This window comes from Marmota monax, unplaced genomic scaffold (genome assembly GCF_021218885.2).
Source record: "Marmota monax isolate L192 unplaced genomic scaffold, Marmota_monax_Labrador192_F-V1.1 WCK01_AAM20220418_F8-fsc00023, whole genome shotgun sequence".
NCBI classification, from domain to species: Eukaryota; Metazoa; Chordata; class Mammalia; order Rodentia; family Sciuridae; genus Marmota; species Marmota monax.
This window is the reverse complement of record NW_026692907.1, coordinates 13,788,291-13,860,379: the sequence shown is the minus strand read 5'-3', so window position 1 is coordinate 13,860,379 and position 72,089 is coordinate 13,788,291. Positions and strand designations below refer to the sequence as shown.

Below are 72,089 nucleotides of genomic sequence, written 5' to 3'. Positions count from 1 at the left end.
ACTGCAAACCAATTTTCACATAGCACAAAGCACTTTGTTCTCTGCAGGAGTTTAATAAGATCTGAGGACAAAAATCACCAGGCCTATTCACTGACCTATAAGCAAACCCTTATAGTTAAGATGCTGCAAAGTTTTCAAGTTTACAGTGAAAAGCATAGATAGATAGATAGATAGATAGATAGATAGATGATTTATAGATTTTTTTCTCCAGAATCCAGGTGTCAGTTCTGAGCTAATAAGTCATAAAAGACATAGTATCTTGTTTGTTATGTTGATTTCTTGGATAATATCAATGTGACATTGATGAACTTTTATTAGTATGGTCAAATGAGATAGAAAAACCACTTTGAAGTATCAGCCAGTTCCTCTTCTCTCTTTCCTCTAGTCAAAGCGCTTCCTTTTGGTAGAGACACTCATTTTTCCCTAACTTCAACCACATGGATCTGGTCAGGCTTCCAGTTAGATCACAGCCTGTGATCTAGGTGGAACCTATTATTGTAACTCCCACCTGGGACTCTATAACTGGAAGACAGTAGGGAGTGTGATTCGAGAAGAGCTTTTACTTTCCAGATGATAACTGGGTGGGCCTTCATGTCTGCAAATTCCACAACCACAGATTCAACCAAGAGCATTTGAAAATATCGGGGGAAAATTGCATCTGGGCTGAACAGATATAGACATTTCTTCCTTTACATCATTTCCTAAACAATACAGTATAATAATTACTGACATTGTATTAGGTATTATAAGTAACATAGAGGTGATTTAAAGTATATGAGAGGTTGGGCATAGGTTTTATACAAATACTATGCCATTTTATATAAGCAACTTGTGTTACATGTGGAGGTACTGGAATAGATCTTTCATGGATACTGAGGGACTATTGCATATGTGTTTGTAAACTGCAGCTGCTAGTAGCCTGGTTCTCTGTTACAGGTAAGAGCATGGTCTGTGAAAAAGATACAATTTTAATTTCTGGCCACATAGCAAGGGTTCAGGAACTCTGCACCTGAATTTAACATCTTCAATGAGATCCTGTCTTAGCAACTAAGCCTCAAGGGATTCTGGTTGGTGTTTCTATTTTTCTTTTAACATTATTTATTTATTTATTTATTTAGTGTTGAGTTCACAACTCACTTCTAAGCAGGGGACCAGGGAAGGGCCAAGATAAGCAAAGTTTCTAATACTTGTTCCTCTGTTGAATTTGGCACCTGAGCCTTCTGTCTGCATTTTTCTGTTTTTGGCTTTAAGTAGTGATCTACATGGATTCATGGCAAAGTTTACTTCAGATCAATGACTCTGAAGTGTACCAAGAAGTGTTCTCCAACACCACGCTGGGCCATGGACATCTTGGTGATACTTTCCAAGCCTGGCTCCATGTCTTTGCTAAGCTTAGGAAGTATTCTGCTGCTCTTACACCTCTTGACCAGAGGAAGGTGAAAGTATGTGAGGGTGCTTCAAATCTGACTACCTTGACCACACACTATATATTGCTCCATGCTATTCCAAGTTGCAGAAAACACAGGGCTCTCCTCTCCACCCCTAGCTCCACCTAGAATAAGGAATAATAGCTCTTTGTACTCTGATTCTCTCAGGTCTTAGATTCCTCTCAAACTCATTGAGAGATTCTGTTGTTCCTTCCTCACAGGTTTCAGTCTTGCAATATGAACTTCATTGGGTACTTTAAAATCCTTGTTCCATTAGATTAGATGAGTCAATATTATAAAACACATTCAGTTTTAATGCCCACTGTGTTTTGTTCAGTGATGGATGCTGAGCCCTCTGCTCAGGGGTTCAACAACTGAGCTCTCTTTGCTTCCCTTTGGTTTTCCTAGTTCCTATCTGGTGTGGGATAGCTCTCTTAGTTTTCAGAGCCTGAGTTCACTCCAGGACTGTGTTCTGTTTATAGGATAAACAGAAGTAAGTGCTGAGGGAAAACACACCAGATAATCAAAATATTCCTCCACACAGGGCACAATGCTCAGACAGGGAAGGAGCCTAGGGAAAAATGAGTCCCGATAGTGCCCCAGACCTGGCACTAAGCTCCAAGTGTCTCCTGGCTCTCAGTGGAACGGTTCTTCTGTTTTCTCCCAGCTACTTTAGCATCTACATTCAGTTCCATCTTGTTTCTGAATCTAATTGTGGTTATAATTGTATCACCTTTGCCCTTTAGAGTCCCACCCAAGATTAGCCAAAAAGGAGTAACTATTATTTTATGGAAACAGAAAGATTTCAACCAACAACAGGAAGAAGAAAACACCCAGAATCACCAGTACCTTTCCCATCTCTTATTCCATATCACTTCTTGACATGAGTTTCATTCCTCCTTAATGACCAACTTTCTTCACATAATGGAAAACATACTGAAACCATTCCCAGTTTTACTATCAACTGGTTTCTACCACCAGATAAAAGAAAAAATAAACCAGAGTTAAAAGTTTATTTTTTAAAAATTTCAATTAGAAATGTAAAGAGAAAGGAAATCCTTGAGTTTGGTAATTATTCTTCCATGCCATGTGAACAATAGCTTGTGTTCAGATTGTAACTATAAAACTTATGACTAAGCCTTGTAGCCCTTTTAAAGTTCCCTTTTAAAAGTGTATGAAGAAGTTACTTTAGTTAGAAGGGAGTGAAGGGAGGGGAGGGGATATGAGGTAGGAAGTATAGTCAAATGAATCAGACGTTGTTACCCTATGTACATATATAACTATATGACCGGTGGGATTCTACATCATGTATAACCAGAAGAATGAGAAATTATACTCCATTTATATATGATGTATCAAAGTGCATTCTACTATCATGTATAACTAATTAAAACAAATAAATTTTTTAAAGTGTATGAAGAAAAGGATGAATTTTAAAATATTGCGTTGTGTCTTTTCTTAAACACAGAGAAGAAAAAGTAATGAGAATAAAAACAACAAAAAATGTTTTTAAATAGATGAAACATTTTAAAATGTTTTAATGGCTTTGCAGCCAAAATTAAATGTGATAGGACACAACAAAGAAGGATACTGCTTTTTCAGCATGGAAAAATATTAAAGTCAAGGAGACTAAACCATGATAAATATATGCCCTACATTCTTGTACCCTACCCAAGGATAGGGTACTTCAAATTTTTTATCTCAATTATAGATCGAAGGTGCTTGACATTATGAAACACATTCAAACATTTAAAACACCAATAAACACAAATGTCCAATGCTGTTGCTTAGGGATTGAGTCATCTGTAAATGAGCTTTTGTAATTATTTAGAACCAAAAAGACTTTGGAAGAGTGAAAATGTAAATATTTCTAGATCTGTGAACATGGAGTTTCTGAGTCATTGTCACCAAACATCTGCAAGTCATTCAAGAACCCATTCAATCTCTTGCCCGTCCTCTGAGATTTACTCTGTGGCTCATTCTCTACCCCTCTCCACATTAGTTTCCCAGTGAAATATAATACAGGTCTGTGTTTGTGAGATTCAAAACACAACATGGTATAACATCTCCTTATGTGGCAATAGGTACAGAAAATAACCACTTTAATTTTTATAGTTACTTTTATTTTCCCTGATCCTATTTCCCTTTTTACCAGAAATGGGACAATAAGTCATACAAACAATGAACCCCAGTAATCTGAGTGTCCGTTGTGACAGCCTTTGGCAACTTTCACCAGATTTGTAAGATTCCTGTGGTAAAATAAATTACAACTGGATTCCTTTAATGTTTCAAAGCTGAGTTCTCATTTAGATTAATGGTTCCAGATTCTCTCATTAAAAGTGAAATTTCAAAAATATGCAGAGAACCAGCATAGGTTTTTTGACTCTTTCTTTGCTAAGTAAAGATTTAGAAAAAGTGATATACTCTATAGTTTCAGCATAATTTTGTTTAAAAAATGGACATTTTTAAGGTCAATAAGTAAGCAGTACAGTATATTAATTTAAAAGGGTGGGTTATCATTCTCAAGAACAGAAAGCTGACAATTTAATACTAATTGTGTTGTCAGAATTTTGATAGGAAACAGTACCCTCAAAGGGTCAAAATTAAAAAATAATTTCAGTAGACAATTCACACAGGTATAGGAAAAGTTAAACACACACACACACACAAAGAGACTAGCCACAGCAGAAACCATTACTCCTCCTCAACCTGAAGGAATGAGGAAAGGAAATCATGGTTTCAGAGTGGAGAGAAGAAGTACACAGAAGCTGCAGATACAGCCACTCCCTGATAAGGAAAGAGTAAGGCTGAAGGTACTGATTTTGTTGCCACTGTGCCTGCACACAAATGGAAGTCAGGGGGCAAGGGAGCCTAAGCATTGAGCTCATAGTGGCAGCCTCCTGGAGCACAGAGAAGGCTAGAAAAGATAGAAAATGGAAGCATGGAACCATGGTGAGGGTCCACTGGTTGTGCTTGGGAGGGGAGGGCATGGTATGGCAATTAGATAGAGAATAGGGTATGCCTATATTTTTTTTTCATTTTAATTACAGGAAAGTTACAAGAGAAAATTTAAGATATCATATTGCTTGTAATTATACACTTGATACATTTGTCAATTAGTGGCTCCATATCCAATTGTAGGACATCAAGTGGTACTGAAATGGGCAACTTGTTCCAGGACTTTATTTTTAACTCACTCATAATTAAAAATTCAGCTCCAAAGAGGTCTAAAATAAAAGCAACACTCAACATTTTCATTTAGTTCAGAACATTTTTGAGTGAATTAAGGAGTGCCACAATATAATGGCCTCCATGGCTCAGGGACTTCTGCCCCAGAGGTTCCCAAACCTTGCTACCCATTGATAGCACCTGGGACCCTTTCAAAAAAATGCTGATGCCTGGCTCACATCACCAGAAATTCTGACTTAATTGGTGTGGGGTGAAATTTGGCATAGTGATTTTTTTTTTCAATAAAGTTTTTATTTGGGAAATTGTAGATTTACAGAAAAATGGTAAAGATGGTAGCATTCTCATGTACCTTAAACCAAGTCTCCCTTCTTGCATCTTATTTGTACCATTAGCATGGTACATTGGTTGCAATAAACCCAAACTGACCCATAATTATTAACTGAAGTCCACACTTTTTTGAGATTTTGATAGTTTTTACCATCTATTCTTTTTCAGTCCCAAGATTCCCTCCAGGATGCTGCATTATATGTAGCAAGTAAGTCTCCTTAGGTTGCTTTTGATTATGACAATTTCTAAGAGTTTTCTTGTTTTTGATACCCTTGATAGCTTTGAGGAGTACTGGTTAGTACTGGTCATTTTGTAAAGTGTCCTTCAACTACAGCTTTCCAATGTTGTTCTCATGGCTAGGCTCTTATCAGTTATGCTGCGAGGAAGACCATGGAGGTAAAGCACCATTCTCCTTATAGCACAAGAGTACATACTATCAACATGACTACCCTCAATCGATATTGGCTTTGATCACTTGGCTGAGGTGGTGTTATCAGGTTTCACCCCTTAAAGATACTCTTCTCCTCATTTCAAGCTTCACTTTTTGGAAAGAAGTCACGATGTGCCACCCATGTTTAAGAAGTGGGGAGTTAAGTGATGCCTCCTTGAAGGTGGAGAATCTACATTATTTATTTGGAACTCTTCTGCACAGATCTATCTTTTACACCACTTATATACTTATTCAATCACTTATTTATATCAGAGTATGCATATCTTATATTTTGGATTATAATACAATACTACTTAATTTTGTTGCTTAATTGGTTCAAATTCCTGAATTAAAAACTCTTAATATTGGCTCATCTCCCTTTAATATGCCCCCATTATTGTATTTTTTAAGCATTTCTTTATGGCACTATGACATGCTACAGATTTATCTTGTATATTTTCTGAAAACAGTCATTTCTCCAAATATTCCTACTTCCTTTTATTGGAACAAACATTAATAAATATCTAGATGGGGTTCTAGGTGTCCTTGAATCTAGATCTTTTCAGCTGACGGTGGGAGATGGGGAGAATGTGTAATATATAGCTAACCCTTGCATACAACATTTCTGCAAATGTTTCTACATGTCAACATCTGTATCTATAGTAATGTTACCATGAGTTCATGCTGATGTCCCCAACTCTAACCCATGACCACATGGATCATTCTCCCGTGCTTACTTGTAAGCACTTACTTCAACAGTGGGAAATCTATCTGAATCCCATTTACTTAACTGTCCAATTCCAGGATCCATACGTGTTTGTTTAGGGATTGTTAACCTATTCCCCTATGGAAAAATGTTATAAACTAGGATATAGTATTTATGTATCATTCATTTTTCCTTTAGTCTTACAGTCTTCATTCATTTCCAAAGTTACTTAGGTTAGGCAACTTCCCTTACCCCAGACCCTTCAGTGAGGGTCTGTGTAACTTATTAGAAAATATAATTAAATTATTTGGTCATGTTCCATATTCTGGGATCCTCCAACTTCCTAAAGGATTTTTTTTCTACTTTTTCATACACTCTGTACAGTAAAGTTCTATGGGGTTTGACTAGTGCTGAGTGGGTACCCACCATTATAACATCATGCAAAACAGTCTCACCACTTACATAAAATATCCTCTGTGTTTCACTTATTAAACTTTCCTCCCTCCCTAAACCCCAGTAATGATGGATCTATTTGTAGTTTCCATAGTTATACATTTCCTTAATGTCCTATACATAAAAACATATATTATGTAGTCTTTACAGAATGGCTTCCTTCTTTTCCTATTTCTCTAACTTTCTGAGAACTCCCTCCATTTTTCCCTCCCTCATGTCTCTATTCCTCCATTCTTTTCTGTATTTATTTCATTCTGGGAGTTGGTTTCCTATACAAGTTAGTTCCTAGCAAATACCCTGTATGTCTCTGACATGTTACTCTCCTGAGTGATACACATCTCAGCCCCACAGCCTTCTTACCATTGTCCTGGAACATGTCAGGCTCCATCCCAGCTCAGGGTCTTTGCACTTGCTATTTCCTCCACCTGAGATTCTCTGCCTCCAGATATTTGGGCCTCCCTCCTTGTCTTACTCGTGTTTGCCTAAATTTCACCTTCACAGTGAGGCCTTTATGACAGCAAAATTGCCACCTCCCATGTGAAATCTCCCTTATTTATTTTGCTCTGTAGCACTTACTCATATCTGGCAAATATTTTGCTTATTTGTTGTTAGAGCTTTTCTCCACCTACTAGCATCAATTCCACAAGGAAACTTCATCCTTAGCACCTAGGACAGCATTTAGACTGTACTAGTAATGACTAGGCAAATAAGTTTACAAAAGGTTGTGTTTACTGGCAACGGCTGCCATATCAAATTACCACCAAGTGGGTGTTTTAAACATCAGACATGTTTTTCTCACACTTCTGGAGGCTGGAGGTCCAAGATCAAGGACTCAGCAGGTTTGGTCTCTCCTGTGGCTATTCTTGGCTTGCAGATGGCTGCTTTCTCATTGTGTCCTCATCTCATCTTCTTTCTGTGCACCCACATCCCTTGTGTTTCTCTGTGTTCAAATTTTCTCTTTTTATGAGGACACATATCATATTGGATAAGGATCTGCCCCAAAGACCCTTCCTCCAAGTTCATGCACATTCTGAGGTATTGGGGGTTAGGACTTCAACTTACAAATTTCAAAGGGAATACAGTTCAGCCTACATTAATTGCTTTTTCAGTGGGACCAAACTGAGGACCACTGCAATTCTATCTCATATAACTTCTGCATTATCAGTGTTGCCCTGTTAAATATTCTTGTTACTTTTTCAAAAATAACATTCAATGATTTTTTTAAAAGAATCCATCATCTCTTCTCAAGCATGGTTCTAAAAAAAAGGCTGAGGGGAAATAACCATATTTTAGGAGACTATGTCAGAAGAATATATCTAGAATATCCAACTTGGGCCCTTGTATTATACCTGACATATGAATCACCATATTTGGCATTGCCACCTTATTTTTTTTCCTTATATAAATGATTATTGAAAGAAGAAAGCACAAGAAGTCACTCTAAAAATCCCTAATATTTAAAGGAGAGGCAAGAAATGGGAGCCCCACTATTTTGGATTAAATGGTATCCCCCGTGAGATATGCTCAAATCCTAACCCCTGGTACCTCTTAACATGATGTTCTTTGAAAAAAAGGGTCTATATAGATGTTATTGAATTAAGATGAGATCACTGTTGATTAGGGTGGGCAATAGTTCAATATAACAGGTGCCCTTATAAAAGAGAAAAACAGAAATTCAAAGAGGAAAACATGGCAAACAGAGGGAAGATAGCCAAATGAAGATGAGGTTGGAACTATGCTACCAGAAGCTAAAGGTATGCCAGGGGCCATGAGAACCTAGAAGAGGAAAAAAAATGATCCTTTCACAGAAACTTCACATGGAGAATGGCCCTACCAACATCTTGTATGGACTTCAAGCCTCCGGAACTGTGAGATAAATTCATTTTAATCCAGTTTATATTACTTTTTAAAGGCAGTCCAGGGAAATGAATATGTATCCCACAAGAAGATTGAGAAGAAACCAGAAAGATAATGAGAAAACTAGACTGTTTCAGAACTTGGAAGAAGAAACTGGATGGAGATATCTGTGTATTGTGAGCTACCCTAAACAGGCTAGATAGTATTCAAATGATAAAGTGTCCATTGAATTTAGCATTATGCAAATGTCTAGGAGTTTATTACCAATGTCATAAGAAATTGTCAGGCAACTTCAAAAAGTATAGAGATTGACAGGTTGAGGAAGATTTCATGGAGAATGTGACATTGAGATTGAATTTAAATTAAGATTTCAATATGCAAAAAGGGAAAGTAGCAGCAGAAAAAAGGTGATTAAAATTAAGGAGGAAAAAATGCAGGACCAATAGAACATGAGCTCTTTATTAAGGAGATGTTATTTGGGGTCAGATCATGGATGTCCTTAAAAGTTATGATAAGAAGTTTGAATTCTTCTCTTGAAAATGGGGCATGACATATTATTAAGTTAGGAAAGCTGTATATAAAACATTATAGAGGTATCATGATGTAAGCAAACAGTAAAGAAGATTGGGAGATACTAAGATTCTGGCTGGGCATGGTGGTTCATACCTGTAATCCCAGCGGCTCAGGAAGCTGAGGAATGAGGATCATGAGTTCAAAGCCAGCTTTAACAACTTAACAACTCATCAAGGCACTTAACAACTCATCAAGACCCTGTCTTTAAATAAAATATAAAAAATGGCTGGTGCTGCCACAGTGGTTAAGCACCCCTGGATTCAATTCCCAGTACCAGGAAAAAAAAAAAAAAAAGGATTCTGCAGATATGAACTCTATTGACAGTGGAAATGTAAATGCAGTCTGTTTCTATCTTTGAATCCCTCCCAAGTATCAGCTCCCCTTCTGGCTTCCCTGCACTAACTCTGATAACACCTCTCTGTGGTAGAATTTATTACTCTAATTGTATACTGTACTTGTGGATATACATTCAGTACCTTGACTGAATTCACACAGACATGAGACAGACATGAATGAACCAATTTCTAATGACACTAAATTGGAAAGAAATGGAGGGCTTAGGATCTAGCTCAATGGTAAAGCACATACTTGACATGTTCAAGGCCCTGAGTTTAATCCCTAGAACCAACAAAAAAGGGGTGGGGCTGATGGTTATACCTAGAAATTTGGAATATTCTTGGGTTCCTGCCTCATCAGCATATCCCAACCCATGCTGCAACTCTTGTGGCAAGTTTGGGGTTACTTGGAAAACTTTTAAGTAAGGTTTTATACTTTATTCATTTTTCACCCACTCCCTTCCCCCCAAATAGGGGAAGAAGACTATGAAGAGAAAAAAAAATTTATTGAGAACTTTGGCGTGAACATACTGTATATACAGAGATAAGAAAAATTGTGCTCTATATGTGTAATAAGAATTGTAATGCATTCCACTGCTGTTGTGTATTTTAAAAAAATAAAATCAATAAAAGATTTAAAAAAGAAGAAGAAAGAAACCAGCAATGCTCTCGGGAAACTTGCTGTATTCTTGCCTTGCAATCGGTTTGCCATCTATTTTCCCCATCTTTCCTATCTCCTAAATAATAGTGTTTCACTATCATAAGCATTTAATAGCTTTTTCCACTGGCACCAGTGGACATGAGGGGCATTTTGACATAGTAAAGTCCCCTTTGAACTATCTTTAAAGTGAATGCTGCTGCTCAAGTGCACATTGGTTTTCCTTTTAGACTGGGATCACTTAGTGCTCCTCTGTCAGAGACTCACTGATGACCATTTACTCTTCAGACAGACATGAATGAACCAATTTCTAATGACACATAATTGGAAAGAAAGCTGCACCTTGATTCCTGCTTGTAAGTTTATTGCCTCAAAATAAAGATGCAAACTTTGAAAGAGAACATTATTTTTTGTGCTTGACAAAAGAGCACTTGAGCTATTCTTCAGTGAGCTTTTAAAGAAATCCTTTATTTATTTATTTTTAAATAATGAAATATCATAGAGTCAAGCGTATACCTGCATGGCCTGCACATTTAAAGAAATGACTGATGTCACTGCAAGGTAACTGGCTTTGTCTTTGGTTTAGAATCTCAACTAAGCCAAAAACAAGAGAATCTAGGATTAGGAAAGAAAAGCACAGGGACCAAATCAATGCTTTTCCTTCTTCAGTTTATCTAATAAATGCACTCATTGTTGCCATGGCAAAAGAGACAGTCTGTTTTTCCCATTCCTCTATCTCTACCCATTATTATACTCAATACCAGAAAATGTCAGATTTCACCATCGTCATTCTTAGATCATTATGTTTATCCATCTACTCTGCGTTTACCACGCTCCTCCACAGTCTTTTTCTCAGTAATACTCAGGAAAAAAAAGGTGATTGCAAGTGAGGGAAGTGGCTTCCAATGCAGTTAGAGGCAGAAGGAAGAAAAGAATGGTGGGAAGGAAGTGAGGAGAAACAATCACTGAAGCCATTCAGCCAGGAGGCTCTTCCTAATCTTGGAAAGCCCCTCGTATTCCAAAGAAGAACCTGTAAAAAATGCCATTAAAAGCAAATTTTACCGTGTTAAGAAGTTTAATCAACTTCATAGAGGTCCATTTTGGCCTTCTAAATACAGATGGCCATAATGATGGAGCTGGTATTCTTTTTGTCATCATTAGGTTGAGCTCATTGGAACATAAAGTCTAAATTAGGGGCACTAATAATAACATTACTCTATGTAGTCATATGACACAGAAAGTATTCAATTCAATTCCCAAGGCCACGTTTTATCAGGGACACATGAAAATACATGTGTTTTCAAAAGATCACTTTAGGTCTTTTTACCCCATTACCCCAGTCATTGAATCACTGGTGTATTCAAAAAAACTTAAATTAGAGTACATTATGTGCTAAGTATGGATTTCACTTGAAATCTAAAAAAGACTTATCCTTTCTCTCAAAAAAGTTTACATTCCAATCCTGACATGCAAGAGTATTTTTTGTTTAGAAAAGAGAAGACTAAGTTTGAAGAGCTGTCCCTGAGAGGATAGAAAAGTCAGGAAAATGCCACGATCTGGAGAAAATAATCACTGAGGGTGAAACAAGTGGTTTCATCCTGTTTACATGCCTTGAGGCTTGAATGCATAAACAACCAGCTTATAATGCTCTTTCTCATTCCGATTCAATTTATCACAAGGGAAAAGGGGTGATGTAGCTTGCCTCTCTTTTCATAAATCCCTCAGTTGCAGATGCTGATGTTTATATTAAGACAAATCCTGCAGAACACTGGTACTATTGGAAAGCTCAAGGCAGGAAGAGTTCCCAACCTTGAATACCCTGGGAAGAGTACAGGGAAGGAAAAAAATTTGGATTTGGGCTTCAAAGATTTGAACAGCTGTCATGTGCAATAAGGAACAACTAGACTTAAAGTTATAAGAAAACAATTTGAGATTGACAAATGAATATTAGAAAGAATAAACTTTCAGATCTATATATATTTTTTAAAAGGAAAAAAAATCAAAAGCAATACTTTTAAAATTGTATGTGAATCACCTGGATATCCTGTTAAATGTAAATTCTACTTCAAGTCTGAATTGAGGTCTTCGATTCTAACAAAATCCCAGGTTGTTCTGGTGCTGCTGGTTCTAGAACCATCTCTCAAGTTACTGAACAGTTATCTGACAATGGGATTCATTGAGGCCTACTTGGTTGCCAATCATTGGAAGTATTTGAGTAGCTGCTAATAAGAAAGGATTTCTACACTGCATGTGAGAATGGGTTCTATATTCCCTTTCAAATCAAATGATTTGATTCAATGCTTTTTATAATAGAATTTCCATGTGATTGTTTAAGTATTATAATACATTCACATACATAATAAAAAAGTAAGGCAAAACTTTCTTAAATAGATGGAGAAAGAAAAGTCCTTAGATAGTAAATGACTAGTTCAAAATTTACTCCATCATTCAACAAACTTATTGAGCATCTACTCTCAGCCAACTCTGGCACAGAGCTGGACATTCAGCAACAAATTAAACCAACCTGGCTCCTGCCCTCCAAAGTTCAAATCTAGCTGAACAGCATGCAACACCTTATGTCATACATTTTATTTGCTATAGCACATTGAATTGCCAAAAAAGCCAGGATCAAAGAAACTCATCATGACAATGCGACCAAAGGGAAGCTCATCGATCATTTAGTGTCAAAAGGAACAGCAACACCAGAGAAAAGCCCTACTGAACTGTTCAAGCAGCTTTGGATCCATTAGGAATAGACAGAATGACCCTGGCACTTTGACAGGCCAACTTTTCATCCCACTCCAATGAAGCATAATATTGGCAAGAATTAAATCATCCTAATTACTACAAACAAACCATGTACTCACTTCCCCACCAAATGACCCACCCTCCACTGCCCACTTTGTAGGCTGAGACCAAAAACCTCCTACAAGGCTGTCTTGCAGCCTTCACACTGGAAAAGTTGGCTACTAGGACCTCAGGGAGATAAAACCCTATCAAGACCTTGCAGGCTGAATGTATGTTCAGTTTGGGTGTGAACTTGGACATTTCTTTCTTTCTTCAATACTCTGGAACATACAGCATGTCACCATTTCTCTCTCTCAATCCCCTGAATAACTCCCTAATGGTCTCCATATTTTATCTACCTTTTGAAGATCAGAATGCTACTAAGCTCCTTATGAATTAATGCTCTCTGCAAGGTTCTACTCCTTTCTTGTTTCTCTATATCATCTTTATTTAATATCCTTCAACCAACTATTCTTCCCACTTTATATTTAAGCTCACATATTAGGAAAAAGACGGAGATAAACTGATGTATCTTTGTATGGTCTCTGGTAGCCTAATTATGGTCAAAGGCTAGTTTTAACCATGAAACAGGTTCTGATGGAGGTTAGCAAGCAGGTGTTTTTTGTTTTGTTTTTGATTTGTTTGTTTGTTTCCTTTCCTTTTTTTTTTTTTTTTGGCTGAAGACCAAACCCAGGAACTTTCACATGCTGAACTATACCCCCAGCTATACCAGGTGGATTTTTTTATAATGGAATACCATCTGCAAGGGAGTGAGTGAAGCAAAAAAAAAAAAGGCAAAACAGCTGCTACAGATGCTAAAGTAGTTCTTTAAGGAGCTCTATTTGCAGCAAATAGAGAGAAACTTTGTACCGTTGAATTGATCAGTCATAAGAAATGGACCTGCTCCTGAGCTGCAAGCAGAATCTTAGATGAATCATTTCCCTATTTTGAAGGGTTAATCCCACAGTTAGATTCAGCTATGAGATGTCAGCACACAGTACTGCTAACAGCTGAGGAAATGAGTCTCAGTTCTCAAGGTGCATATAGCAGCATCTATTACAAGCTAACTCCTGCACTAATGGGATTTATTTGCTTCATATAATAAATTCACTTCATCTGAAAAGAGCTCTTCCAGGATGGGCACCCCCCTCCATTTTGTCCTGGGGATTGAACCCAGAGGTACTTTACCACTGATCTGCATCCCCAGTCCTTTTTTATTTTGAGACAGGGTCTCACTAAGTTGCTGAGGGGCTCACTAAATAGCTGAGGCTGGCCTTGAACTTGTAATCCTCCTACCTCAGTCTCCCAAGTCACTGGAATTACAGGCATACACCACTATGCCCAGCTTTTTTTTCTTTTCTCTTGGAAAAATTTACAAGACAAAGGATGGAGGGGAAAAACTATAGCCTCCACTACTATAGCTAGCCTTTGAGCCACAGTTGATTCTGGGCATCATCTTCCTTTCCTTCTATTCTAAATTCCCCTCACCCTTAGCTGCGTCTCTGCTAGTTTAACTGTTGGGTGACCCAGAGACTCATTCATGAGATGTAGGAGCCCCTGGTCACCAATCCTTTTTCTCATGCTGTGGTTACTTCACTTGCACATTTACCATTAACTTAGGCAGGGAAGTGTCAAGAGAAACTTGCTAGATTATCTGGATGCTAAATGTATTTTTCCCTGATGTCACCATGTAGCAACAGCCTACTACTTCCAGGAGTTACCACTGCTAGCAGAGTGTCTCTTTTCTGTTATCTCTTGGTATAAGGAAACTAAAGTGACTGGTATTAACTGAAACAAATTATGTAATGGAATTCCTGATACAAAATAGTTCCTCTCTGAAATCCTAGAAAATATTTTCCAAATTGATCACTGGGAGTGATGGTGAACACAGGGAAGTTCCTGCTTCTGTCCCTTGCTTCATTTGTGTCTTACTGACTGGGAACACAGTACTATATAATGGTCACTCATTTAGGATATATGCTGCATCCTGGAGGATTGCACTCCATCTGTGCAGAGTATCAACTCTAAGCTGTTACTGTAATTGTCTCTGCAAAGTTTACTCCATCACTCAAATAGGCCAGCAGCTTCTGGATGTTACAATATGTGATAGAACCAATGAACTCACAATCTTTATGCTGCACATCTCCTTTTGTGGTAAAAGAGGTTTTTTAATCCATGCTGTGTTTTATCAGATGCTGTGTCAGTGGATCAAACATTAGGTAAACCTTCATAGAGTGGTGTTGGCTAACCAGGAAAGGCCAACCAATACCCATGTCACTTGTAATCAATATATGATTGTTCTTCCAGGGTAAAAGAAATCTAATGTAATCAATTTGTCTTCAAGGGGCTGGTTGGTATCCCAGAGAGATGACTGCAAAACACACTTTTTTGAAGGAAAAGTAGTTAAGGGATTCCAAAGTCAAGAGAGAAGACAAAAACAAAACCACTAAAGGAATTCAAAGTCCCTAGTAAATATTAAGAGCAGTCCAATTCTTAGCCAGATTAAAGGAACATTTACTTCAAATCCTATATCCAGCTTTCAACCAAAAACTAAAAGGCAAGAAAAAAAAAAAAACAGAGAAGAGACAAAGCAAGTATCAGAAGCCAACTCAGATAAGATTCAAATGTTAAAATCATTTCTGACTGAAGATTTGAAATAACTATGAATAATATGTTAAGGCCTATAAGGTAAAAAGTAGGCAACATACAAGAGATGGGTAACATAAGTAGAAAGATTAAGAACTCTAAGGAAAAAAAAATTAAGGGCTAGAAACCAAACATACTGCTACAAAAGTGAAGAACATCTTCTAAGTGCAGATTAGTAGACTTAACACAGCTAATAAAAAAAAAAAAAACTGGTGATCTTGAAGACCAGTCAATAAAAACAGCCTAAATTCAAATTCAAAGAAATAAAATAATTAAAATGCCAAATTAGAATACATGAAAATTGTAGGACAACTTCTAAATGGGGCAATGTATGTGAAACTAGAAAACCAGAAAAAGAAAAAAGAAAGAAAGAAAGAAAGAAAGGAGCAAAAGAAATATGAAGTAATAAAGGATGAAAATCTTCCAAAATTAATGAAAGATACAAACCCAGAGATCCAGGAAGCTCAGATAATACTAAGCATAATAACTTTTTTCTTAAACTACACTTGGTATGATCAAACTTCAGGCAACCAAAGACAAAGACAAAATCTTGGAAAAAGCCAGACCCAGGGATGTGAAGGGCAGGGAGGCATCTTACAAGTAGAGGACCAAAAATGAAGATTACAGCAGACTTCTCATCAGAAACTATGCACACAAGAAGAAAGTGGAATGAAATATTTTTGTGTTGAAAAAAAAAATCAGCCTCTATCCAGTGGAATTATCCTTCAAACATTAAGAAGAAATAAAATCTTCTCAACAAAGATAGAAGGTATTCATTTCCAACAGAATGGGAGATACAAAGAAATGCCAAAACAAGTTCTTCAGGACAAAAGGAAAAATTATATAGAGACATTAATATAAAGGAATACAGCAGGAATAAAACAGAATAAGCTTACATCCCATGCAAAAGCATGGATGGATGCTAAGTGCAGATTGCTAAGTGAAAGAAGTCAGTGTGAAGAGACCACATACTATCTTCCAATTACATGACACTTGGAAAAGGCAAAATGATAAAGACAATTTTTAAATCAGTGGTTTCCAGATCCAGATAAATGGACAAGATATAAACAGTTGAAGCACATGGATTTTTTTAGTGCAGTAAACTTATTCTTTACAACACTGCTATTATAGATATGATTTGGATTATGCATTTGTCAGAATTCATAAAACATTATAATATGATATGAATCCCACTGTGTATGCAAAATTGGAAAAAATCATTGAGGAAATCACAGGAAGAAATTCAGCATGTGGCAAAACAATCTATATTACAAATGTATGAAATAGTCTCACTGAAGGGGGTTGAAGAGAAGGGTGCAACTCTAAGTAACTTTGGAAATAGTTTTAAGACTAAAGGCAAAAGAAACTGTACATAAACACCACATCTAATGTGTACTCTGTAGGGACCTTGTTTTGCTAGGAGACATAGACTCTGCTATCAATGAAACAGTGAAAATCTTGAAAACATTTCCACTTACATAAGCAAGGGAGAAATAAAGGAGCAAATAAATAAATAAATACATTTATCATAAACATCACAAATTGCTACTAGTTTTCATGGCTTATAAACCCCTTCACGTGATAAACTGGCCTTTCCCCATTTCTTGTCTGTAACTTCCTACTCAGACAGTAAGAAAGTTAGCTCCCACCATCTGCGACACATTTACTTTTATTCAATTGTAGTGTATGTGCACCATGGTTTCAGAATTGTTCCTTTGTGCTCCTGTGGGATACTAATTTATCAACTAGTATAAAGACATGAAAAAATGTTCAGCATCTCTAGTAATTAGAGAAATGCAATTAAAACTACTCTAAGATTTCATCTCACTCCACTCAGAATGGTAATTATCAAGAATACAAGCAATAATAAGTGTTGGCAAGGATGTGGGGGAAAAGGTACACTGATACATTGCTGGTGGCATTGCAAATTGGTGCATCCACTCTGGAAAGCAGTATGGAAATTGCTTAGAAAACTTGGACTGGAACTACCATTTGACCCAGCTATCCAACTGCTTAGTTTATACCCAAAGATTTAAAATCAGCATATTATAGTGACACAGCCACATCAATGTTTATAGCAGCTCAATTCAAAGTAGTTAAATTGTGGGAGCAACTGAGACTCGCTTCAATAGATGAATGGATAAAGAAACTGTGATATATATACATAATGGAATATTACTCAGCATTAAAAGAGAATAAAATTATGGCATTTGCAGGTAAATGGATGGAGTTGGAGAACATCATGCTAAGCAAAGTAAGACAATCCCAAAAAACCAAAGGCCAAATGTTCTCTCTGATAAGTGGATGCTGATCCATAATCAGGAGGAGGGACATGGGAAGAATGGAGCAACTTTGGCCAAAAGAGAAGCAGAGGGGGAATGGGGACAGGAAAGATGGTGGAATGAGATTGACATCATTATGAGGAACACATAGGTGTGATGCTACATCATGCACAATCAGAAAAATGAAAAGTTGTGCTCCATTTGTGTTCAATGAATCAAAATGCATTCTGCTGTTATATATACCTAATTAGAATAAATAAATAAATATTTTTAAAAATCAATATTCTGACAAATTTCAGAAGGCAGAAGAAATGTCAACATGGAACCCAGAAACCCTTGGTCTGTGATCACTGGAAGAACTGATACTTTAAAATTATTTGACACAAATAGTGTGGTTTGAAGCACATATGAGATTCAGGAACTAAATATTATTTCTTTGATTTGAGTTATAATTGAAACAGTTAATTTGTACTTTTAGTAGTGTGACTTGTAAAGGTAGCTTTGTTAATCTACTTTCTAGGAAGATTCAAATTTTGTTTCCTATTTTAACTTGAATTGTAGTATTTTAATTAAAATGCCTGATACTTTATGTTTAAGAAGTTACTTGGTCCAATGTCTAGGGACAAACTGGTACTTGCTGAATATATAGTGAATGAATAAATAAATAAAAAGCCCATTAAAAAAAGAACAGTGTGCCAAATAGCAATTTAATTTTTCTATACAATTATGATACATGGTAAAGTCCACTTTTGTGCTTCCTCTTTCTCCATTAAATATCTCTTATAGACAAGTGATTTAATGTGATATTTTTGAGAAATCGAGGAAAATATGCTGCTTGATTGAGAATGGAGAACAGTCACAAAACCAAAACACAGGTAAGAAAAATGATTTTGAGAAAACAAATGGGAACCAGAGGTGACTAGAAGAGACATAGTCCTCTGAGAACCTTTAGGGACACAAAGAAGGGGGAAATGAGTTTCCTCTAAGTCTGAGGAATGTGGCTGGCAAGTAAAGTACAAATCTGCAAGGCTGCTAGGTAAGCGGACACATTGTTGGTAGTGTGTGGAGGACTGCTTTAAAACAGGAATTTTAAAAGTATCTGCCACATGCAATTTTATGAGCATAAAATGTTAAACTCCAGTTCACATCAGCCACTTCAAACAAAAGGAAGTTGCGATTTATTCATTGCCATCTTAGTTGGAAAAACCGAATGCCAGCACAGAAACTTCCTTTCAATTATGTGTTCCTGGCTTTCTGCCTTCTTAAAATAAATCAAGCAGCACTGCCCCACCTCCCAGAACAAAAACAGCACCAGCACCATGTCAAAGTGAAGTCAAAAGCCAAAATCTCCAAAGCAGAGGCAACCAACCTCTTACACCAGCCTCTAACTCGGTTGATTCATCTCCCTTGCTTGCATAAGTGGAAATGTTTTCAAGATGTGCACTGTTTCATTGACAGCAGAATCTAGGTCTTCTAGCAAAACAAAGTCCCTGCAGAGAACACATTAGAAAAGAACCTGGAGAAAACAATTCAATCTCATGAAGCAATTATTGGTTATACCAGACAGTTCAATAAGAAATACCGAAATCAAGAACTCTGCTCTGACTTCAGGAGACTTTCAATCTAACAGACAAGATAAAACCAACAAGTAAGTGGCCATTTAAACAATGTAAAAAAGGTTGCTAGATGAAAAAAGTTCAGGTGATTGGTTGCACAACATTGTAAACAGACTTAACACCCCTGAACTGTACACTTAAAATGGTCGAAGTGGTAAATTTTATATGTATTTTATCACAATTAAAATTTTAATTTAAATATAAAGAGAAAAATGTAAGTGAAGATAATATTTTTTTTTCTTTTTGGTACCAGGAATTGAAACCAGGGGTGCTTAACCACTAAGCCACATCCCCAGCTCCCCCCCCCCTTTTTTTTTGTATTTTACTTTGAGAAAGGGTTTCACTGAGTTGCTTAGAGGCATACTAAGTTGCTGAAGCTGGCTTTGAACTCACAATTCTCCTGCCTCAGCCTCCAAGCTGATGGGATTACAGGCATGTGCCACCACGTCCAGCTGAAGATAAATTTGTCAACCACCCTACTCTGTTGGGGAAAAAGACAGGGAAAGTCTGGCATTGACCTGGCCCCAGGCAAGACTGGATTCTGGGGAATGGAAGAAAAGCAATTTTCAACCAAGAATATCCAGTTTGGAAAAAACAGAGAAGTCAGTTCAAAATCCATTCAGGAAAATCAATTATAAAATGCAAGAAAACACCAGAATTTGTGTGAAAGTTCAGAGAAAAGAGGACAGAGATGGACAAAGTTATTGGCAGAGCACAAGAGCATTCCAGCAATAAGAGGAAATACAGAGCAATTGCCAACTGTTTTGGGCATCTCTGGCTCCCTCTTCAAGTTGCAAGACAAGGATTTCATGATGAGTAAGTACAGAGTTGGTGTTAGATAGCAAGGGTTGATGCAGGACAACAACCGACAAGGATCTGCCCAAATGGAAGGAGGAAGATCAAGAAAAGCTTCCTGGAAAAAGTGACAGTGAATGTGAACTTTAAAAATAGGCTGGGCATGGTGGCACATGCCTGTAATTGCCAGCAATTTGGGAGGCTGAGGCAATAGGATCAAAGTTGAAGGGCAGCCTCAGCAACTTAGTGAGGTCCTAAGCAACTTAGCCAGACCCTGCATCAAAATTAAAAAATAAACAAGGTCGGTGGTGCTCAGTGGTTTAAGTGCCCCTGGGTTCAATCCTTGGTACAAAAAAAAAAAAAAAGTGTGCTTGCTTTGGCAGCACATATACTAAAATTGGAGTGATACACAGAGAATTAGCATGGCCCTGCACAAGAACAACATGTAAATTTGTGAAGTGATCTGTATGTTTCTGTTTCCAGTCTTTCTCTGTTTTGTGTTACATTCTCCAGTTTAAAATTTAGCATCATAATCTCAGCTTTCAGATTACTAAACTGTTCAGTATACTAGGGAAAAAAGAGATGAATTTTGAACATGAGATGTACAAAAGTGCATTTCCATACGATAAAAATGGCATGCCCAGTAAAGCTAAGGAAAGTCTAGAGAATGTGGTAATGCATACCTAGCAGATGCATTGATCTAAAATGTAAGAAAAATAACGCTGTGAGATAACCCTGGAAAAAAGATGAGGACGTTACCATTAGGGTCTCTCAGGTCAGAATACAGCATAAATAAATAAAATTAATCTGGTAATATGTTTTTAATGCATTGGAACAGGGAGATATAATACATAAAAATGTATTTAAAGACTTTTTCTGTGACTAGATAAGATTATGCCTAATATGAGTTTCAGCTTGATTATTGCTGGTATTCAGTTACTAATACCTAGTACCTAGTAGGTATAGATGAATAGCAGTTATTTGCTGAGTTAACAAATCAATGCATAAAAAACACTAATGAATTAATTAGGAGGATCTAAGCTAAGGCTATAGCAATGGTAATGAACAATGAGAAATAAATAGAAAAGTATTGTTGAAACAAATTCAATATGATTTAATATTAGATCAAAAGGGGAGAAATAATATATGATTTTGAAGTTTGGGGTCTGGGAGCTTTGAAGATGGGGTAGGGGAAGATCATGGGTCTTCTACCCCAACCTGTGCATAGGAAAGGCTTTTTATTGTTAATCCTTCTCATTGGAGGTGTAAACTAGAATTGAGTTGGGAAATACCCACAATACAGAAAGGAGTACAATAAGGAGATTATAATTGACAGGAAATTGAATTATCTAGCTATACATTTTGGGATGATTAGAAACAGTGTTCTTAGTTAACCTAACAGAATTCTAAGCAACTTGGATATTTCAAAGAATGGATAACTTAGGTGTTACTCGGTTTTTCTCAGTAGCAAATATAAAACAAACAAAAAAGCTAATTAAATTGAAAAGCTGCCCTATAGCTCATCTCACAATTTTTGAAGCAATCCATTTTACTTTAAGTACTCCTAACAAATACCTTCTAAAAGGCAAAGATACCGGTAAAAATGAAACTCAATGTTCCCAGCTCGCAATGTTTCCATCTCTGCCCTGATGGATGATACAATAATGAAGATGATCTACATACTCCCTACCGCAATATCTGACTATTTTCTAAAAAAGATGTTTCCTTTTTACACCATAGAGAGACAGAGGTTCCCCAGGTAGAGAACAAAGAGCTCTCTCCTAGAAGACAAATCTTAGAGAGTAAATTAATTGTATTGATAAATCTAATCATAATTCTGCTCGAATCTTAAACTAAAGAACAGATAAAGGATGATGTAGGTTATTTTAATAGTCACTTAACAATAGTTATTTAGTGACATATTTACTAAGAAAGTTCATTTCTTGCTTCAGGGCAACATGAGAACTTGAGATTTTTCTGAAGTTTTACAACCTAGCCACAGACATATTAGCTGAAAATGAGGTCTCTTGTTAGAGTTCTTTGATTCCCTTGGTATATTCTGGGAATACAGTAAAATAATTGTCTCTACCATTTACCATAAAGAAATTTAAGTATATGAAAAACATTAACCACTTAACATCTGAACTAACAGAACATGTTCTTGAGGCCAGGCTGATCTCCCTGTCAACAGGGACTCAGACCTGAGGATGGGGGTACAAAGTAAGTAAAGAACACAGACTAGCCTTTGGAGTGGGTGTGTGGCAAGTAAATGGAGCACATTACACAACCATATACACAACTGTATATTGCTCAGCCAACAGTGTTCATTTTGGAGATACAATCTTGTGATCAACATCCAATCCAAAATCCATCCAATCCCCTGTTTTCCAAATAATATTCTATCCTGTTATTTAAAATCTATGGGCATCCACATTCCTCAACCTCCCCTGTGAGTTTGATTGGGTTTCCCACAAATATAAATTATATGCACTTATGACATTATGTAGCCTCAGTCCTTTCTAATTCTTCATTTAAATCTGAGGAAACTCTCATAGGAAGGTGCTTGGAAGGTATTTCCGCAAGTCATCCAAGAGGGTGGAGACCAAAACACTAGCATTTCAGCCTTCAAAAGCACAGCAGCTGGCTGGTAAGAACTTGTTCCTAATTCCAAGAGTAAAAATACACAAAATAGGCCGTTTTCTTACAAAGTGTCTAAGAAGGAATGAAAAATTATTATAAAAGTATCTGGGGTCTTAAAATATGTTTATCTTAAAGAGCTGCCATTTCTCATATCTCTTTTCTCTAAATACCATTCCTGCCACAGCCCAGATTGAAACAACTAGGATTGAAAGGGGAAAAGTTCATGAAACCCACAGTGAATTAGGGAAAACAGACTCTACACCAAGAAAACAAAAATTTAAGAAGCACAAGGGAATTTGCTCTCACAGAAAAAGAAGCTTGGGATTGTCCTCACAAGAAAGTGCAGGATAGAGCTCTAAATAAATAGTGTTATCACCAAAAATAATAATAATAATAACATTTAAAACTAAGATCAGTAGGAACAGAAAACGTACAATTCTTTTTAAAATTCTTCCTCTGACCTTAATCCTGTACATCACAAATCGTTTCCTACATTTCTCTTTGGGGTCATGGACAGCAAAATTCTCCAACAATTGAAACAGTGCTAGAAACAATCACCTATTGAGCACTTACTAAGTACCACGGGCTATGCAAAGTGTTTTACAGACATAAATTCTTTTAACTCTCACAATAACTCTATTGGTAATTAAAATGAATTTGCACCAAGTAAAAACTGCACTGGCATTTGGACTATGGAAAAAAATGTGCTTCTTTATCATGTCCCTTGTCATCCTTGAAGCTGAACCCCAAAGTGATGGGGGCAATGGGAATCCCACACAAACTAGAACTGCAGAAAAGCAGCTAGGAAATGGTATCTGAATGTTTGGTTTAATTAATTTGGTTTAAGTAAAGGGTGGGATAGAGGAGATGAATTAAAATCCTCATGAATAGACAAAGGTAGCCTACAGTTTTACTCAAGATGTATGAATCAGAGATTGAGATTCCCAATATATCTGCTGGTCTGTACATGCAATCACATTTATTTATGAAAAATAATAAATAAAAATAAATTGACTCTTCCTCGTTGTTGGATTAGTATGGTATGTGTGTGTACATATACTTAGGTTTAGATGCAACTTATATGAAATCTCCGTATACACACATATGCCTAAAACCATATATAACCAGGTATCCAATATTTTCTTACCACACATTCGGCAACCAAGAACTTAAGAGGGAAATACACAATAAACAAAACATTCTCTCTGCATTCAAAATGGATGTGGTAAAAATCAGGTACTTAGAGCACTGCCTTGTCCCTCCTGTGCACTCAAAAAAAAAAAAAAAAGCTAATTAACTTTTATTTACTTACCATTGCTCAGGGGCTTGTTATTAGTAGCCTGTTTATTTTTATTCTCCTGGAGAAGAAGTAAGAAAGGGAAAATTATTAGAGATAAAGATATGCCTTGGCCACAAAAAGTGACATGACTTGAGCTGCTTAATACATTGTTTTTGTTTTTGTTTTTTGAGAGAGAGAGAAAATTTTTATTTATTTTTTCAGTTTTCAGCGGACACAACATCTTTGTTTGTATGTGGTGCTGAGGATCGAACCCGGGCCGCACGCATGCCAGGGGAGCGCGCTACTGCTTGAGCCACATCCCCAGCCCCATTTTGCTGAACAATTTTGTGACTGAGTAAACTTTACCCAAAATCTATTATACAGTTGTCTTAGCACGAATTCTTATTACGGGGGTGGGGGGACTTAGTGTTTTAGTTTTCTGTGCTCAGAGCATGAGTCAAGAATTACTGTTATATGGGTTGGGGTTGTAGCTCAGTGGTAGGGCACTTGCCTAGCACATGTGAGGCACTGGGTTCAATCCTCAGCTCCATATACAAAAAAATAAATAAAGGTCCATCAACAACTAAATATGTATATAAAATTTAAAACAAAAAGAATTACTGTTTTGTTAGGTTGAACAAACTGTCTTTTTCAGTGATAGCTTGATTATAAGGAACAGAACTAACCTAGGCCAACTCCATTCAAAGCATATGTATGTAACTGTCCCTCTGGGGAAATAACAATTACTATAAGAATTCAGAACTCTCACAGACATGAAGAACAGCTGACCCTCATGGAAACTGGAGCCACATGCAGGGAAGCAATCAGATCCATGGTCCACCTCACTCTCCCAGAAGTTAATGTGATTCTCACCTGTGTTATGAATCTGTGTAAAGAATCTCGTGGTTCTGCTAGGAACTTTGAGCGGTGTCTAGTTTTGTCCTTAATTCCAGCTTCAATATCCCACCTTTCTGCTCATTTCCCCAGAAATAGGTCTAATTCCAAATTCCCCAAGAAATGAATCTGATTGGCCCAGACTAAATCAGATGTTTACCCTTAATCAAACCCTTTGTAGCCAAGTGTGGCAGGGTAAATGTTAGAACCATTACTGCCTAAAACAGCCATTCAGAAGTTATTCATTCAACCACTTATTTATCTGTTTCCTTATAATATGTGGTCTCTCACCATATGGAACTCACACTTGAGAAGAGATTAGTATATATTCTATGCTGTTTTGAAGGCAGAACTCAGATCGAGAATGAAAATGACAGAAAAAAAGAACTATACAACCACTGGTGGACTCCAGAAATTAAATGGAAGATTCCAGGATGCTTTACCTAGCTCCTCAACCACAGCAAGTGCCAGCAACTATCAAGAATAGTGTTGAAGTGATTCTAGCATGGGGGAGAAGATGGAACTAAAGCATTTGCTAGTCTCTTTAAACTCCATGACAGGGGCTGGGGCTGTAGCTCAGTAACAAAGCATCTGCCTAGAATGTGTGAGGCACTGGGTTTGATCCTCAGCTCCACATAAAAATAAAGGTATTGGTGTCCATCTACAATTAAAAACAAAAACAAACAAACAACAACAACAACAAAAAAAACCAAACAAACAAAAAAACACTCTGATTCCAAAATGGAGCTTCACAGAATGGAGTTCAGAAACAGAATGACAACATCTGAAACTACAGTTGACCGCAGAGAGGGCTTCCCAACAGGCTTCATTACGTTTTTCCCCATCCTTGATCTTCATAGATGTACTCTCTGTACTAAAGACATTGCACAAATGTTCAAAGAGAGCCACCGTGGCTCTGAAAGAACATTTTTATAAGCCATGTTGTAGGCTGACTGTACAAATCTGTAATAGAAGCACTATAGGATCTATTGTGACTAATCTGTTTTTAGAACAATACTGAGAAATGACACCACTTCTAATCAGAAAGGGAAATGGGCTGATTTCTCTGAGTATATGTGTGTGTCTCTGCCTGTGATGCAATAAAGGATTTATGTAAGCAACCTTGAAGATCATCTGTGACAGGCAATGCTCTTGATGGCAACAGAGGGAAGCAACAAACACCAGGGTTTTAATGCTGACTTTGAAACCTGCCAATGTGTGTTTCAGTCTGGCTCCCTCCTCTCTGGCCTATACCTTTTTCTTTATTTGGAAGTAGATAGAATCACAGCACTTAGTTCACATAATGATAAAAAGAAAAAAATAATAGACTTAAGGCATTTAGCCTAGTGCAATGTGTGGTTCATAGTGAACATTTAGCAATAATTTGTTACATAGTTTATATAATATTAATATGACTGACTGCTTTGAATTTTATCATTATTCCTCCTGGCTTTAAAGATGAAGAAATATTTTATGGTTGAGGACATTGAGACTCAGGGGAGTTAAGTAAATTGCTCAAAGTTAAATTTTGAGTGGCACACCTGTAATTTGCACTCAATTTGTTTGAAATCAAGAACTTAAATCAAGTAGTTTCTGACATCTTTAATATTAAACTTCTGCCTGGCATTTCAGGTAAACAAACATATGTTTAGAGATAAGTTCTTCAAATAAATGATTAAGTTAAAATGAGGCCCTTAGTGTAGACCCTTAATCAATCTGACTGGTGTCCTTTATTGCCGCAGTCTGGCTGGGCACACAATCACGAGCCACCACACAGCTTGTAGATTCAAACAGCAACTCTTTATTCCCGAACTCACACCAGCCGTCTACAATCACGTTCTGGGGAAATCCACGTTCTCTTCCCAAATCCACGTTCTCTGCCCAAATCCACCTCCACTGGGCTTCTATCTCCAAAATATACTGTCTGAATCCCGTGAGAACTCAAGGGGAACTCAGGCAGCAGGATACGCCCTATTCCCAGCAGGAATAATCTTAAACCTTAAACCTGGAACCTAAACTGGGAACGCCCTAAACACGATTATCTTAAAACCGGGAACACCCTAATCTGCCTTGGTCCTTGAGCAAGGTCACGTACATTCAATGTCACTGCAACATGGGGTACGCTGGCAAGGAAATTGTCATACCTACTTGGCTAATGGCTCCCAGCACTTTATAAAAGAAGGAGATCTTCCACACACAGAAATTTAGCAGTAGGTGTGCTTGCACAAGGAGAAAAGAGCACATGAGGATGGTGTTAGCAGGCAGGCTTCTGCAAGCCAAGGAGAGAGGCCTCAGGAAAACCAAACCTACAGATACCTTGATCTTAGACCTACCATCTCCAGAACTGTGAAAAATAAATTTCTGTTGCATAGGCCACGTGGTCTGTGATATTTCACTATGGTAGCCCTAGAAAACTAACATATTCCTCACACATTTATTAAATATAAGCTAGCTATTCAAAATATTCTCATTTTTCCTTTTCCTTTTTATTGTACATTTTGCTTATTCATGTCTTCTTATCAGCCTTGCTGGAGGCTTTATGTCTTATTTAAGAATGAAACAGGGGCTGGGAGTGTTGCTCACTGCTATAGCACATTCTTAACATTGATACATTTATAAATACCTATTTATACATTTATAAATACCTATATGTTCAATCCCCACAAACACACACACACACATGCACACACACACATACACACAGAGAAAGAGAGAGAGAGAGAGAGAGAGAGAGAGAGAGAGAGAAGAGAGTGAACCAAATATCCTTGTTCAGATTCTGGCTCTGCATTTCTAGTCGCATAAGCTTTGGTAAGCCACTTAGCTTTGTTTCCCTCTATTGTAAATGAGGATAATTATAATGCCCTCCTTAATTGAATTAAGACAAATAAATGATCAATTAACATAAATGAATCACTTAGTAACAATGCAAGTAAGTACTAAATATTAGCTGTTTTGTTATTTTGTTATAGCTAATATTTTTATGGTCAAAATTTAAAGTATCGTCTTGGATATTATTCTCTCTTTTGTTTTATTTTACCATAATTTTATCTTTATGTTCCATAATATACTTCCTAGTTTTGGTTTGGGGCTTACTTTTTTCTTTTTCTAGTTTCTTCCAGTCTTTGATAATTTATTTTTTAGCATTGCTTTTTCCTGTCAGAAAATGTATGCAAACCTATACATTTCCTCTGCTTTAGCTACTTTCAGCAAATTTTGATAGAAAATTGAAGGTATTCAGCTATAGGTATTTTATAATTTCATTATAGATTAGGACTTATTGGATGACTTGGACACCTGAATTCTTTTTTTGGCCTATTTTCAGAGTTAAGGAGTCCTTCTCTGTTGTCTTACATTGCTGTGCTCTTTAACAACCTGCCTCCTTGCAGCTTGCAATACCCCAGGCAGGCCTTGTGCTTCTGGTCTGTAGGCACCACATCTTCTTGTGCTTTTCTGAATGTACCAAACTATTTCTTAAATATTCTTCTGCATCCTAGAGCAGCTTTTTTTTCAGATAGGTACCTCTTTTTCTGCCCAACCCCCAGTCTTTTTTATGCTGTTTCTTTTCAAGGTTACACAGTATGTGGGGACTATTTTATTTTTCTTTTCTACCCCTTGAATAAAGCACCCTCCACCCTCCATGTTCTCAGTAGGTGGGGAGGGTGGAGGGTGGAGCTTTCCTTGTCCATCAGGTGGCTTGACTCCTTTTCTCAAATCTATAACTAAAGGGCAGGTTTATGACTTCACTCCTAACTTCATTCCAAACCTAACTTCCTTTGGGCCTACCTCTTCTTTTTATGGCTAATATGATTCTTCCACTCAAGTGGGGTTTTTTTATTTTTTTAAATTTGTTCGTCTATTTTTGTGTTGTGTTTTGTCTGCATTTATTTATTTACTTACGTATTTACTTTTTATTGAACTGACTGATTAAGTACTCACTAAGATCAAGTTTCTTCCTTTGAACTTAAAACTTTAGGACCATGTTCCTGGGAGTTATGTTCTTAGAATGCAATGAAAACTGCTGATTGTCTTCTACTTTCTACCCAATTGTTTGGGGGGGTGTAGTTTAGTATTAACTTGAATGAAGAGGAGGATGGTTGAGTTTGATGGTGGATTTAAAGATAAGGAAATATGCACTCTTTCTTAGAAAGCAGCTTTAAAGGGGCATAAAAGATCTCTAAGTCCATTTTCTATTTGAGCAAGTGAAGAGATATCAAGTATTTTCCTGTATTTTGTCAGATGGATATTTCTGGAACTGAGGTTGATGAATGCCAGACATTGTTTTGGAAATTGCTTATGATGTTTCCTGTCTCTTATCACTCCTTTATAGGTAACCCTTGGGTTCAAGTTTTTAACCTCTCTGTGTCTCCATTTCCTAATCTATATAAAGAGGATAGCTACCCATTGAGTTATTATGGGGCAGAAAAGGGATAGTCCATATAAACTACTTAGAGCTGTGGCTGGCTTAATAAATTCTCCATAATTATTATTATTTAATAATGCTGCTGTTGTTGTATAAAAAGTGTCCTATACTGAAAGTTATGAGACTTAGGTCCATTTCCAGATTATTCTCTTCCAATTGAATAATCTTGAGCTTTATTTTCTTCTCTGTGCCTTAATTGTCTCATTTTTAAAATTATAGTGTTAGGGTATATAATCTTCAAAATCTTGCCTGCTCTGATGTACTAACATTCTGTGGAGGCTGTAGCAACACTTTGCTTCATGTATCCTCTGGGAAAGAAAATTCTTTATAAATCCGTATTCAACAAACACAGTTCTTTCTAAAACCCACAAAGCAAAATACTTTAACACAAACTTCATTTGTCCTTAGTTGACCCTAATGAATGATGCCTTTGCAGTGTATCTTTCTTTTTTTCTCCTTTCTAGCCTTGTCTCTGGGCTTCTTTCCCTCCAATTCAGATCTCAGTGTCATTTTCCTTAACAGCATTGTAATCTCCAAAGTGAGATAGATCCTATATCAATCAATTCATTGACTAATTACACCTTGAAATATAAAATGAACAAATTTCATTCACACTATCAAATCAAACTTTTCTCATTCACTATACAATTTAAGGCTTTATTTTCATGGCAAAATATGTTCCCTGGTATTATTATGTACTTGTGAAATATGTCTAGAAGGGGAAAAGGTAAAAACAATTTGACAAGTCACACATCCATGATTTCTGCCACCAGCCTGAGGCTTTATCCTCAAAATCAACTAAGCAAACCCTGTGATAGTGGGCTATTTTCTACCAGGTCTATGCAGAAACTATCATGAGAACCCTCAGCTGGATTCTGTCTGGTTCAACCTTCTAATAACTACTTCTTTCCCTTCACAACTTCCATCCAAGTTGTACATCCATCTCCAAATCCCAGAATCACAATTCAATCTACCATAAGCTACTGTTTACCCAAGAATTTCAGGTGTTTAAAATAACTCAGAGACACAACTCTGATCCAGAACCAGTGCTCTTAATATTTGTATAATTCCATGCTTGGAAACAGTATTTCCCAATGGGTATTCAGCAAAAATCTGGTTCCATGAAATAAAAATAGTCTTTGTAAAGTAGAGGTAAAACATAAATTGGGAAGCATTCAGCCAAATGAAATCAAACAAGTTTGTTTTGAACAAGACTCCCCAGAGCCTTTAATATACCTATACACTGGGAATTTCTAAGAGATTAACAAGCACTTTTAAACATAGTCCCATTCAAAGAACATCTGTGAAGGTTTAGATTAATATTTAGCAAGTCACACTCTCGGCCCTCATTATGGTGACATGTACTTCCCAACCCTTCTGATACTGGTCTTAGTAATTTGACCTGTTTTGGCCAATGGAGTGCTAGAGGATGTGATTGAAGTTTGGGCCTTAATACTTTTATATCAATTAGTTTCCTTCTTGAACTTTGTCTTTGCCCTGAAAAGCCATCTTCATTAGCCATCTGTCTCAGAATGATGGGAATTGCATGAGAAAACCCAATTACAACCAGTAGCATGAAAACCAGCCTACATGACCCACAACCTTGAAGTCAAGTCACCCAAGGAGCCCCACCTAGACAAGTCCTCTTGATAGGTATCTTTTTCATTATTCTGTTGTATTTTTCCACCATAGATACTATTTTATTTTTTCCTTTTCTATTTAAAAAAGTTAAGACCTATTCCAGATCTAGGTTTTCAGTAACAGGAGTGAGTAAAGATATTCTTGGTCCCCACACAGTGTCCATTGGTGTAGGCAGTAACTACTTTTCTCAAACCTGTAACTGAAGAGTGGATCCACTGGTACAGTTGAACTGCAGACAAATGAGCAAGAGAATGAATGTGGATGGCTTAGAAACCACTTAGGCATTGAGACTGACATGCAGCAAAAGCTGACTAAATACATCTCACTGAAGTGGACTTCCATGCAAAAAAGGATGGGAAAATTAATGCTAGATGCCTTCAAATTCCCTCTTCTTACCAACTCACCTTCATTCTTCAGTGTTCAGCAAAATTAGAGTGCTTTTTAGATTGGACATATATGCAGTTTTCATTGTGATTTTCATATTTATAATTCTACACAATAGAGCTGCAGCTTGTGAACTGAGATGGCAGCCCCATTATCCAACTCAACGTGGAACTTGCAGGGCTAATAATTGACAGAGCTGTCTTTGGGATCCACGTCTGAATCTAAGCCCTGGTGATTTTCCTTGAAACTCTAATCCCCTTAATTCTTATAAGAGGGGCTTCATGTCTTTCTGTGTCTTTAATTCCAAATTTTTTACTTTCAGATCTGTCTGATTTGGAAAGACATCGGGTAATTAGAGAATGATTTCAAAACCAACCTCCAGTTGAATAAGAGTGCAGCTTGCATGTTTTGTGGCTTCCATTTATTTAGTTGAATAAAAATAGAAATCCAATGTCCTATATGCAAAATGATCATAGTAACTTTAAAAGCTACTCTAAAGAGATGAAGAGCTGCAGGAAATGACTAAATGGCACTGAAAGCAGTACTCTGCTCTTCAAAAGTTCAAAAATTAGACAATATGGGTGGCAGAAAGCTGGGATCTGAAGGAACCAGGAAATGGCCCTGAACAAATCCCAGAAGTTGTAATACAGACAAGTTATATGCACAAGTGCTGAAACCAACAGCTGAGTATGTTTAATAAACACTCATTGAACCCATCTGAGGTCAGGAGAGCTCTTCCTCATGGCCTTGCTCTTGTGTGTAACACCTGCTGTTGACCAGGTGGCCCCAGACACAGTAGGCACTGCCTGGGTATTGCAAGGCTCCTGACACAGTGCCCTCTGCGAGGCAGTGAGGCTCCATGATTCTATCCACCAAAAAATTTTACTGATACAGCACTGCCTTCCACTTCTCATAGGAGGGGAAATAGTACTGAATTTCTGAAGGGTACTTTGGCCTTTGAATTCTTTCATGTATTCATCATTGGATAAAGAGTGTCCCTCTAGGGCTGGGGTGTAGCTCAGTGGTAGAGTGCTCGCCTTGCATGTGGAAGGCACTGGGTTCGATACTCAACACCATATATAAATAAAATAAAGGTATTGTGTCCATCTACAATTTAAAAAAAATTAAAAAGAGTGCCCCTCTATGCCAGGCACCCTTTCAGGGGCTGTAGCTGCTATAATGAACAAAGCTGACAAAACTCTCCACCATTATGGAGCTGACATTCTTGTGGGTGGAGGTATAAGCTACTCCGGTGGAGAAAAATGAAAGGTAATTAATAAGCAGAAGGTGACACATTCTGTGGAAACCACTTAAGCATTAATGTGAATGGGATGGGTTAAAATTTTAAATAAGGTGATCAGGGAAGATCTCATTGATAAGTTGACATTTCTCCTAAAATCATGTTTTAAACTTTACAGCTACAGAAGAAGAAGTCAAGAGCTTTGTAATGTTTTGAACAACCAATAAAAAAAAGAGAGAAGGAGAAGGAGAAGAAGGGAAGAAGAAGAAGGGAAGAAGGAGGAGGAGGAGGAGGAAGAAGAGGAGGAGGAGGAGGGAGGAGGAGGGGGAGGGGAGGGGAAGGAAGGAGGGGGAGGGAGGAGAAGAAGAATGGAATCACAACCAAGTGCTCTTTATGATTATCTCTAGATCTGAATGGGCTGAATTCTATATATATGCGTGTGTCTTTTCAGCTGGAATCTTGAGAAGGTATCTCTACTTTAAAATAACACACACACACACACACACACACACACACACAACTCCCCCAGCAATTCTGATGCATGGTTAAATATAAATCTGTTTCCTTCCCACCTTATATTTTAGATTCTAGGCTTTAACAGATCCTCGTGATTCTGGGCATTCAATATTTTAAGTTATATATATTTTTAAATCTTCCCAAAGTTTCCACCAATTCAATAGCCAAAGAGTCGTGCATAAATAGCTCGCAGCACGCAGTGAGAAATAAGTGATGTAATCCTTGTCGAGAGGTTAGCATGGTGCTCAATACATGTTTCACTGTCATCACTATTGTGGTTACTATGAAAAGCTTAATGGAGAACTCTCTGTTCAATCTGGACCTTGGAAAAGGAACAGGATATAGAATAGAAAAGGGATGTAGCTAATACGTTGACATTTGATTTTCTAGGCTGGAGAAATGCATGGCCAAAGACGTGGGAAAGCAGCTTGTCAGGAGCAAAGGCAATTCTTCCTTTTGTTCAGTGCACAGTCACGGGGCTACTGTACCACAAGCTCTGCAGCGTCAGGAGCTGTTTGTGTCCTCCCTGTCCACTGCTTTGTCTCAGCACTTAGCACAACCAGTACAAACAGATGGCAACATATGTTAAAGGTTCAGGGTTTTGTTCACAACTAAAAGCATATTCATCCCCAGGCAGTTTCTATGTCATCTACCAACATTTTAATAAGAACCTAATCAGAAATAATATGTTAACCAAGATATATTTAAGCTACAAAAATAATACATAATCAATTGTTGGATATGTATGCTATTACAACTTTGATTGCTATTACTAGAAAATCATTGATTTGCTGTTGCTAGGAAATCAATAAATTCTTTATTATAGAAATATCCCTTTATCCCAAAGTTTGGAATTTTAACAAAGTTTTATGGAAATATTCTTTTTTTTAATTTTTTTATTGTTGGTTGTTCAAAACATTACATAGTTCTTGATATATCATATTTCACACTTTGCTTCAAGTGGGTTATAAACTCCCATTTTTACCCCGTATACAAATTGCAGAATCACATCAGTTACACATCCATTGATTTACATATTGACATACTAGTGTCTGTTGTATTCTGCTGCCTTTCCTATCCTCTACTATCCCCCATCCCCTCCCCTCCCCTCCCCTCTTCTCTCTCTACCCCCTCTACTGTCATTCATTTCTCCCCCTTGTATTATTTCCCCTTTCCCCTCACTTCCTCTTGTATGAAATTTTGTATAACCCTGAGGGTCTCCTTCCATTTCCATGCAATTTCCCTTCTCTCTCCCTTTCCCTCCCACCTCTCATCCCAGTTTAATGTTAATCTTCTTCTCATGCTCTTCGACCCTACTCTGTTCTTAGTTACTCTCCTTATATCAAAGAAGACATTTGGCATTTGTTTTTTAGGGATTGGCTAGCTTCACTTAGCATAATCTGCTCTAATGCCATCCATTTCCCTGCAAATTCTATGATTTTGTCATTTTTTAATGCAGAGTAATACTCCATTGTGTATAAATGCCACATTTTTTTTTATCCATTCGTCTATTGAAGGGCATCTAGGTTGGTTCCACAGTCTTGCTATTGTGAATTGTGCTGCTATGAACATCGATGTAGCAGTGTCCCTGTAGCATGCTCTTTTTAGGTCTTTAGGGAGTAGACCTAGAAGGGGAATAGCTGGGTCAAATGGTGGTTCCATTCCCAGCTTTCCAAGAAATCTCCATACTGCTTTCCAAATTGGCTGCACCAATTTGCAGTCCCACCAGCAATGTACAAGTGTACCCTTTTCCCCACATCCTCACCAGCACTTGTTGTTGTTTGACTTCATAATGGCTGCCAATCTTACTGGAGTGAGATGGTATCTTAGGGTGGTTTTGATTTGCATTTCTCTGACTGCTAGAGATGGTGAGCATTTTTTCATGTACTTGTTGATTGATTGTATGTCCTCCTCTGAGAAGTGTCTGTTCAGGTCCTTGGCCCATTTGTTGATTGGGTTATTGGAAATATTCTTAATTTTGTCACAAATATCTGTAGTTTTCTAAACATTAAATATGGAATAAAAATTGAATAAATCTGTGTCAATTAATAAATTGTGAGCAGCCAAAAAATACCTTTGGCTAAGTTAAGCAAACAAATAGCATTTTATTAGAATGATTTAGTGCACTCCCCCAAATTAAGGAAAAATGGACAACGAGTCTTGAAAAGTCAGGGACCACAGTCTCAAGGTTCTGTACAGAAGGGAAGAATAGAGTATCTATTCAGAATACCATCATGAGGATGAATTAGCCCAACAGTTTTGTGTTGCTCTGCTCAACATCCAAATTCCTGCAAGAAGGCGACTGACCTGGCTTAGACCACAGGCTCAAACTTGGCCAGAGGAGGGAAAAATACCATAGTGTTGTTTCCTTTGGAACTAAATACAGCTTGGAAAGGTTATTATCCAAAGGAAAATCAGAGCAGTGCTTCCAGAAGAGAACACAACGAACACTGAACATACAAAACCAGAATTCCAATGCAAGAACTAGTAACCACTTTGAACATCAATCATAGTACTGAGTTATATAATTCAGTGATATTCTTCAGAACCTGCGAAGCTGGGGTCTTTTCCCATTTACTTATTGGTCTCATATTTCTGCATAATTTTTAGTTTCTAATTTTTATATGTCTTTCCTCTCTCCTTTTAAATTGATTATTTGCTACTTTTAATTTACCTACCTTGGGCAGTCTCTATCCATTTTCATCTTCTACTCACCGTGACCTAAGAAATGAAAAAAACAAGCTTATTGGACATGTGCATATGTTGAATCTATGACTAAAATGGATATGCTAAATGCCTAGGCTTTGTGTCATCTACATCAGCTGCTCAGAGACTTCTTTTGCTAACATTTAGACAGTGAAATTTATACATGATATGCCATCAATTTTAAGAATGTAATATCCCTTTATAATTACTTTAAAATTCGTCTTCGCCATATCATCAAAAGAAGAGAAAGGGTGAAGATTTGCTCACTTTTACAAGTATGAAAATGGAGCCCTGGAGAGCCTAAGTACATTGGTGGAAAGCTAGTGTTTAGCCCCAGGTGTCCTGGTTTTCAGTCTACAAGATAGTTAATAGACTCAGCTATGTCAACATCAGAAGATCTACAGTATCATAGGTCAGAGGCAGCTTAAAACTCAAGGAATCACTGGGGGATACAATTGCAGGAAACAGAAGAGCACAGGGAAGATTCCACACGTAGCTGCTAGTAGCTGCTATACATTTACAACTTGGACTACAGTATCACAAACGAAAATAGACTTTGACTTCTCTGTTTAATTTAGCAACAACTTGAAGGTACTCATAATAATTTTGTAAATCTATAGGTGGCTCAAAACCATCTTAATTAATTAATAACCTAGAAAGGGTTATTAATATATTAAATGACAGAAGCAAGATTCCAGCTGGAACTATTGGCTAAAATTTAACTAAGATGAAATTTAGGGGTTGGGCTGGGGTTGTGGCTCAGTGGTAGAGTGCTTGTTAGCATGTGTGAGGCACTGGGTTTGATTCTCGGCACCATATGTACATAAATAAATAAAATAAAGGTCCATCAACAACTAATAAGAACATTTTTTTAAAAAGAAATTTAGCATGAATTTTTAAATTTCTCATATCTAAAATCCAAATTTACAAACATGGTAAAAGGAAAATCTGACTTGACAGCAATTAGATAGGTTTTGATTTACTGCAAATAAAGAAATAATAGTAACACCATTTATTTTGACATAGTGCTTGCTGGACATTATGCTAAGTACTATACATGCAGTGTCAATTTTCACAATAATTATTAAAAGTAAGCTGCATCATCTTACTGCTCCCTCCTCCTTATAGGTGAGAAAGCTGATTATTTGAGAAGTAAAAATGCCCAAGAGTCTAAAAACTAGTCAATGTTGAAACCCACAGTTAAACCTACATAAATCTATGTCTTAACCAATATATTGTGTATCTATGTCTTAACCAATATAAATGTCACTCATAAAAGACTCAAGGGAGGGGCTGGGGATGTGGCTCAAGCGGTAGCGCGCTTGCCTGGCATGCGCTTGATGCCGGGTTCGATCCTCAGCACCACATACAAATAAAGATGTTGTGCCCGCCGAAAACTAAAAAATAAATATTAAAAAATTCTCTCTCTCTTAAAAAAAAAGTTTATTAAAAAAAGGCTCAAGGAAGTCTGTTCATAATGCATATTTAATTTGGAGAACAAAGTGCAGTTTTCAGCGAAACAAAACGTGTGTGTGTGTGTGTAGTTAGAGAAAGAGAGATATAGATATATTTTTAATTTTTTTAATTGTAGACGGACACAATACCTTTATTTTGCTTATTTATTTTTATGTAGTGCTGAGGATCGAACACAGTGCCTCACACGTGCAAGGCAAGAGCTGTATCACTGAGCCACAATTCCAGCCCCAGATACAGATATCTTTTATGGAGAGAGTCATACTTATTCTGAGAGTACTGGAAACCATGGCATATAAGTTATGAATGAGGAAGCTGAAAACAGATTCTTAGAGGTGCCTTCAAATACACAAACTTGAAACAAGAGTTATGTGTGTTGTCAAGAATTGGGCCTAACCCTGTCTCAAATTTTTTATAAAAATAGAGTGGGCAGGAGGGAGCAGGGGACATAGCTCCAGTGGTAAAGTGTCCCTGTATACAATCCTGGCATGCAACAGAGAGATAGAGGGTGGGGTTGGGGGGGAGAAAGGAAGAAAGGAAGGAAGGAAGGGAGGGAGGGAGGGAGGGAGGGAGGGAGGGAGGATCGTGCCTAGGCATTGAATTTGGCCAGACTGGATCACCTCTTCTAACCATGTGACCTTGTACCTGTTTTCTCACCTGTATGTGCATGATGATCATTCCTGGTGCTGCTGTTTGGAAACATTAGAAACAATGCATTTGAAATGCCTTTGCACAGCCCTGGAACATGGAAAGTGATCAAAGCAAACATGGAAAGATTTGTTTTTTGTTTTTGTTTTTATTATTGCTGCTCTTTGTGGAAGTTAAAGAACAATGAACTTTGCCTCCATGTAAGGAAGAATGTTCAAAAATGGTAGCTGTCAGAGATAGTGCACTTCCCTCCCTAGGGGTACTTAGCCAGATTTCATATATGTTTAGGAGAATACTACACAGCATAGCTTGAGTTTAGGATTAGATGCTATCTGAAGTCCCTTTTAAAGAGGAGATTCTATTTAAGAAACGATCTGCTTTCTCTTACCTACAAAATGAGCTCTCTGGGCAGCGGGGAAAGCTTGATTTGAGTTGCAGCAGTAGGATGAGAGTTCAGGGAAAGATCTTCATTTTTTCCACTCCCCTTTGGGGTCAAGTCCATACCCTCTGCAGAAGTCTGACAAGGAAAAGAACTATTTGTAATCTCAGGTCAATGGGCACACTTCACAGGGGGAAGCAGCCCTGAAAGCATGGTAACTTTGGCATCGATCATGCTTTTTTTTTTTTTTTTAAGACCTATATACTTTTGATTTATAGCCCCAGCTAGATGGCCCAGAGGAATAGAATTAGGAATGGAAAGATTGCATGTTGACTTCCTTAGCCACTCCACTCCTTCTCCCAAACTACAGCCCTGCTATTGAATTACAGCATATGTTCTGAGTTGCTTCATTTTACTACCTCACACAAGCATACCATTGGTGAATGGATTTTATCCTTTGCTTTTTTTTTCCCCCTTAGTGTTTGGTAGACCTGGGGTTTTGAAGATATGAGTTGTTCTTTGTTTCATCGTTTGAACTATATTTAGTAATAGCATATCTATAAAGGTGGAAAAATATTTTACTCTTACTAGAGTAAGAGTAAATTTGGAAATTCTTCAGGGATGACAAAAAGAGAAATTACAAATTGATCTCAAGTCTTAGGGAAGTGTCTTGGGCCTTTTGTTTACAGGCTAGAGAGATGAAATCTGCCTCTTTGAAGTTTTCCTCTTGACACATTTCTGGCTACACTGAGGTAAATTGATGAGATTTTTCTAATATCACGGGATGTTATGTTTCTCTTTTGGACTTTGGAAATTGTTCACAATATGAAATTTATTAAAATCAAAGTATACTCTGTCCCAGATGCTGTTCCTCCTGCCTGTAAATCTCCTCTCCCCTTTTCCTGTTATAGTTTTATTGGTACAGTATAGTTATACACAATAATGGCTCACTGTGACATATTCATATATACATATAACATAATTTATTTTGATGCATTTGCCAGTATTTCCTCTTTCTCTTCCCTCTTCCCCTTCCTTTAGTCTTCTAGTCTTTTATTTTTCTACTTTTCTTTAGGTCTTTCCTTAAATATATTGTTTTTTTCATAGAGCCTTCTCTGACTACCCTCCAACCTGCACGGTGTCTCCTATTCTATGCTTCCATAGAATTGGACCACTTTCCTTCTGCAAATACTCAAACTTTGTAGTTATGTATTTATCTATGTGATTAATTTATCTCTCTCCCCAACCAAAGTATAAAATACCAGTTATATCTTGCTTTCCATTATGCCCTAACACTTAGCAAAATGCTTGTACATGATAAGTGCTTAATAATATTAGTTAAATGAGTGAATGAACTAATGGTATTAAATCAGAGAGAAATAAATCAATGTTAAATTCCTAACATGTTAAGTCTCTCCTAAATGTTTAAAGTCACTATAGCTTTTTTAGTACCCACATACATGAATATTGGTGAGTTGATTTTACCCTTGCTTTATTTTTCTTAATGAATGTTTGGTAGTATTGATGCTCTGAGGTCTACGCTGCCCTTTGCTTTATCTTTTTTTTAAAATTTATTTTTTAATTCTCGGTCTATTCCCTAAAGACCTAAAAAGAGCATGCTACAGGGACACTGCTACATCGATGTTCATAGCAGCTCAATTCACAATAGCAAGACTGTGGAACCAACCTAGATGCCCTTCAATAGATGAATGGATAAAAAAAAATGTGGCATTTATACACAATGGAGTATTACTCTGCATTAAAAAATGACAAAATCATAGAATTTACAGGGAAATGGATGGCATTAGAGCAGATTATGCTAAGTGAAGCTAGCCAATCCCTAAAAAACAAATGCCAAATGTCTTCTTTGATATAAGGAGAGTAACTAAGAACAGAGTAGGGTCGAAGAGCAGGAGAAGAAGATTAACATTAAACAGGGATGAGAGGTGGGAGGGAAAGGGAGAGAGAAGGGAAATTGCATGGAAATGGAAGGAGACCCTCAGGGTTATACAAAAGTACATACAAGAGGAAGTGAGGGGAAAGAGAAAAATAATACAAGGGGGAGAAATGAATGACAGTAGAGGGGGTAGAGAGAGAAGAGGGGAGGGGAGGGGAGGGGAGGGGGGATAGTAGAGGATAGGAAAGGCAGCAGAACACAACAGACACTAGTATGGCAATATGTAAATCAATGGATGTGTAACTGATGTGATTCTGCAATCTGTATATGGGGTAAAAATGGGAGTTCATAACCCACTTGAATCAAAGTGTGAAATATGTCAAGAACTATGTAATGTTTTGAACAACCAACAATAAAAAATTTAAAAAAAATTATTTTTTAAGTATAGGTGGACTTATTTTATTTCATGTGGTGCTGAAGATTGAACCCAGTGCCCTACGCATGCTAGGCAAGCACCACAACCTCTGAGCCCCAACCCCAGCCCTTTGCTTTATCTTTTAAACTGCAGAGTGGTGTATTTGCAAATGTGGAATTTTGCTCCCCATTTTTTTTTATTTTAAAAGGCATGACACTATAGGATTTTGTTTATGAATAGATCCTTCTTGGAAACATGATTTTCTGTTTGTCCATCAAAGATTCGGTCAAAGGTCTTCTGCAAACACAGGTCAACCAGATCATTTTTTTGACTGGCCATGTGGATAAACATATTCATGCACAAAAGGCATGAGCAGCATGAACATTGTACAGGTACAAGACCTGACACAGTTTCATTACTGCATTCCCCAATATTTCCTAGGATAACAATGTTTTCCAGACAGTGTTTGGGGAAAAGTAAAAATTTAACTCAAAAGGTTAACAGCAGTGGTTTTGAATCAATCTGACAAAGATTTGCTTTTTGGTTTTGTTTTTTGTTTTTTCTATACCATGAACCCCACTCCCTTACCATAAATTCACAAGGTAGGGCCCACATCCACCATGTTCCTCATCTTACTCCTGATACCCAGCACACAGCAGGTGCTCAATAAGCAATCATCAAGTTGAATTCTACCTTATTCTAATTCTCCATGGATGGAGGCAAATTAGGAATAATCTGACCAAAAATAAATAGAAACTCTTATGTCAGCAAGAGAAGTTTGGTTATAAAATAGTATCTTGGTTACCAATCATCATGAGTACTGTCTTTCTTTACTGCTGCTGACAAGAACACTTTGGATACCCATAAATCAAACACATTCCTGTACATCAGTGATGGATCCACTGAAAGAGAAATTTGGAAAACTACTCCATTCACAATAGCCTCAAAAAAATAAAATAAAATACCTGGGAACCAACCTAACAAAAGAGGTGAAAGACCTCTACAATGAAAACTATACAACACTAAAGAAAGAAATTGAATGAAACCTCAGAAGATGGAAAGATCTCCCATGCTCCTGGATAGGCAGAATTAATATTGTTAAATGGCCATACTACCAAAAGCATTATATAGACTTAATCAATTCCTATTAAAATCCAATGACATTCTTCATAGAAATAGAAAAAGCAATCATAAAATGTATTTGGGAAAAACAAGAGAGCCAGAATAGTCAAAGCAATCCTTAGCAAGAAAAGTGAAGCAGGAGGCACCATAATACCAGACTTTACACTACAGAGCAAAACAAAACAAAAACGGCATGGTATTAGCACCAAAATAGACATGTAGACCAATGGTACAGAATAGAAGACATAGAGACAAACCCACATAAATACAGTCATCTGATACTAGACAAAGGTGCCAAAAACATTCACTGGAGAAAATATAGCCTATTGAACAAATGGTGCTGGCAAAACTGGAAATTGATATGTAGCAAAATGAAATTAAACCTCTAACTCTCACCTGCACAAAAATCAACTCAAAGTGGATCAAAGGCTTAGACACTAGAACAAAGACCCTGTGCCTAAGAGAAGAAAAAATAGGCCCAAATCTTCACCATGTCGGCCTAGGATCTGACTTCCTTAACAAGACCCCTAAAGTGCAAGAAGTAAAATCAAAGAATCAATAAATGGGATGGATTCAAATTTTAAAAAGCTTCTTCTCTTAAAGGGAACAATAACATGAGGAAAAAGCCTACAGGTTAGGAGAAAATCTTTACCATATGCATCTCCAATAAAGCATTAATCTCTAGGATATATAAAGAACTCAAAAAACTTAATACCACCCCCAAAAAAACAAATAACCCAATCAATAAATGGGCTAAAGAACTGAACAGATACTTCACAGAAGAAGAAATACAGTCAATCAACAAATATTTTAAAAAGTGTTGAACATCTCTAGCAATTAGAGAAATGCAAATCAAAACCACACTAAGATTTCATCTCACTCCAGTCAGAATGGCAATCATCAAGAATACAAGCAATAAAAAATATTGGTGAGGATGTGGGGGAAAGGGTACACTCATACATTGCTGGTGGTACTACAAATTGGTACAATCATTATGGAAGCAGTATGGAGATTCCTCAGAAAACATGGAATGGAACCACCATTTGACCCAGCTATCCCACTTCTTGGTTTATATCCAAAGGACTTAACATCAGCATGCTACAATGATACAGCCACATTAATGTGGCTAACAATAGCTAAACTATGGAACCAACCTAGGTACCCTTCAATAGATGAATAGATAAAGAAAATGTGGTATATGTATTCAATGGAATATTACTTAGCTTTACAGAAGAATGAAACTATGGCATTTGCCAGTAAATAGATGGAGTTGGAGAATATCATGCTAAGCAAAATAAGCCAATCCCAAAAAACCAAAGGCTGAATGTTTTCTCTAATATGTGGATGCTAGTTCACAATAAGCAGAAAGCACTAGAGAATAATAGAGTCACCTTAGATTAGGTAGAGGGAAGTGAAGGGAAGGGAAGGGAGAGGATGTGGGGATAGGAAGAATAGTAGAAAGAAACAAACATTATTACTTTATGTATATATGTGACTACATGACCAATGTGATTCTACAACATGTACACTCAGAAAAATGAGAAATTATATCTCACCTATGTATGATGTATCAAAGTGCATAAATGCATTCTACTATCATGTATAATTAAAACAAATTTAAAAAATTTAAAAAGACACCTTAGGAGCTAGCTCCTCTGTGGAAACTGCCCTTGGAAGCTGTTTTTGAACCATGTGAGGAAACTGTCTCCTTAATTTTTAATCACACCAACTTTACTGCACCCCAACAATTATTAGATGTCTTAATCATCCATTTTACTCAATTCTTTACTTCAAATAATTCCTTGTTAAGTGTTTAAAATTATCTAATTGTGACAAAATATTTCGGACATTTTTAAAACTAAGGGTAGGACCTTCCTCCATCCTGCTGATCACTGGTATGGGATACACTCACTTGGATACCAGGGATGTTCACTGTTCCACTTCTCACATAAAGTTTAATTTCTATAATATATACATGAGTTTTCATTGTAAATCTTAATGGTAAAGTCATAAGTGAGGTTGGGTTATCAGTGATACATCATTAACATTAAAATAAAAATTCTTCTGTTTACTTATTTGGGAAGGGAGTCCCCTCCATTCCTTCTACCAAATGACAGCCATGTTTATAAATTACAGTAGGAAAGGATACTATTCATTTATCAAGGTTGCTAAGAGTTGCTATTAAAAATAAGTGCTTGTTCATATGATGAAAATGAGATTAGAGCTCTTTTGAACTGTCTCGCAGGACAGAACTAGAACCAAGAGGTTAGAAGTCAGGAAAACAACTTATAATCGTTGTTAGGGAAGACCAACCAACAAGTAGCAAAACCCTATTTAAAATACATAGCTGCCAGTTGCTTGGTTTCTGATTTCTGTGCTTTCAGCATAAAGGACTCACCATAAAAATCTACAAATTATCTCCTTGGAGAAGGGGGTGAGGCAAGAAGTCATTACTTCAGTCTCTCTGGGGCTTTTGAAACACCAATATTAGTATAGTGAGGGTTTGAAATAATGCTACTGATTAGAAAACAATGTGCTATCCAGTAGCCAATAGAATTTGAGAGTTTCCAATAAAAATTATGGACTAAAATTTAGAGGAAAAGGGTAGCAGGGTGCCCTGGGGAGGGTAAGAAAGCCCAGGCAGGCAGAGAGGAAACATTTTCCCCCAAATAAACCCTTTTTTCATTTTGCTGGTTGTATGCCACCCTGTATAAGGTCTCCTGGCCTACTAGGACCTAATCTCACATCAAATGTCACTGCTGTGTGCTGTGTGCACAGGTTAGGCATGAGTTTCTCCATTTCACCAGCTCTGCAATAATCCTTGGGGGAGTCAAGAAGCGCTGGAACAGAAACAAGAATGAGGATGAATACAGCATTTTCTTATCAATACAAAACTAGGGTGCCCATAGGAGCTGTTCCACCTGGCCAAAACAGGTCAGCTTAACCAAATACAAATACCTGTGTATCAGATAACCAAACAAGGCCATACGTAGACACCCTCTGGCTGTTATTAATGGCCACCTTCACCTGAACACAATCATCCTAACTAGACTCAGTGCATCGATTTACAGAGCCTTGCTCTTTCTGGGAATTTCAGGTGTAAATGTCAAATTTCTCATTATAACTCCTGATTTCTGCTCCTTCAAGAGAACCTGGGGATTAGTCATATGTTGCCAATGGCATAAATTTCAAATGCCCAGGACTGTTATATCTGGCTTCAGCCTTATAGCCCAATAACTGCTTCTCCCCTTCACAAATTCTCCTTCCTGTCACCCATTACCCCTTGTGATGTTCCCTTAACTTTTGCTCATGCCACTCTCTTCTCTGCATCATCCCAAACTCTCAAGGACACACACACAGACACGTACTCTCAGAGACTGATCTCGTCATAGCTCAATACGTACCAGTAACTCCACACTTCACACCACAAAGACAGCCCCAGTTCATCTATAGTAGAGGTCATTGCAAACTGCAGTCTGAGGACTATGTACAAAAGCATTTCCTTTGACACAGTTAGGGTATGTAGGATGTTCAACAAAAACTTCCTGAAATCATTGCCAATGTTTAAAAAGTGGAATTTTCTATATTAAAAAAAAAAAATCTGGACTTCCAGTTTCTTTAGAAATACTAGAGAATGATGTATCTCAGCTCACCTTTCTACATAGTCAAAAATCAGCCAGCACTGAGCAGCAGCTGTTCTCTTTCATCTGAGGCTTTGTTAACAGTTTCTAGCATTCCTGCCTTCTTTTACACCCTTGGTTTATTTATTCAGACTCCCTGGCTGAATGCTGTGGTCATTCGAATTTGCATATGCAAAACACTCATACATAAACACACACACACACACACACACACACACACCACCACCACCACCACCACCACCACCAGGGGAACCTCAATCTCCAATCCACGTGGCTCTGTAGAGCTATAGTTCTCAGGAGGGTCCTGAGACAACAGAGCAGAAACAAGATGAACTTGCTCACATAGCGTCAGCCCATCTCCCAACCAAATGTTATCGCCTCCCTTCCTCCTATTCTAGGTAGTAATGCCAGTTCTAGTCCTCTGTGGATTTTGTTCCAACGTTTTTTATTCAAAGGCTGCAAAACAAAAATATTTACTGCGGCTCTTCCATCCATATTTTCAGTAAGTTTTTCAATTCAGAATGCCTGGATCACAGAAAAGTTGCTAAGATAGAAAAGATTGCTCCCATCTTACAACACTCCATACTCACCTTTTTCTATTGTTAACATCTTACATTGGAATGGAATTATGCTTTGGATAAAGCTCCTGTTAATGCAGAAAGTATTCAGAGGTGAAATGATTAGATTTTCAGAGATATAACTTAATTGGTCTGCCCTCATTTGAATGCACTGAGTGGATGGTAACTGTACCTAGTTAGGGCATGATTGCAATAGGCAGATCACCGGGGGCATGTCCTGGAACAACCCCATCCCACCCTCATTTCCTGACCCACCATGAGTTGAGCATCTTTCCTCCCCTGGGCCTTTCCCCCATGATGCGCTGCCCAGAGCAATGGAATCAGCCATCTATGGACTGAGACCTCTGAAACCATGAATCCCAAATGAACTTTTCACCTCTAAGTTGTTCTTGTCAGGTATTTTTGTCACAGTAGCTAAAAGCTGACAAAAACATATGGTTTACTTGTGACGATTGTAAACCAATATTAACACGTGATTATTAACTAACATCCATACTTCATTCACATTTCCTTTGTTATTTATATTTTCCCACCTAATGTCCTCTTTCTGTTCTTAAGATTCCATCCAGGATATCACATTACATTTAGTCATGGTGTCTCCTTAGTCTCCTCTGGGCTATTAGAGTTTCTCAGGCTTTCTTTGTTTCCTACAACCATAACAGATTTGAGGAGTACTGGTCTAGTATTTTACAGATTGCCCCTCAATTGGGAATTTTTTTTTCCATGATTAGACTAGGTTATGAGCTTGGGCAAGAGAGACCACAGAGAGAAAATGACATTGTCATCACTTCATATCAGGAATACAGATTGCTGATCTGATCCCCTGGGTGAGGGGGTGTTTGTCAGGTTTCTCCACTGTCTTATTCCCCCTCCCTATACTGTACCATTTAAAGGGAGTCATCATGTGCAACCCACACTTAAGGACTGGGAAGTTGTGCTCCGTCTCCTTGAGGACAGACTATCCATAGAAATTATTTGGAATTCTTCTGTATGGGGGACTCCTTCATTCTTTCCTGTTTATTTGTTCAAACATTTACTTGTATCAGTAGAGATAGACTTGTGGATATTTATTGTATACTTTAGATCATAATCCCATACTACTTTTTTGATTTTTGTTGCCCAAGTTTTTCTTTCCTTTAGCTTCTGCTTCTCTTTAACATACCTCTACCCTTGTGTGAGGTTTGTTTTGTTTTGTTTGGCTTTTTTTTTCTTTTCTTTTTTTTTTTTTTTTTTGCTTGCTTTCTGGTACTTTGGGCTTATTTTTATGTTTTCTGCCCCAGTGCTGAAATGAACCATTTTTCCTGGGAAGCCTGTTTATTTCATTGGAGAGTAGTATTTGAAAACAAGATCTGGGTGTCTTTATCCATCCTATGTGTATTTATTTTCCCCAGCAAATTTCTACTTTTCCAAAGTGTTCCAAAGGTAAGCTTTTCTGTGAAGAGTTCCATGACTCCTTTCTCTAATAATTTCTTCTCTAAAAGATATCAAACATAGTACTATTTGGAAGTGGGAGTGAATGTGTGAGTGGGTTGGTATCTATGCCAAAGCTATGCCCTGTGAAAGAAAAAAGAGATGACATGCAATTTAGAGGGAATATAGATCAAAGTCAGGCTAGTTTATTTTAGAAATTCACTACATCAAGTACAAAGATGCACTCTTTTTAGGACACAGGGAGGCAGATGTAGAGAGCAATGACAATCAGATGCACCCTGATTGGGAAGACCTGAGGTGAATCTTCACTCTTCTCATTGCTGATGTGTAATATGAATTAGGTCCAGACTCTTGTTTGACTTACATTATGTAGATAGGGGGACATAGTTTAAAAAACAAAACAAAGCAAAACAAAACAAAGACAATTCAGTGATAAATAGAATGAAGAAAACTGAACAGGAAAGCAGCAGCAGGTATGAGAGACACTGACTCTATTTTAGATTATGTGGTCAGTGAAGTCCAAGAAATGAATGGCATTTAACAAAAACCAAAATATCAATAGAGTTAACTATACAAAGGCTTGGGGAGGGACTATCCCAAGGTCAAACACTCTTGAGTAAGATGAGCCTAGGGTGTAAAAATAACACGGAAATGACTTGAACAATGGGAATGATACAGAGCTGCCCACTGAATAGGTTAAAGAATCATACAGAGGGTAGATAATTGTAGATCTTGGCAAAATGAATTGGAATATATTCTGTGTGTAACAGGAAGTTGTGCCAGTTCTTCACAGATAGCCTTTCAGCTCTCTTCACCTTTCTTTGCCTTGAGCTGTGATAGCAGAGCTGGATTTGGGGAACATTTCTTCTTTTGCTGTGCAATGCCAAGTTTTGTCAGTAGTGGGTACTAGAAAGATAAGGCAGAAAGAGGGGGCTTCACTTTTCTGATTTGAGTACTTTTTTCCTCTTTTTATTTTCTCCTTCCTTCCTTCCATCTTTCCGTCCTTTTCTTTCTTTCCTTTTCTTTGTCTTTTTCCCTTGTTTTGTCACACACAGCTGTCAGCAGCATGTAAGACAGGCAAGAGGTGCTTTCCCACTAAGTTTCAATGGTACCTCAAGGGGAAGCTTTCTAATGAGTTTGGCCAACATTCATCCCAGGGGGCAGTTCCATGTACATTTCAGTGACATCCATAGGTGGCTTCCCAGCAAGTCTTAGCAGCACTCTAGCAGGCAGCTCCCAGAGGTTAACTTCCCAAAAGATTTTAGTAGTGCCCTTGCTGGCTTCTTAGCAAGTATTACCTGCAACTCTCCAGGTGATTTTCTGTATGCCAGCATCTTAGCAAACTTCACCATCCAGGGCAAGTAGAGCAAGTCTTTTATCCTTGGGGCCAGGAGTAGATAGAACAAAAAAAAAATTCCACCCTAGGGGAGGAGCAGGAATATATGCTGAACTCCTAAGCAGATAAGCATAAATTTCACACTAAAGGAATATTTACATCAGCTCCCTCTACCTATTAGTTGTGTCTTACTACAAGAAATGAAGAACGCATTTGATAGACTCATCAGTAGACTGAACATAAGAACTGGTGGGATTGCACAAGTGTCAATAGAAGCTTCCAAAATTGAAAAACAAAGAGATGAAAGACTGGGAAAAAAATGGTACAAGCATCCAAGAACTGAAGGACACTTACAGAAGGGTAACACCAGTTTGAGAATAACAGAAGGAGAAGAAAGAAGGGAACAGAAAAAAAAATATTTGAAGTAATATTTTATCAGATAAAAATATGAGAGTCTTACGAATGGTATGAATATACTTTGTATACAGAGATATTGAAAAAATTGCTCTATATGTGTAATATGAATTGTAATGCATTTTGATGTCATATATAAAAAATTAGAACAGAAAATTAAATATACATATTTATCTGAGAGTCACTCAGATTAAGTATAAATGTCACCATCAACTTCAATTTTAAAACTATATAAGTTATTTATATTTTAAAGTCTGCTATACTGTTAGTAATGAAAGAAAGTTGTTATATAGAAAATTTAAAAACAAACACACTTATTTGGAATGAAAAGAAAATTATTAAATAAGTTTATTACAAAAAACCTGATAAACCTTTGAACAGTGTTTTTAAAAAGGAGTAAAAAGAAGATATCACTCTACATTCCACAAGCTTTAAACAGGTAATAAGGGATTCTACAAGCAATTCTAAGCTAACATATTTGACAATGTAGATGAAATAAATTTCTTGAAAGACATAACTGACAAAGCTTACTTGAGATGAAAGAAATAACTAGAATCCTCACCTGCCAAAGAACTTAAACTTATAGTTTAAAAAGCACAACCTATCAGAGAAAAAGACAAAATTGGACTTCATCAAAATTCAACTTTTATGCATCCATGGACACCAATGACAAAGTGAAAAAACAATTAGAAACACAATGGGAGAAACTATTTGCAAATCTTAATCTGATAAAGGACTTGCATCTGGAATATATAAAGAATTCACTCTAACAACTCAGTAATGAAAAAACAAACAACCCAATTTAAAAATGGGCAAAGAATCTGAATAGACATATCCAACGATATACAAATAGCCAAAAAGCACATGAAAAAAATTGCTCAGGATCATTGGCAAGTCATGGATTAATCTTTTCCAAAGAAATGTTTGATGCTTTATCTGTTTCTTGGGAGGTCACCTCTAAGCTCTTGAAATGTCCCTTTGTTGATCTGGAGGTTTTTTGCCATGCTGATAGTCTATGCTAAAAATATGAGTCAGAATGGGTGTCTACCAACTTGCTGTGTGGTCTATGTTAAAAACATGATTTGTAGTGGACTCCTTAGGCCATGAAATACAAGGCAAACCTCTCAAAGAACTAGAAACTAAGGTCAGCCATGTGGGTGGTTAAATATGTCTACATAGCTCATAGAAGGTGTTGGTCATGTTCAGTTTCTAATTATGCATGTGAGGAATTTAGAAGTTGCCATTCCATCCTAACAATAAGTAAAGTGCTGAACAAATGGAAAATTCCACAACAATTTTCAGATCAATGAGAAGGAATGTCACAGGTAACCATTGCCCCCACCCCCAATTGGGGGCATATAGGCAACAGAGAATCACAACACACAGAAGGAACTAGTGCGGGAATAGGAAAACTTGAACTAGAATTGATAACTTGCTAGAGGATCAGTGTATACAAGACTGAGAATGACAAATTCCAGGGGGATCAAATCATAGGAAGACTCTCTTGCCTTTTAGTGTTTTAGATCTAGAAGCTTGACCAGGTTCTCACAGTACATGTTGGATGAAAATCCCCTCATGTTTCTGATGAGGCCTGGAGGGAAGGAAAGGAACCATTTTGAAATATACCAGAGCACTGTTTTTCTTAACAAGGTCTGTCTTCAGAGGAAATTAACTAACCAAAGCCTAACCTGCTAGGGTTTTATCAGAGTCTAACTGACCTGGAGGAAGAAAAATACCCAACTCTAGCCCCATCTCGTCTTCCTGATTCATCAAAGCAAGAGAAAAGGCTGAGAAACACTTGTGCAGTTCAGTCCAGAGGCACAGGCTTACTAAAAGACAAAACTAGTCATAGAACTGTAGAAGGCTTCTCCTCCCCTATACTTTACCACCATATTACTAAAGGCAATATTTATAACACTTCCTTTTACCCAGCACATCATGCCCAGATAGCAAGAAAACATACAAGGCATACTAAAAGACAGAATCACAACTTGAAGAGAAAAGAGCAAGTATCAGAACCAGAAATGGCAGAAATACTGAAGTATCTGATAAGTAATTTAATATAACCATGATTAATATGTGAAAAGCTCTAAGGGATAAAGTAGATAGTATGTAAGAACAAATGGGCAACTTAAGCAAAGAAGAAAGAACCTAAAGAAATGCAAGAGAGGAAAAAGATAAGGAGAATGCCTTTAGTGAACATATTATTAGACTGGACATGGATGAGGAAAGACTCTCTGAGCTTGAGGATCAATCAATAAAAACTTCCCAAGCTGAGACTGCAAAGAGAATGAAGACTAGAAAAAATAGAAGAGATGATTCAGGAATTGGACAATTATAAAGGTCTAACATATTGTATGATATAAATGCCAGGAGGTGAATAAGTGAAGTTAATATTAAAATGTTTATTTTTATTTTTTTTGACCTAACAGATAACAAATTCAACATAATAATAGCAATGACTTATTTGGTTATGTATGGTTAGGTATATATCTTGTGTATATATATGGTATGTATACTTAGATAGAAGTGATATGAATGACAGCACTGATAACAGGGATAGGATGGAAGAATAAGGTTATTTTGGTATTACAAGGTACTCACACTACCCATGAAGCAGTGCAGTGCTATTTGAAAGTGGGTTTGGATTTGTAAGTTTATATTGCAAATTTTGAAGTAATCAGTAAACAAATAAAACAGAAGAAGAGAAGAGGAGGAGGAAGAATGCTACTGAGAGAAAATAGAATTACTTCAGACAGTCTTTTTTTAGCCATGTCCAGTCTACTAATGAGTCCATTAAAGGTATTTTAAATCTCTGTTCCCATGTTTTTTTCAGAGGGCTATTAAACAGCAGCAAAGAAGTCGATTTTCCAAGGAAACATATCAATCCTTAACATGTGTGTGTCTAAAATACTCAAAACCACAAAATGCAGAAAAGGAGTGGAAGACAAAAACAAAAACAAGAACAAGGACAACAAATAGAAAATGGTAACAAATACAGTAGATGTTAATCCAACTATGTCAATATTCACTTTGAGTATCAATTGTCCAGATGCACTAGACAGATGACACAGATTGCTGGAGTGAATCAAAAAACCAGACCTAACTATATGCTCTCTATAAGAAACCCACTTGAAATATAAAGACAAATATGGGCTAAAAGTAAATTGATAAAAGTATAGCATGATAACAATAATCCAAAAAATGGGAGTAGTTGTATTAATTTTATTAAGAGCAGAATTCAAAGTAAAGTTCTCATGGAAAAACAGGGATATTAAATAGCAATAAAGAGGTCAACTCTCCAAGAAGACATATCCATCCTTATCATGTATGTGCCTAACAACAAAACATCAAAATATGTTAGGAAAAAACTTGATAAACTGCAAAGAAAAATAAATCAATGCACTATTATCATTGAGCACTTCAATACTCCTTTGTCAGAAATGGAGAGATCCAGAAGTTATAGATTCATGAAGAATATAGTTGAACTCAACAACACCATCAACTAACTGAACATAATTGATATCCATAAACTATTTTATCCAACAACAGCAGAATACATATTCTTCTCAAGCTTACATGGAACATTCACCAAGATGATCACATTGTATGAAGTCTGCATAATCATTTATGTTTTTATAATGTTAAGAGACTTTTATCTGTTAAAGTTAGGTTAATTGAAAATGTAATCAAACAATTGATTAAATCTTCCTTTTTAAGTTAATGGACTGGAGGTGTAGCTCAGTGGTAAAGCACATGCCTAGCATGCACAAGTCCTGAGTGCAGATCCCCCGCACCAAAAAGCAAGCAAATAAAACTATTCAATATCTTTACAGGTTAGAGATCTTTACTTAAAATTATTAATACACTGCAAAATTTATAATTAAAGAAAATTCTTTAGTTAATGTAAATACCAAAAGCTATATAGAAAAATAAGTAATGGTTGATTCGGTAAGCAGTTTACCCAAAGACCCACTTATTATCTTCACATTATAAAATACTTGAAGAAGGAAGATGGAATTACAGCCATCACACAGTGATATCTTACACTATAGTAGACACATAAACCTGAAATGCCATTTGGGTTTAGATGGACAAAAGGAAGAAAGATACCAGCAACTTTGCTCCACATATATTATATTAACCAAACTCTAAGCATGTAACATTCCTTTTACAAAAACAAACCCCTAGGTTTCTCAGTGGTGAAACATTTGCTTAGGATGAAACATTAAACACTTGGTTCAATTCCCAAAACAACACACACACACACACACACACACACACACACCACACCAGGAATAGCTTTTATAATATCCATAGCACAGAAAATGACTTTCTGACCTTTGTTAATTTATATCAGCTTTATATCAGTTTTTATCCATAGGTAAGGTAACAACACCTCCAGGGTGCCCAGGAGGGTCTTAATTTACACCTATTGCCTTGGAGTAAATGAAACCTACTTTTACTCCTAAAAGTGTTCCAGTTAGGATATTAGTCGATAATCCACACATATAGCTTGCTGTCCATTTAGGTTGGCACTAAATAGACAGGTCACTACCATTGAAGTTAGAAAACAGTTTAACAGTCATGTTATTTCTCCCTCAAGGAAAGTGCCTTAACCTCAGGGAGCCTCAAAATGCTCCTGCTTTTTATGTTGCATGAACCACATGGAATCATGTAAATGAAATAGCTCTGTAAACTATAAATGACTATATAGACACATATTATGATAACAATTAAAGCAAGATGTAAAAGCAAAAAATTGTGATAGAATAAAAGAATTAAAAATGTATAGCAGTTTTTTGACCCAGTGTTACATCTCTCACTTAAATAAAGTTATTCATCCCTTCCTGTTCTCCTCTCCTTTGTATTCTTCCTTTCAGTATTTTCTTTGAGTCCCTGCTATGTGCCAGACACTATTCTAGGTAGTATATGAAGTAAGGATAACAAAACAAACAAAAAAGAGTAAGACATAGCCCTTTCCAAAACTAATTCATTTTATCATTTTTTCAACATTTATTGAGTGCTTACAATTTTATCCCTTAATATTTATTTATTTACTTATTGGTATTTTAAAAATTTATTTATCAGTTCTAATCAGTTATTCATGACAGAAGAAGGCTCTTTGATTCATTGTACACAAATGGAGCTGAATTTTTCACTTCTCTGGTTGTACATGGAGTAGAGTCACCATTCATGCAATCATACATGTACCTAAGGTAAGGATGTCCATCTCATTCCACCATATTTTCTTTCCCTTTACTCCCTCCTGACCTCCCTTTGCCCTATCCAAAGTTCCTGCACTTGTCCCATGCTCCCCTCATTATGGATTAGCATCCACTTATCAGAGAAAATATTTGGCTCCTGGTTTTTTGAGATTGGCTTATTTCGCATAGCATGATATTCTCCAGCTCCATCCATTTACCTGCAAATGCCATAATTTTATTCTCTTTTAATGCTGAGTAATATTCCATTGTGTATATGTTACCACAGTTTCTTTGTCCATTCATCTATTGAAGGGCATCTAAGTTGGTTCCACAGTTTAGCAATTGTAAATTGAGCTGCTATGAACACTGATATGGCTGCATCACTATAGTATGCTGATTTTAAGTCCTTTGGGTACAGACCAAGCAGTGGGATAGCTGGGTCAAATGGTGGTTCCATTCCAAGTTTTTTAAGGAATCTCCATACTGCTTTCCAGATTGGTTGCACCAATTTGCACCAATTTATCCCATCAGCAATGTATGAGTGTGCCTTTTCCCTACATCCTCGCCAACACTTATTGTTGTTTGTATTCTTGATAACTGCCATTCTGACTGGAATGAGATGAAATCTTAGAGTAATTTTGATTTGCATTTCTTTAATTACTAGAGATGTTGAACACATTAGAGCTTTATCATTATACTTAGTAGTTGGATTCATCCAAATTCATACATGCATGGAAATTGGTTTCAGTTCATAACATCCCTTTTTCCCTCCCCTTTCCCCTGCTCCCATCCTCCTCCCTCTCTGCCTTTCTCCTTCCCCTATTATTTTAGACTTCCTTTTACTGGTCTATTAATTTGTATTTGATTGGTTCTTTGTGCTTATCCTCCCACTTTCCTTTATTTTACTCCAGCTTCCATGTGAGAGAGAAAACATTCAACCTTTGAGTTTCCGAGTTTGGCTAATTTCACTTAGCATGAGATTCTTCATTTTCATCCATTTACCGAACATAGAAGAAAGAAATTGAATTGGATTACTTTACCTCTTTAGTGCACAGTCTTCCGTTGCTAAAGTGTCCTAGAGTGATCTGGATTGAGATTACCCTCATAGATGTGATGTCCACAGTCTTTGTGTTATTTCATCCTATTTCTGCTATAGCAATGGAGGTGAGACCTAGGGGCCCACACTTAGCTGTTTCTACTTGGGAACTGGTCACAAGAAAATGTGATAGGAAGGTAGTTTGACTTTTTTGTCTCTTCTATTCTTTGTATTAAAGTGTAGCTGAAGATTGTGTGTCATTAAATTTGTGTGTGGACCAAGGTAAGCTGTCTACTGGTTAAGTTTAGTTCAGCAGTAGAGTCTCTACCCTGTGAACTTGTAGTGTCCCTATAGGTTTCCAGTACCTCAACGACTAGGGGGAAACAAATAATAACAACAACCAATGCAAACAATATATAGCATTAAACTAAATACTTGGTTCCTACTATGACATCTACAATGTTAACTGCCATTAAAAAACAGAAATGTTGGGGTCAACTATTTCCACAAGCAAAAACAATAAGTAAGTATGAAATATATCTTGCATTAAATCAAACAACAGGTGTGAACTATGTCATCTATAGCAGTAAGAATTGCAAAAGCATTAATGGTGGGGGGGGCAAGGATTACATAAACCAATTAGTGCTAAAAGATGATAAGAATACAGCTAATTAAGAGCAAAGAAAATGTGATAGGAATGTAGAAAAGAGTTTACAATTTCAAAAAGTGAACAGAGAAAATGCATAAGAGAAATAGAATATGATGTTATAAAGAAGAAGGAGAAAAATAGAAGTAAAAAATTAAAGGAAGAGAGAATAGAATTTGGCTTTTAAGCAGAAGAAAAGAGAGAAAGAGAAACAAGAGAAATAGACAAATAAAAAATACAAAACAAAACTAAAATATACTAATCAAAAATCCTAACCTTCAAAAGACAAGAGAAATAGGCAAGGAAAAATAAATACATTTTAAAAACTTACAAGTGAGAAAAAAAGAAACAAATATGTGTATACACACACCCCCCACATACACACATATACATATATATGAACCAATCAGTACAACACATACACACAAACACACAAAGAAGAAAAAGGGAAAAAAAAGAAAAAGGATTCTTTTTTATTATATTATTTTTTAGTTGTAGTTGGACACAATACCTTTTATTTTTATGTCGTGCTGAGAATCGAACCGAGGGCCTCACACATGCTAGGTGAGCGTTCTACCACTGAGCCACAATCCCAGCCCCAGAAAAAGGATTCTTAATGAAAAATCAAGGAATTGTTTCCACTGAGGTGGTCAAAGTAGTCAATGAGAATATAGATTCACTGTCTATAACTGTCTCTTTTTGTTTCTTCTTGAGCTGAGCATGAGAGTAAGGGCCAATGGTTCTTAAACCGTTCTGATTTTTGTGTTGCTCTCCAAGTTGTCAGTTGGAGTTCAAAATTTCTCAGCTTTCCTGTTGTAGGGACACACGAAGCAAGGCACTGAAGATAGCAGGAAACAGTTTTATTTGGCTGCAGCCAGGTTCACATAAAAGCAGAAGTTCACATAAGAGCAGCTTTTTCTTTCATTGTTCTGGGCAAGTTAACCCTTCAAGGACAATACCTGAGAAGGGGAGAGCTTCTTCTCCCCTTTCTTTCCTCCCTCTGCCAGCTGTTACCATAGAGCCCAATTGGTAACTTCTCTTATCTTAGAAATGTAGTCATCTCTGTGAAGCCCAGCTCAAGGGCAGAGGCCTTGTTTACACATTTTTACAAACTACTATACTGGATACATGTTTATGAGAAACTAGTAAGGGGGTGTCCAGCACCTGGAGTGCTGATTTCTTCCTGGCCAGTGTCCAAGTAAGACAGGGCAACATGAAAATTGGAAGTTTATCTACATTGAACTCTTTTGTAAAGACTATTTTGCTGACAGTTCTAAAATCAACCATGGTGAAGATTTCTGGAGAAGCCCAGTTAAGACTTTTCTGTGGAGAAAGAGGGTGCCACTACAATTCTCCCCTTTAAAGATACTCCCCATAATTTAATTCTTTAAATTTAAGAGCATCATTATCATCATCTAGGCTTAAAGCTTTATATAATGCCAAAACCTTAGTTGTTGTCGTCCTTTCAACAGCAGCTTCCATAGTGGACCCAATAGTTTTAATGCACAGTGGAGCCAAACATGGGAGCAATAAACAGGTTAATAGCAGAATACCCACTATACCAATTAAGCTTTTAAATCTACCAAGAGTTGAAAACCGTCTCCCAAAAGTGTTTGGGACCCAAACTTTAATGCCCTTCTAGGTATTTACCAGCACATGGGCTAGGTTTCTTATGTTGTTGGCTATATCCTTAACTGTTTGTCTATTGTCATTCATTTGGATGCAACAATTTGAGCTGTTGAACTCGCCACATATTTTTCTTTCCTCAGCAAGTAGATAATCTAATGCCAAGCAGCTTTGATAGTTAGCCACTCTCATCTCGGTCTGTTGTGTGGCTAGGAGTTCAAAGGCTGTGGCAGTCTGATTGATAATAATCTCTAATACAGCTTGTAAGTGAATAATTCTGTTTAGCATGTAAATAGGAGTTCTATTGCCCGAATTGCCATTTTGTGCCCAGGTAGCAGGACCATAAGTGGCAATAATCCTCTGGGGTGGCCAGTTACCTTCACCCCAAGATTGGTGACCTCCTAGATCAAGTTCCTTCCCAATGAACCTCTTTTTTTCTTTCCAAACAGTCATCCATTTATAGCAATCGTCTGGTGCGACAGGTCCTAAATACGTTTTACCACCTCTTGGTTATAGTGGATTGGACAGACACGTGGTTCACATGTTCTCCACCATTGGAATAGGAGCAGGGCAGAACCCCTTAATGTTATCAATGGAAACCAAGCTAAATAATAGACTAACATTTTGGTTAGCATAGTTTAAACAGCATAAATTAACAAAGCCAAATAATAACACCAAACAAATCCTAAAAAACTTACATGAGCAAGATAAAAATTTTGTTACCAGAGTCAGGTCAGTAGGAGTTACTGTTATAAAACCAGTAGCAAAACCCAAACAGAGAACTATGAATATATCTAGAAGCAAGGGTGGCAATGCATTACAGTATAAGAACTATCTTAGAGGTTGAAAGAGTTCATTAGTCCTGGTGGGAAGTTTATCTTTCACCATGCATTGATCAGCCAGTCCCTCCAGTGTGGCTGAAACAGGGCCGTACTCTCAAGCTTCAGCCGTGCATAGACCAGTCAGCTTCTGGAATGACTGGAGCAGGGCTGTTGTTCTCCTGATCCTCAAGCTTCTCCAGTGCTCCTTTTTTTTCCCCAAGGGCATAGCAATGTCTGGAGTGTACTCCCAGTCCACAGCTGCAAGCTTGAGTCTAGTGTAATGAATCCGGGACCTATCTCTGCAACATGTACTGCAGTGGGGTGGATATAATAGTGAATGGCCCTTCCAAAGAAGTTCAGAGGTTGAATATTCCATTTTTTGACCCAGATTCTATCTCCAGGCTTGAAGGAGTATGCACCTGTGGTCAAATTTACTGGCAATCTTTCTTTAACCCATTGGTTGAGAGCCTGAAGCTGTCATCTCAGGGTTAATTCTCCTATCTCTTTTAAGTCTCCCTGTAGTCCCCTAATAAGAGAGGGGGCCTCCCATACATTATCTCATAAGGAGAGAGTCCAGTCCTCCTAATGGGAATGGATCTAATCCTCAACAGTGTAATAGGGAGAAGTTCATCACAATGTAAGTCCCCTGACACACTTTACCCAATTGAGCCTTAAAGTCCTGTTCATCCTTTCAACTTTATCAGAACTCTGTAGCCTATAGGCAGTATGTAATTTCCATCTGATATTTAAACTCTTGGTTAGTAACTGTATCACTTCTGCCTAAAAGCTGGCCCATTGTCTGAGCCAATAATTATTGGGATACCAAATCTGGGAATAATTTCCCAGAGAAGCATCCTGGTTATCTCCCTAGCCTTTTCAGTGCTGGTGGGAAAGGCTTCCATCCAGTCAGAGTATGAACACACAAAAATCAAAAGTTATTTATAGCCCCATGAGCATGGTAGTTCAGTGAAGTCTACTTCCAAGTCTTCAAAAGGCGCTCCTCCTACAGTTTGGATTCCTGGTGGAAGCTTTGGCCCCTAACAAGGATTGTTGCAAGCACAAACCTCACATTGTTTAAGATCATCCAGGTGATGCTTGAGAGCCAGGGGACATAGAAATGTTGACTCAGAACTGTCTCAAGTGCTATATGTCCAACATGTGTTCTCCTGTGGAACTGTCTGATAAAGACAGTGGGGCTAGAATCTCCAGGATAGCTCTGTGGCCATCAGAAAATCTCCACCATCCACCTGGGAGAAAATGTTCTTTTTCAGTCTTAAACCACTTCCTTTCATATTGGGAATATGTTGGCTCCCATTCTGTTAGATGGTCGGCCAGGTAGAAGGGCAGCATTTAAACCTGGGACTGGATTTTCTTCCTATTTCTTGTAGGCAGCTAACCTGGCCTCTCTGTTAGCTCTCCGGTTGCCCTGAGCAACCAGTGTTTCCCTTTTGATGACCTTGGCAATGTATAATCGCAACCTTTCTGAGAGCCCACACTGCATATGAAAGTTTAAGAATTTCTTGCCCATACATTATGCTTTTTCCTTCAGAGTTAATTAGCCCCTTTTTCTTACATAAGCATGAAGGGTAGTGAATGCACATTTTGAGTCTGTGTAAATATTCACATAGGCTCCTGCTATGTACCGAGGTGCTCAAGTCAAAGCAATAAGTTTTGCTTTTTGTGTTGAAGTTCCCTGAGACAGAGGTTCTGCCTCAACAGCTAAGTCCAGAGTGACTACTCCATATCCAGCAAAACATACCCCATCTTTTATAAAACTGCTTCCATCTGTGAAGTACTCCACATAAGGGTCCCTGAGGGGCTGGTCTGTCAGGTCTGGTACTGGAGAACACTTCATCCATGACTTCAATACAGTTGTGATCAGGTTGTCCAGGTCCAATGGGCAGCAAAGTTTCTGGGCTTAAAGTCTGGACGACTTCAACATGGATATGGGGGTTTTCACATAACATGTCCTGGTATTGACCAATCTCTCATTAGTCAATCAATATTGCTCTTTGTACTCTAACAATGTCAAAACTGAATGAGGAACCCTGAAAAACAATTTTTGTCCCATAGCCAGTTTATCAGCTTTCAACATCAGAAGATCTGTGACTGGCAAGGGCCTGTAAACAAGGTGACCAGCCTTGGGCTACAGAGCCCAGCTATTTGGATAGATGTCCATGTCCCTGAGCCAAGACTACTACAGTCACTCCAGACTCTCTGTGGGTGTACAGAAAGAAAAGCTTTGTGAACCTGAAAAGTTTTCCCTAAGGTCAGGGAGCCCTAGTCCAGGTACGCTGGGAGTGCTTGTTTAATGTCCTCAAAGGCCTTTTGCTTAGTTGGCCTCCATATTAGAGGATCCCATTCTCCCCACTTTGTGGCTTTATAGAGGGGTTTTACCGTAACTGAAAGTTGGGGATCCGTATATGGCTAAATCCAGCAACCCCCAAGAATTCTCTAGTCTGATGGCAGATTGAAGGGACTGGAATTGAGCAGATCTCCTGTTTCTTTTGAGGCTCAGTTGCTGTTGTCTGTTCTGTTGCTGAGTCAGATGGTAACCAAAGTATTTGACTTTTTCTTGGTAGATGTGGGCTTTTAAGTCAGAGTCCAGTGCTATCCCAAAGATGGTGTACTCTAGCCCCTAGGAGGAGCTGTCATTTAGGGAAGAGAAGCATTCACAGAGCCTCTGGCGCTTTAAGATGCAGGAATTTTTATTGTTATCTCCCAATGCAGGATCTTGGCTGCTGGGATTCTTCAACTCTTAAATCTAATGTAAATCTTAGCAGATATTGATGACCTGGGACATCATTTGTGTAAAAGACACCTTTGTAAATCTCACCGTGGGCTGTCTGCAGAGGTTGAAGGGCAGGTCCCATGCAGGTCCTGTGCAGGTTTCCTACAGGTCCCGGTGTGCAGCCATATTGTGTCCACCTAGGTGTTCCTCTTTGTCTGCGTGGCTTTCTCCTCTTGTCAGGTGGGAGCCTGCTCTAATTGTATATAGCAGCTGTCCCACTTGTGTTTTTTTTTCACTATGCCTGGGTGCTTGGGGCTCTGTGGCCCTTCCTGCTGGTGGCTCAAAGCATGTGGCTTGGAGCCAAGGTGGCATGTCCTTTTGGAGTGTGCACCCTAAGGCCCACTATTGGCTGTTAACATGAACTTATTCCCAGTGTGTTTCTTGGGCTTGCAGGAGCTGAGCCCTCCTGAGGCCCTGGGTCCCATGGATCAGATACAGCTGTGTGTGTCTATCGAACCCCTGCCATTTTTGTCAATAATCAACTTCGAGCAAGTGGGAAGAAACTGAAAAGAGGGGCTGGAGCCAAAGGCTGGGGGGAAACATTTGCTCCTTCTTTGTTCAAGTCTTGCTTTTGAGCATGGCAGTGGGAGCTTGCCTGCCTAGGCCACTGGAGGCTTCCCTTTGTGTCTGGCCACGTTTTTTTTCCCCCCTATAAACATTTGGACAGTTGACTTTGTTCTAGTGAGACCCCCCCACACACACCTTTGAGTGACCGCTGGGTTTGTGGTGAGGGCAGCTATAAGGAGATCCATCCTCCTTTTTATATTTTTGGCCTGCCTTTCTTTGAGCCTCTGGGTCTCAAATGATAAAAACTGTGGTTAATCAGTTCATTGACACACTTCTCAGGAAAGCCCTCTAGTTTTTGTAATTTTTGGCAAATGTTACTCTGAACCTGTCCCACAAAGGCTGCACTGATCACCTGTGGTTTGAGCCTCTGCATCTCTTTTCTGACAAACTTGCATTGCAGCTGCTACGCTTGTATGGTATCCCTCCTCCGCGTGTCACCTCTGGGCAGGGAGAGGGGCGGCAGCAGCGGTGGCCCAGACACTTGGCTCTGAGTCAGTTTGGCACATCTCTTTTGATCTTTGCTGCCAGTTTCATAGGGCAAAGGGACCGAGGCAGATGTGGGGCTGAGAGAAATGTTCAGGGCTATCGAGGGTGCGAGGGTGCAAGAGGGAGATGCTGGAGCAGCGGGAGGCTTATCTGGGCTCTGTTTGTCTGCAGATGCGCTCGCCTTAGGCTAGGGCTCAGGGCTGGCTCCAATTCTTTCTAACTCTTGGGCACAGTTTGTTTTGTTCTCTTTTTCCTTTTCTCTTAGACTTCCTACGAGGGCTTCTTGACATATCTATATTTTCTTCTTCATTGGGACCCCATCCTACGGTGAAATTCCACCATAGACCGTATGAGGTACCACGGAACCGTGGATTGGAACCGTGGATTGGAACCGTGGATCGGAACCGTGGATCGGATCTGGATAATGGGCTGCATCAGACAGTCATGGCCCAGGGTTTCTCTGTGTAGGAGGGAATATGATTTTTCCAACTTATGAGCTCAATGGTGGTGCAAGGCTAGTACACAAAACTGCCTTGTCTCCCTCAGATGTTTTCTTTGTGGTCAACATGATCATGTCCTTTAGTCCCTTGTAGGGGCATCTGGAGAGCTCTCATCTGGGTTGTGGCTCTGGGTCTTGGGACAAATCTCCCACTTTAATCTTGGGAGGTGAAAGAGTCTCTGGTTCTAGGAAACCATTGGCTCTGAGGACATCACAGAGGATGTCCAGCCAGTATTGGGGGCCATCATTTGTTGCCTCTGAGGACGAGGGGGCTGAGGGGCAGTGGTCTTGGCAAAGTTGGGCAGAGTGGCACATAAGGTGTTGGATCCTCTTCTGGCTCCAAGGGAAAACTGTTTCCCTTCCGATCTTTTCTCTGTCAGGTTCTTTGTCTAACTCCTTTCCGCTGGGTCTTAGAGACCGCTATACTCCCTGCTAACATCAGCTTGTAATGCCCACTTAGATAGGCTCTCAACCAAGAGGGCTGTTTCTCTACTATCTCTTGCCAGCAATCAATATAAGAATTGGTTCAGTTCCCCTCGCGGGGACTTAGGGCCCTCTTAGCCTTGCAGGTCGGTATCAACCCTGGACCTGGAGCTTTCATCTTGATGTTGGTTGGTGAAATTCCACTGTAGACTGTATGCGGTGCCACGGAACTGTGGGTTGGAACCGTGGATCGGAACCATGGATCGGAACCATGGATCAGGACTCCGCACTTGCTTCAGCCCTCGGGTTGGATCGGAACCCTTCCCTTGGTCGGTCTCATTCACACACTTTCACACAGACATGGTCAAAACAAAATTTCTATACCGCCCAAATTCCAACAATTCCAAACCAAACAAAAGGGGAGTAACGGTTTCCCCTCCGCTCGCTCGCTGACCCCGAACAGAGACTACTCGGGCGACTCCCCGGGTCCGTTTCAGTTCCAACCACTTTGGAGGGTACTCGGGACCCAACAAAGGTTGATCAAGTCTCTCTTCCACCTGCTTATGCCTCGAAGGGGAAGTCAGGTGGGCTGCAAAAACAAATGGACCTGGGTCCTACCTGTTCAGATGGGCGGTGCTCCAAAACCCTAATTCTGGTTCCTGCTCCTTGTGGGTTCCATTGTGCTCCGGGTTGGCAGCTCCAGGGCACCGGGTGAGTGGCCTCTCCTTCAGACCAAGATTTGCCTGTGAGTGCTAAGAGGAAACACTGTCCCCCACCGCTCCCGGGAAGCCGGTCCCCGGAGACAAGAGAGGCAGAACAGCCATTCTTACCTCTTCCGTCCCATCTGGGTCTCCAAAATGTTGTAGGGACAGACAAGGCAAAACACTGAAGATAGCAGGAAACAGTTTTATTTGGCTGCAGCCAGGTTCAGAGAGCACAGTTTTTGTTGTAATCAATCAATCCCCTGAACCCCGAGTTCAGGTAGTTTCAGAGTTTTATACCCAGCATCTATGGGGAGGGGCTCAGAAGTTCACAGTCTGCAGAAGTTCACATAAAAGCAGCTTTTTCTTTCACTGTTCTGGGCAAGTTAACCCTTCAAGGACAACATCTGAGAAGGGGAGAGCTTCTTCTCCCATTTCTTTCCTCCCCCTGCCAGCTGTTACCATGGAGCCCAATTGGTAACTTCTCTTATCTTAGAAATGTAGACGTCTCTGTGAAGCCCAGCTCAAGGCCAGATGCCTTGTTTACACATTTCTACAAACTACTATACTGAATATGTTTGTGAGAAACTAGTAAGGGGGTGTCCAGCACCTGGAGTGCTGATTTCTTCCTGGCCAATGGCCAAGTAAAACAGGGTAACACGAAAATTGGAAGTTCATCTACATTGAACTCTTTTGTAGACACTCTTTTGCTGACAGTTCTAAAATCAACCATGGTGAAGATTTCTGGAGAAGCCCAGTTAAAACTTTTCTGTGGAGAAAGGAGGTGCCACTACATCCCTTCTCTCCAGTGAGGCTGGATGGGATGGGAAGTAGTCAGTTTTGTCTGTATAGACCAGGGCCATGCACTCCCAGGGTGGGGCCACTACAGAGTTCTAGGAGTGGAGTACCCCCAGAGGGCCTTAGGTCTAATCAGGCCTCAGGGGCTTTGTTGGGTGGTGACAGCTCTGGAGAGATTAAATCAACACCCTTGGGAACTGGCAGTTGACACTCTCTACTGGGAGTCTGGATCTCAGGAGTCTCCCTAGGATTCTACTCATTGGCGGCAGGCAATCAGCCAATCTTTCACCCCCTCTGCTGCCCATGAACACAGTCTTTCCTGGCTTCCCAGGCATAGTGCCCGAGTGTACTCACGCCTACCTGTCCAAATTCCCTACCCACTTAAGCTGGTCTTATGAGCAGTCAGACTCAAAGTGCGAAGCCCAACTGGCTTTTCCAACTTGAATCACCATGGGTAAAATATCCCCTGTGCCTCTTTCACTTTCATTCTACTAAGCACAGCCTAGGTCATGGGCAGGCATTTATCAGGACCATGTAGCTGTTTTTGTCAGCTCTCCCAGCTCCCACAGCAGCAACTGCAGTGTGGCTGTCTCAAGATGGCTCCTGCCTTAGCTCTCTGTGGCCAATTGGGAAACACAGTGCACTTTTCACATGCCAGCGTAGGGTACAACCTCTGGATCAGCTAAGGGCAGGTTGCTTTTCTGATCTCAAGATCTTATGTACTAAACTGTTGTATCTCTCTGCCGTTCTCTCTTCCTCTGTGCTGAATCAGTACCGCTACTGCTGCTGACCAGCTTGGTTCCAATGTACTCTTTTTTTCTATGTTTAGTGTACCCAAATTTCTGAATCTCTAAGACACTGACTGTCCAATATTGAATTTTAGTTCAATCGCTCTTTCACCCACCTCACAGAGAGAAAAGCAATATTCCCCGCTGCTTGAATCCCAGTCACGTAGTGATAAGAAATGCAGCCTTCCTCTAGTCTGCCATCTTGATTCTCTTCTTGATTGTAGTTTTTCTAATAGTTTATAGTCTCTTAGAGTTTCTAAGTAAATAAGGATGCAGATTGCAAGTAATAACTTGTTTATTCCTTTTCAGTCTTGCTACCATTTATAACTCTTTTTAAAAAAATATTGTATTTTTAATTAAAATGGACACAATACCTTTATTTTTATTTTTTTGTTTGTTTGTTTATATGCAGTGCTGTTGTGTGAACCCAGTGCCTCACGAATGCCAGGCAAGGACTATACCACTGAGCCACAACCCCAGACCCATTTATAACTCGTAATACAATGTTTGAACAAGTGGTCAGAGTTAGCATAATCAGGAATATGGCCAGAATCCTACTGCCATTGATTTGTGCATGTCTGTCCCTGACTTACAATGTTCTCAGGATCAGGGCTGATGCCTCCCCTCCATGGGTCAGTGATTCAGAATTACTGCATCACAGACTCCTGTATGTGGATCCTGTGGGCTGTCTCCTATGGTAATCCTCCACAATGTGTGCTGAATTGAGTAGAATCTCATGTCTGCAAGTTTTTAAAGCTTCTGTAGGCATAATTATGTGATTAAAAAACAAAGTAGGTTTTTTGTTGTTATTTTTTGTTGAGGTACATCATATATATATAGAGAGAGAAAGGCATCCATACTGTAAGTGTACAACTTTATATAACTTTCACAAACTGCTATGTAACCAGCACTAGATCAAGAAAAAGAACATTTCAGCATTCCTATAGCCCCTTTCATATTCTCCTACTATTACAGTGGCTCTGAGAATATGCTTTTCTGACTTCTAACAGAATGGATTAGTTTTGCCTATATATTTTGGACTATACATAAATGTAAATCATGTAATACATACTTATTTGGATCTGATTTCTTCCATGCCACATTATGTTTGTGAGATTCAGAACTTTAAAAGTTAAAATGGCTTTCAGATGGTCAAAAAGAGTGCAAAAATCCTTTTCTGAACCCTAGAGATTCACTAATAGGGGAGAGAGTGCCATGTACGTATCACCTTAGGAACTGAATCTCCTAGAAGAAACAAAGTTCTGAAATCTAACAATACCTTTCCAGGTTTGAGAAATACCTGAGTGGCCTGTTTGCCTCCTGACCTGGACATTCCAGTTGACTTACAAAATTAATAATCATTCTGATTTATATCAGTTTTCATTTGTCAAACTTGCCTCAACTCTGCTGTTTTGTGGACCCACTCCTCACTGCCATAATAGACCAGGTGCATCATCCCTGAAAAAGTGCTCAGTCTCTGGTTGAACCTGTATTTTCCTGACTTGCAAATCTGTTTTGCACCCAAATAAAACTGTCTTTACTTCTACTTTAACTTTGTGATTTTCTTTGTTCACACCTTGCATATGTTTGTAGTTGGTTCGTTCTTATTGCTGTATAGTATTCTATGACACAAAAATTCTACCATCTATTTATCTGTTATACTGCTGAGCATTTGCACTCAGTTTGAGCTTTTACAAATAGTGCTGCTGTGAATTTTGTTAAATTCTTAAGCAATATTTTTACACATAATAATTTAATAATTCATGGCAGTCACAAATTCTTAAAAGTAGCAAAGTGTTGGCTAATAATATACCCATAAAACCCAAGGATACCTACCTCAGTGTTCCAAAGTCTACCAAGATGTATATGTGTATACACACACAACACATAGGTGTGTGTGTGTGTTTGTGTATCTGGCTTGAGTCTCAAAGTCCTTCCCAATCAACACTTCTGAGGATTTTGGGATGGTTTACTCTTTCACTCATCTCTTAATGGTCCATCTTGATGCCACCAAAGCTTTCCTCTTCTCTCTTACCCCCCATTACCCACAACATGTAACCATTCTCTTTACATGCAATCTTCCTACCTTCTCTATATCACAGAAAAACAGAGTAAGCAACAGTATATAATCCAGGCTTCTAGTGAAAGTCTGTGGCAAGAGAAGGAAAGGCAATGGGGAAAAGGCGGTGTTATGGATTATATATAAAGTGTCCCCCAAAAGCTGACTGTTGTACACTGCAAGAAAGTTTAGAGGTAAAATGATTGGGTTATGAGAGTCTTAACCTGTTCAATGCATTAATTCCCTGACCGGGATTAACTGAGCAGTAACTATAGGCACATAGGGCATGGCTAGAGGAGACTGGTCCCTGGGAGCATGACTGTGAGGTATATATTTTGTGAGCTGAGCTTAGGTTCTCTCTTCTTCCTGGTGCGATGTCCTGAGCCAGTTTCCTCCACCTCACTCTTCTGCCATGATGTTCTACCTTGCCTTGGGCTCAGAGCAATGGAGCTGGCTATCTATGGACTAAGACCCCTTGAAACTGTGTGCCTCAAAATAAGCTTTCCCTCCTCTAATTGTTCTTGTCAAGTCCTTTGGTCACAGGGGCGAGAAGGCTGACTGAAATTGCTAGGGATACCACCATTGCTCCACAAACAACATTATTACTAGGCACACTTGTTCTCAAAAGTCCTTAGGCCATCATTCCCAAAGGAACATCTCTCTGCACTGTTGTAGCCTCAGATCATGGCCGTTGGGGCCAGGATTTCTCCCCCGAGCCCAGTCCTGCTCCACTAGGGTATCCTTCCCCAGCAGTCCCCTTTCATAATTCTGATGCAAAGTGGAAACTCTTCTCACTTTAGTATGCAAAACATTACTAACCCTTTATCCTATCCTCTTAGCATGAAAATGGCTCATCGGAGTTTAAATAGATAACAACATACTTTTTTTTCTTTTCAGAAGAATTGTAGTATCAGCACTAAAATATAATTTTCCTTCTGGTCCACTAAATGAATGAAATGAGTACAGACCAGGAGGCTAATACTCATAAATCAATTTCCCTTTATTGGTAACTTAAATTAACTAAGTTAAGCTTCAGCCTTAACAGCAAATATGCCTAAATTGCATGTAAGTCAGCTCCTAGGATCTCCATAAAAGGATAGAAGCCCAGTGCATCTGCACTTTTCAGGGCCATCTCCTTGCCTCATTCACCTTGCTCTCCTCACCCATTCTGCTAAATCAAAGCTAACATCTCTGTCTCTGGGCTGCAGGGTCTGAAGAAAACCCAAGTGGTCATCGCTAGGGATCTAACTCATCAATCTTCACCCTTAGGACATAGTTTCTTTCAGTTGTTTTGAGTTTTCAGAGTATTCTTTGCCAACATTGTTGAAAACATGTTTTCATGAGAACCCATCTCATTCCACCTACTGTCAGCTAAATTTATCTCCACAGAGTTTAACAACATAGAATAATTAATTAGGGGCCAAGCCATTTCCTGAGTACTCTGGACATAACTGTGATTCTATGACTCTATGATTCACTCTCATTGTTTTGTTCCCAAACAAAATGCATGTATTTATGTTTTCTGGGGTTTGTTGTTCTCTTTTCCTTCTTTCAAAGACATAAACACAGCTGATTTAGAAAAGCAATTTTATCCCTTCTCTTTACAGAGTAGTTTAAATTAAAACACAACTACTACACTCCAATAAAGACCTAAATCTTGCCTTCTCAAATCCTTCTAGTGGCTTCTCATCTCTAAGTAAATACTAAAGTCCTGGCAATGACCTCTGAGACCCACAGAATCTATCTAATCCCCCTGCCACACACACCATCTTAGCTGCCTCCACTCTCCCCTGAATGCTCCCTGCCAAGCAGCAGATAGGCTCTGGCTCGGGACCTTGCACTTACTTGCTCATTCCTCTTTTGGGATCATTTTTCCCACTGTCACCCTCCTAACCACATAATTCTTTCCCCACTTTCTTCAAATATGGTCTTCCTAGTTAACTTTTCTTGGTCACCATATCTTACAAAGAAACCACCATCACGCACCTATACCCAAACACACACTCATGCAACTCCATATCCTTTCTGGATTTTTTCACCCTAACGTTTCCTCTAACATACCATATACATTTTATGTATTTATGTAGTTTATTCTTTGCTTCCCTACAAAACAGTAAGCCGCATGAGGACAGGCACAGAGGGGTTTTTGTTTTTTCTATTTTATTCACTCCAAGCACTAAGAATAATATCTGTCACATAGTAGGTACTCAACAAGTATTTGTTGAAAGGATAAAAAAAAAAGTATTAAAAGTGCCGCAGTCTGGCTGGGCACAAATGCCGCAGTCTGGCTGGGCACACAATCACGAGCCACCACACAGCTTGTAGATTCAAACAGCAACTCTTTATTCCCGAACTCACACCAGCCGTCTACAATCACGTTCAGGGGAAATCCACGTTCTCTGCCCAAATCCACCTCCACTGGGCTTCTATCTCCAAAATATACTGTCTGAATCCCGTGAGAACTCAAGGGGAACTCAGGCAGCAGGATACGCCCTATTCCCAGCAGGAATAATCTTAAACCTTAAACCTGGAACCTAAACTGGGAACGCCCTAAACACGATTATCTTAAAACCGGGAACACCCTAATCTGCCTTGGTCCTTGAGCAAGGTCACGTACATTCAATGTCACTGCAACATGGGGTACGCTGGCAAGGAAATTGTCATACCTACTTGGCTAATGGCTCCCAGCATCTCCCCCCTTCTGATTAATTAAACAACAAGCAATGTGGCTTAAGGACCGTGCCTGGTAGGTTGTCCAATTCAACATATGGTTCTTACCCGTCATCGGAAAACTGACCTTTAGGTGTCAGCCTCCTGTCTTAGGTTGATACCACTGCAATTGAATCATACCCGTCACTGACTACCGGTCCAGCATACAGCCATACTTGTGGATAGGTCTATGCACCAGTGGGGGGGTGAGGTTCTTTGCCTCACCTCTGTTGGCCCCCAAATTTGGCCTTGGTGCCAGTGGGGGAGTGAGGTTAATGTGGCTTATGGACCGTGCCTGGTAGGTTGTCCAATTCAACATATGGTTCTTACCCGTCATCGGAAAACTGACCTTTAGGCGTCAGCCTCCTGTCTTAGGTTGATACCACTGCAATTGGATCATACCCGTCACTGACTACCGGTCCAGCATAAGCCATTGGCCCCCAAATTTTAGACCATCACTAGCAGAAGGGAGGAGGATACAGAAATGCCACGACACCAAGCCAATTGACGGCTCCTTGGGAAAAATTGCATCACTGGTGACACCATCAGCAAAGATATGTCAGCACTACCACAATTAACATGGGGTGCGCTGGCAAGGAAATAAAAATTGCATCACTAGTGACACCATCAGCAAAGATATGCCAGCATTACCACAATTCGCTGCACCAAACGATAGTTACATAGTCCAGGCAAGTTCTGCAAGCAGTTCAAAGCAGAGGAATCTATCAATATGTCCATTTCCTCCCAAAATCCGTTTCCTCCCAAAGTAAGTTGACTCTTTGATTGAGCATTACTTGTTGAGTTCTTCACCGGCACTGGGATGGAGATAGGAATTCTGGCAATGATGCTAAAGAGACATTATCCTGAAAAGAATTATTAAATATAATGAAAAGGAAAGGTGAAAGTAAACAAACAGATCTGTTAACCTACTTTAAAAACAATCCTTAACAGCCTTTTACCTAATTTAAACTAGTAAACAAACAGATCTGTTAACCACCTTTAAAAACAATCCTTAACAGCTGTTTACATAATTTAAATTAAACCATTTAAATCACGTGAATAAAAAAAATAATAATAATTCGGATCCATTTTTTCATGAGCGCTCCTCATATAAGAAATATGGACATACGCACATACAGACATACAACACAAAACACAAGAGTGTACACAAACGTACAACACATAAGAAAATAGTAAAGGCCTTGTAGCTTTACCTGGGTGAAATCTCCATTGCAATGTTTAAAAACTCCACAGTCAAAAAATAAAACTGATCAGAAAAACATTAACCTAGGTTTGTATGAGCTCAAAAAATAAAAATAGAACCTTATGATGTGGAAAAATGCAATAATAAAATAGCTATTGAAAAAAGCATCCTGGTTAATCACTGTCGCAGATGTAAGAATGGCCAAGCTGGAGTTCTGGATATCAGCTGTTATGGATTTGAGTCAAATCATCTTCTTTTCGATCTGTAGAAACTGTTTTAGTTAATCTCTCTGGAATCCAAATGGGCTGCTGTTCTCCCTGTGGAAAAACACAAACAGACCCCCGACTCCAGACAATCACTGGGTCAGGACCTTTCCATTGTCCTGTTAGAATGTCTTTCCAAAGTACTTTAGGCTTATGTACATTTTTTGGATACATATGCCTTTCCGCAGCACTAAGTCCTGATGAATCCAAATTTAAAAAGTTTAGAGTAAAAAGCGTTATTTTAAGTTTATCTTTGGGGGATATATACCCCCTTCCAATTCCCTCTTTTTGCTTTAATAAGTATGTTTTAATAGTTTGATGAGCTCTTTC

At 38.4% G+C, this 72,089-nt stretch overlaps 1 long non-coding RNA gene and 1 other non-coding gene across 2 annotated transcripts; one reads left to right on the top strand and one right to left on the bottom strand.

Moving 5' to 3' along the window:
* The first annotated feature begins 20,448 nt into the window (after window positions 1-20,448).
* On the top strand, window positions 20,449-20,554 carry LOC124097053 (U6 spliceosomal RNA). The gene has a single exon (XR_006853095.1). It is a non-coding gene; the product is annotated as a U6 spliceosomal RNA (small nuclear RNA).
* Window positions 20,555-34,856: 14,302 nt separating this feature from the next.
* On the bottom strand, window positions 34,857-38,436 carry LOC124097024 (uncharacterized). The gene is made up of 3 exons (XR_006853081.2): window positions 38,311-38,436; window positions 35,774-35,816; window positions 34,857-35,096 (listed from the first exon to the last, which is right to left on the bottom strand). It is a non-coding gene; the product is annotated as an uncharacterized LOC124097024 (long non-coding RNA).
* Window positions 38,437-72,089: the final 33,653 nt, after the last annotated feature.